This window comes from Tiliqua scincoides, chromosome 1 (genome assembly GCF_035046505.1).
Source record: "Tiliqua scincoides isolate rTilSci1 chromosome 1, rTilSci1.hap2, whole genome shotgun sequence".
Lineage (NCBI taxonomy): Eukaryota > Metazoa > Chordata > Lepidosauria > Squamata > Scincidae > Tiliqua > Tiliqua scincoides.
In genome coordinates this window covers 277,371,238-277,443,079 of record NC_089821.1, presented here as the reverse complement: position 1 = coordinate 277,443,079, position 71,842 = coordinate 277,371,238, and the positions used below count along the sequence as shown (strand labels likewise).

Below are 71,842 nucleotides of genomic sequence, written 5' to 3'. Positions count from 1 at the left end.
TTACGCATGCCCCAACTTTTGTGCAGGTTTGGTCTGTCTGGTCTTGTGCTTTCACATCTCCACAAAAATACTGAGCCAGGAAGAGCCGGATGGGCACCTTTGTCAGTGCTTGTGCTTGTTGGGCAGTGGTCTGTCCAGCCTTGTGCTTTTGTGCCTGTGTAATAATGCTGTTCTGACTTATGTCAGTTCCAACTTCTGGACAAATATCCAGACTGGAAGCTGTACATAAGTTGGGAACTGCATGTATAAATTTTCCTCCTCATTAAACGCAATAGGACTTATTTCTGAGTAAACATGCATACGATTGTGCTGTAAGATCAGGGAAGACATGGTGGAGGTGTATAAAAATATGAGTGGCATGAGGAGGGAGATAAATGTTAAATCCTCTCAAAAAATGGGAAGGGAAAAGCAGGGAAGGGAGGTACAGGGGAGCCCCATATCCACACACTGCTTTGGGGCTCCCCTGGCCCTCCCAATGCCTTATAAGGCATTAAAAACGTCACTTCCCATTTCACGGAGAAATCAGAAGTAGCTTTTTTTACACTGTCAGGCTCGGTGTGAGCCTGGCAGAGGCTGCAGATGGGTGTCTGTGGCCTCTGAGGACCCTCCAGAGGTGAGGGGAGCAGAGTTCCCCTCAGCTCCAGAGGGGGGGAGGCATTCGCCTTATCCGCAGTTTCATTTAACCACAGAGGGTTCCGGATGGAACTCCTGTGGATACGGAGGCATGCCTGTATTTTAAAATTAAAATAACAGTGACTTCAGAATCCAAGTCAACTGATGAAACTGATGGCTAATAGATTCAGGAAGGGGAACAGGAAGGAGTTTTTAACACAACACATCAATAACTTATGGAAACTACCACCACAGGATGTGGTGTTGCTCATTGGCTTAAAAAAGATGTTTTTTAAAGGTTGTACAACCTGACATGGAGGACTGGTCTATACAGGGCTGTTTGCAGCAATAATTAGAGGAGGCCCCTGTGTTCAGAGGCAGACTTCCTCTACTTGCCATGTGCTGGGACAAAAAACGAGGGAATGCTTCACGTTTTCATGTGTTGCTTGTATAATAAATACTTGTGAATCTTGCTGTTCACAAGAGATTACCGGACTAGATGGAGCTTTGTTTAAATTGTTGAGGCAATTCTTGTAACTTTAAGGTCTTAAAACACAGTTTTGATCCTCAAAAAGAGAATCAGATCATCTTCAACAGCTCCCAAAGCAGCAAACTTTCCCAGGGAGATAAAGCTTCCCTCTGCCTTTCATTTACTACAATTAGGGTGAGAAGGGTCTTTCTTTTTCCCCTTCTTACAATGAAACGAGAGAAGGGAGGGGGGAGATCTGCTTCTTCCTTTCAACAGGATAGGAGCAAAAAGGGTAGAAGACAAAGCTTTGTAATGGCTGACAAAAGAATTACAGGCACAATGTGGGGAAGGTGCCAGAGTTTTGGATGGTGCTCAATTTCTGGTGTCCTCAATAAACTCAAAGTTTCTCACAGAGTGAAAAATTCTCCTTTGGGAATGCCTGCAGATCCAGCAACAGGATAACCACAGTGTGGAACACACAAGGTTGCATTCTATTCCCGTGAAGTTGACTTTTGCAGAAGAGGTCTTGTGCTCTCTCTCTTTCCAATTCATGGGCTTACACAGGAAACAAAAAAAGACTCCCTAAGTGAAGATAAACTGAAGAAAGCAGTATGCATAATCTTGGTTTCTTTCTTTCACTTCGGTTCACTTCACTTCACTTAAATGACTTTTTCCTGTTCTGGCTTTATTAAAGAGGTGCTTGTAATAAATAACAGAAGGGGCATGATCACAGCAGATACAGTGGGAGAACTAAAATCTTGTTTAAGTACCTCCCACCAACACCTAGTTTTAACTGGAGCATACCTAGGGACTTACTGGCCTTCCACAGTACCAAATCAACATTATAGCAAGTGGGGTAAAAGGAACCTGCAGTTGCAATCTGAGGGTAAGCAGAAGCAAAGTTAAAATGTTTTCTGCTGCCTGTCCTTTTTAAAATACAGCTAAGTGCCCTGATCAGCATTTCTACTGAAACCATAGCAGTTAGCACTGGGGTAGCAATCTACCTTTGCAACGTGATGGCTGAGCTGCAGGCAATCATGGAAACCCACTAAGGCTGCAATCCTAACCGCACTTTCCTGAGAGTAAGCCGCATTGAACAAAATAGGACTTACTTCTGAGTAGACCTGGTTAGTGCCCTTAGGCATTAACATTGATTGGAAATAGAGGCACACAACTGCTGAGGTTGTCTAAGCTATTGTTTGCTGAGTAGATGCCGCAGTTCACATGCAGATGGGGCAATTTTATCCATACTATAGCAGAATTTGGGTCTTTTGCTGTGGAATACAGAATGTTGTTATTGTTGTTACAAAAACAACAACAGTATTTACCACTTTTCAATAAAAAGTTCACAAAGTGGTTTTCTGACAAAATCAAATAATTAAATAGCTCCCTGTCCTAAAAGGGCTCACAATCTATGTGATCTGACTGGAGATACATGATCCTGCCAGTGCATGAATGGCTCACCACATGGCCATGGTTGCCACATGGAGTGATGACCTGCACATGGCAGACTTCCAACCTGCCCCAAATCCACTGTCAATCGACAATTTTCTCGACTGCATCATATGTGAGCCAAACTAGGCAACTGGAACAGCACTTTCAGTGACTGCACCACCAAGGTGAGCGCCTTCACAACTTCTAGAAGCCACATTGTTGAACCTAACATTTTAAGTTATCGGGGGGAGTATAAGCAGGTATGGGGAGAATACTTAGTGCATTGTACTCTTCACTGGAGTGAATCAGAAAGCTGGAGTAGAAACAGGGATGGAGGTTCAGTATGCAGTTTTATTTGCATATCTCACTTTGAAGGAGTGCTTTAAAGAATTATTTCCCAGTGCTAAGTTCTCCATGCTTCCCAGTTGCCTAAAGGAAGGGAAGAAAGAAATGTCAGAGAAATAGGAACAAAAAGGAGGAAGAAAGAAGGAAAGGATGGAATCCACATTTCTGATTCTAAGCTTCTTGGGTGCAGAGACCTGTTCATTTTTGTCTATATAATACTTCAAGATGCAGGTACACTGATGATGCTGTACACATAAATAAAACGAATAATTCAAAAAAAGACAGACAAGAGGAAGGAACCAAAAATGGCCAAGATTGGCCAATGCTTACCAATTCTTTCCGAAGCCAATTTAAAGCTTCATCAATGTTTTCAAAGCTGCTGATTTTCTCTGAGGCTAGTATCGCTTGCTGTTGGGAGGAACTTCCATTGATGTGCACTCGCGCCTCCCTTAAAGGAATGCTTTCTTCTATCGGCGTCTCATCTTGGCTGCCCTCTTCCTCTGCCTCAGGAGGTTTGGGGTGGCTCCTCCACGTTAGCCCCTTGAGTTTGGCCTTCCACTCCAGATATGAAGGTCTCCTTGTCTCCAGCCTCAGTTTCTCTGTCAGAGCTTTCAGATTCCTCAGATGGTCATCAGAAGGTGATCCATCTCCAGACCCATCAGCAGCACCATCTAGCATTTCTTCGATACAGATTTTGGGAATAGACATCTTTTCTTGTGGAGATTCATAAATATCTATTGGAAGTTTGAGGGAGATGTCCCAGAGCAGGCAAGCCCATCCACGCAACAATTTGCTGCTCACAAGTTAACTCAGGACCCTCCTTTCCCAGCTGGGCTCAGCATTTTTCCACTTGATTGAACTCTCCTTGCAAAAATATAGCAAATAATCTATGCAGAAACACAAAGACACATTGTTTGTTTCAGCTGTGAACCGTCAGGAAAAAAAGGAACGAAGAGTGAGCAATAAGTACTTCCTTATACAACCTGGCTCGAGAAAAATGGAAACGGAATACTTCAGACGGAACCACACGGCTAAGATACTTGGCCGTGACTGTCTGGTGGTGTACTTAAGACAAGAGCAAACAAGCTCTCCAGTTTTCCAGGGGAACTTTTTTGCTACAGAGACCTGTCAGCCACAATGCTGCAGGCTATGAAGTGGATTACTAAGGGTGAGGTCAGAGAAAAAACAGAAATACTGTAACACAGTCCTGCACCATTTGTTTTTTAATCCCTTATCTTATTACTGTATATAACACACTCTCAGCTTCCTCTTTGTAGTTGATTCTCACAATGGGGGGGGGGGGTTTGGTGGCAAGAAAGTACTGATGTAATGATGGAGGAATTGGGTTAACAGAACACACCCATGAGGCCTGGTTGTCATTTGCAAAGATGACACTTGATTGCTCTGCATATGGTAATAGGCAACTGACAGCCCAATCCTATCCAATATTCCAGTGCCGGTGCTGCTGTGCCTATGGGGTATGCACTGCTTCCTGTGTTGGGGGTGCAGTCACAGAAGCTTCCTTAAGGTTTGGGAACATTTGTTCCCTTACCCCGGGGCTGCATTGTGGTTGCACTGGTGCTGGAAAGTTGGATGGGATTGGGCTGTGAATGTGTGAACTGAGGGCCAACAACAGATTTTGTGGATAATGTGTGGACAGCTTCCAGCCTTTTGTCACACAGAAAAGCAGCTCTGAAGGTTGCAGCTGTGACTGGAAGAGCAGCACAGGGACACTCATTTCTAGAGTGCAAGTTTGAAAGTGCATTCACATAACCATGAGTGAACAGCCTTTTGCAAACACTGGAGCTGCTGAGGGTATATTTTGAACTGGTAATAACTTACTGTGGGACAGTACACTACCTGTACTGTTTTTCCAGTGTTTACATTTAACCTAAAGAACAACAGCATTCCCCCCAGCTTTTAAATGGGCAGATGACACGTGGTAGCAAAGTAAATGAATACAGTATACAGCAGGCAGAGCCAAGCTATCAGCAATGGGTAATAATTAGCAGTGTCTTGAAGCTCGGTTCTATGCATGTCTACTCAGAAGGAAGTTTCACTGAGTGCAATGGCGCTTACTCTCAGGTAAGTCTGTATAGAATGGGTGCTTTAATTTGGAAGATATGGGGTACTTAACCTTTCCCTTCCTACTGATTTTCTACTCAAAATTCTCCTGCTACTTTCTCAACTTCTTGAAAAGATAAGGCTTCTGTGTTTATTTCCTTGCATGGAGAAAATCAGGGTAATTCTGGGTGAAACAATGGCGGGAGGGAAAGGTGAAGCAGCTTTTCCCTATTCTGTTCCTCTGCTCAGACTGGCAATCTGCCATGGCTGCTTTTTTTTTTTTTTTAAACCACTGGGAAACTGATCACATGCCTCTCTCAAAATAGCATGCTTGGCCATGAGTCCACCAAAAAGTGTTGCATTTGAGGTGACATGGAAGTTCTTTGTGGTGTTAGATTTGCAGGGTCCCATTAGCACATAAAGTTCATCAGTTGCTCAACTAGTTATAATGAACCTATGCACATTGATCCCCAATTCTGAGCCTTTTGTATAATGTACAATGTAAAGAAAAACCACTTTCTTGTCCACCTGGTGATGTGCCCAGAAAGGAATTCTTGGAAGGTGGCAATGCAAATGCGTTAAAAATGCAATCTGATTGGATAATTATCCAGCCTGCTGAACACTCTCTGGGAATCATATAATCCCAACACCAAATCCGTAATTATTTCCAAAGAATCTGTTTGCAAAAAGAATTCAAATGAAAATAAATTTTTCCAGAGAACACGGGTCTGCATTCCCTCATCGTCACCTCTGTGTTTGGACAAATGATCTAAATGGGATGTTGATAAAATTTACTCACATACACACACAAAGTCAGTGGGTAGGAAAGTATACTAGCTGATGATTCACTTATGCCCCACAAGGTGGCACAGAAACTATTGATAAGAAGAAAATGCAATTCTATATTTAGTTCATACATGCTATACAAAAGAGGAAACAACAAGTATATGCAACATTCATGAATTTGCATAATGGATCTGGGTTGTGTGACTGAGCTTTTCTTGATACCAAGCAACTTCTGTGAATTTCAGGGTTCTCAAATATAAAGGAAAAAAAAACACCTCTAATATGAAGTATAAACAGTAATGATCTATAATGGCATCCTTTATTGGACAAACACAGGTTCCGTGTAGGAATCCACAAGCTTCTGAGCGTCACATAAATCTTCACCAGAAAGGTTGGGAGGGTTCCATGAGAATCAGCAGTTTGCGCATTTCAACTCCAGCCTAAAGGAGAGATTGCACATGATGAACCTAACAGAGAGTTCCTGGCATCACATCTGAAATGCCAACGCAGGCGTAGGGAGGCAATTGGACAGGAGGGGGTAGTTAATGTTTGTTCTCCCTGCAATCCCCCAGGCCCATTTTTCCCCTTATTTTTCCCTTAGCTGCCTCTAAGATTGGAAGTATGGGAGGGGAGTATGGGGGAGCAGATGTCAGAACAATGGACATGAGCTATCCTGAGCCCTCTTTTCTTCCCCAATGCTCTCTGAGAATGTATCCCACACTTGCAGTACACTTGCACACTACTCTGCTGTTGGCTTTTTTGTTTTGTTTTGCGGGTTCTTGATGTAAGTCACCTTACAATAGGGCACCCTGTTAAGGGCGGGGGGGGGGGGAGGACAGATATACATCTTTTAAATAAATAGAAAAATAAATAGCCATTAATCAGTCAACACATCTTTGGGAAATGTGTGCTTGTCAATGCACCATGTACAAGAAAAGGCCATACTTCATGTCAGAGCATATATAGCCCAGTACTGTCTTCCCGGACCAGCAGTAGCTCTCCAGGATCCCAGGTACAGCCTTTCCCCCAATCTTAACTGGAAATGAAAGGGACTGTCCCTGGGACCTTCTGCAGGCAAAACAGGACCTCTTTGATCAAATGATGGCCACTGCGATAGAGCTCTGCCTCTGGGTTCTTCAGCAAAGGAGAGCCAGGGTGGTGTGGTGGCCAGCACTAAATTGGGTTTGAAGCACCACAAAGCTCCCAGGTTGTCATTAGGCCAGTGACTCCCTTTCAGCCTGGCTGTGAGGATAAAAGAGAGAGCGAAGAACAATGTGCATGACCCTGTTCTCTCAGGAGGAAAGGTGGGGTATAAATACAACAGATAAGCAAATGCAAAATGCATCTATAGAGCAAGAAAGCGCCATGCAGGCAGTGTAGACTGGAATTCTGTCTTTTCAAATAGCAACTGCAGGGTGCTCAATCCAGACCAGAACCATGGCGTGGGGGAATAGGATTTCACTTTTTGCCCCCTGCTCTTTCATGCTGAAAATCTCTGTGCCTCCAAAGCTACCCTTTGCTCCAGGGAGGACAAACCATACAAGCACAAACAGCATTTTTCATCAGGGACAATACATAAGAGAAAAGATTAAACCCCCCCCCCCCAGTGCCAAGGCCAAATTGTGGCTCAGGAGACCCATGGCTTCTATGAAAAACATGAAAGATGGAACTGTAATAACAAATCTAGGAGGACTGTAACAGATTGCTGGAAATTTTCAGGAAGTGAGATCTTGAGCCTTCTTAAGATATTGAGCAATGGAAAAGGTGTAACAAATGGTTAATTCCCTAGTTGAGAGACACCTGGAAACTTCAGTACAGTACAGTACATTGCAGAGGTTGTAAGCCCCAGAGGGACTGGCATTCCAAACTTTAGTTTCATGCAATGTCTTATGCCTGTTTCATGCAGACCATCTCATGCCTGGTCTGTATTGGCAGCCTTCTCAGTACTTAAAAAAAAGAAAAGAAACATGGTTCCTTATGAAAGTAGACCCCATGCTCTCCAGGAACTGACCCTCTTACGGCTCTTTTGAAGCTGCACCTCCTTCTGCCAAAACCAGCCAGGTGCCTATTATGAGTTTTGCATTTCCTCCAAATTGGGCAACTGAAGCGTGCCTGATGGTTACCGCAGGTCAGAGTGAGCTCATCAGTTGATATTCAATTAAGAGCTAGAAATAATTGAGGGGCCTCTTTCAATTAAGGGGCATTTCCCTTCCCCAAGCCTGATTTATGGTATATGTTGATGCCTCCTAGGGTTAGAAGTTGGGGTACGGCAAACAAGCAGTATTTTCTCTTCTGTTAGGTTTTGGCAACATTTAGATTATAGGCCCTCATTATGTCTATTGCAGGCATGGATCCCCCCTTCTCCCTCTATAAAAGGGAACACCCCTTCCCTAAAAGTGACAGGATGGGAGAGAGGACCTGAGCAAAGATGTAAGCTGGAATGTAAGCAGTGAGCAAGTGTGTGGGAATTGCTTCAACCCACTTTTCCCTCTTCCTTGGAGCAGAATTAATCTCAAGCATCCAGAAACATTAACACCCCCTCCTGTTAAGTATTGCCTCTACCAGCTGTCTCTTATTTTGCCTTGGATAAGTTTCACTATTATATTATAGTATCTAACAATAATACTTTTGCTTCTTGCATTTATAATTACTGCGTATGCTGTTTCTTGCGTGGTTTGATATCATTACTTTTAGTCATTATATTAATTTTTCTCAATACAGTCATTGTAACTGAGTGGACTCTGAGTCACTTCCTATCCTGCTTCAGTTTGTGAAGTGTGTGCATCATGTGTGCTTCAGTTTGCGAAGTGTGAGCATCATGACCAAATACGACAGGATCCCTAGACATGTGTGCATGGGGTCATGTGTAAATGTACAGTGTGTGTGTGTGTGTGTGTGTGTGTCCAGAGCAGGTGTTTCAAAGCAGCAGTGCACCTGCTGTGTGCTTTGCCTGTTTTCCTCCATCACACCAGCTGAACAGAGAAACAGGACAAACAGCAATGTCTGCCTTTCTTTCATTCTCCTTCTGTCCCCTGAGCAAATTTCCATTGTGCTTCAGTCATGAGCTTTTTTCCAGGGACACTGCCATTTGTGTCATTGCTCTTTCTACAATGCATCCTCCTGAGATCTTATGATAAGGCAGGCTATGTATTTTCCTTGGTAATATTTGCTTCCATTTTGGCTATCTGTGGCTCCAGTACATAGCCATGCTGACTGGCAATTTGAGCTGCCGATACGTGACCCAAGGAGACCTGTCTCCATGGCTGTTGTGAATCATGAATCGCTTTCCTTTACCCTTTTGGGAGATACAGTGAAAGGAAGCAAATCAACAAGAGCTACTAATGCAAATAGGCATTTTGAGTGGGAAATTTCCCATTCCACCTCTTCTGCTATAATTTAAATCCTGAAGCCAAGATGAGTCTTACTCAGTTCTGTACTGCCTTTTCCTGCAACACCTTGAAAGACTGGCATTTTCTGCAAGGATTGAGCATGCCTGAACCCAGCAGCCTCACACCCCTCTCCTGCAGAGGAGAAGCACCTGTGAGCTGAATGACACACTGTGCAATCAATGAAAGCCACCTTATTCCATAAGCAAATCATTTGCTTACCTAGAGAAGCGTTTTCTCTAGGGCGCCCTCCCCCCTCCTCTGAATGATATGAGTCAGATGCCCTAGAGTGTCAGCGAGATGGGAGTTGTATCTTCTGATGTGCTGCCTCTCTAGGGCGCCCGTCTCCTATCCCCCTATAAAGGAGGAAGGGAGGGGGGCGGCACAGTTGGCGCTGAGGCGCTGGTGGCGAGACAACTTCTTGCTGCCTCTCCACAGTGCTCCTGGGTGCTCCACCTCCGGGGGGGGGGAGCTCGGGGAGGCGCCCCTGGAGGGTTAGCACCTGGGGCCTTTGCCCCATTTGCTCCCCCTCTAGGTATGCCAGTGGCTATCCTGGGTTGGGATAATGAATGTTGAAGAATCCAGCAAAGAGTTTCCATTCAGAATCCTTAAATTTGGAGAAAGGCAAACAGGGCAACTCAGTTTTGAATTTCCCTCCAAAGGGGAAGAGTTAAGCAGCCGTAAAGGGAATGTAAGAGACAGCTCCGAGCCATTCTGTGTGGGAAGTTGGAGTTGTAAGAGAAGAGCCACCTCACTGAACTGTATCACTCTTGCTGGATTCCAGGAATGTAACCCACAATTTAAAAAAATCGTACATCCAAGAGTACATCTGGACTGTGTTGACATTGCTCCTCTGAAAAGGTCTCTGAGTGCATGCCTAAGCAATTTTCATTCCCCTGCAGCTTGAAGGAGCTCTTGTTACACAGTCAACAGTCACAAGTAGCCTTCATCATAACCAGGAAGCATTAAATGAAAAAAGCAGGTGTAGAAACATTTGCAAGGTGTGGTTGCATCAGTCACCACTGAGAAACACAAATTTTGTACTGGATTGTACAGCAGAACCTGTTGCTAGAGGACACTGCACAACAAGTTGGCAGATCTCATGATCTTCTTTGGCTGGAGGACTAGGAGGAGGAGAACAGCATAAACCAAGTTCTGTGCTAATAACTTTTTCCACACTGGGGAAATTCACCTCCTTCTGGGGGTTGGATAGCGTTCCAGAAGCAGTGCCAAGTACAAACTTAGCATTCCTTCCAGCTCTTAAATGTAAATGATGGGGTTTGCGAGCCAAGGAGGCATGGATGATTGTCCTCGCGGTCGCACACGTATTGCCTAAAAAGTGTGTGGCACTGTATCCATGCATCCTCGCAAATCACAGGTGGTGAGATTGTTTCGCAGGGCGGAGATCTAACCTGGGTGTTCTAAGGAGAGGATGGGTAACATTCCTCCCCAACCGCAAATTATTGGTAGGGCTGTAGCACTTACAAAATTATGGCTTAAAGCATTTTTGTGCTAAGGGCTAAACTACATGCAACTCAAGAGATACATGATGGGATCCCAACTGTTTTTAAAAGCCTAAAAGCAGCTATGGAAGAAGGACAGGGTTTGATCAAGGCAGGTATGCTGGCAAAGGCAGAAGCCTTTGCTACCTGGGTAATTTCCCCAACCATCCTCTAAGCCAGTGGTTCTCACACATTTAGCAACGGGACCCACTTTTTAAGAATGAGAACCTTTCAAGACCCACCGGAAGTGATGTCATGACCCAAAGTGACATCATCAAGCAGGGAAATTTTTTACTATCCTAGGCTGCAATCCTAGCCACACTTACATTACAATCTCTGCACATGAACTAGAGGTTGTCCATGACTTTGTGTACCTTGGCTCAACGATCTCCGACACTCTTTCTCCCGATACCGAGCTAAACAAACGCATCGGTAAAGCAGCTACCACGTTTTCCAGACTCACAAAGAGAGTCTGGTCCAACAAGAAGCTGATGGAACATACCAAGATCCAGGTCTACAGAGCTTGCGTCCTGAGTACACTTCTGTACTGCAGCGAGTCATGGACTCTTCGCTCACAACAGGAGAGGAAACTGAATGCTTTCCACATGCACTGCCTCCGATGCATTCTCAGCATCACCTGGCAGGACAAAGTTCCAAACAACACAGTCCTGGGACGTGCTGGAATCCCTAGCATGTATGCACTGCTGAAACAGAGATGCCTGTGTTGGCTTGGTCATGTTGTGAGAATGGATGATGGCCAGATCCCAAAGGATCTCCTCTATGGAGAACTCGTGCAAGGAAAGCGCCCTACAGGTAGACCACAGCTGCAATACAAGGACATCTGCAAGAGGGAACTGAAGGCTTTAGGAATGGACCTCAACAGGTGGGAAACCTTGGCCTCTGAGCGGCCCGCTTGGAGGCAGGCTGTGCAGCATGGCCTTTCCCAGTTTGAAGAGACACTTGGCCAGCAGTCTGAGACAAAGAGGCAAAGAAGGAAGGCCCATAGCCAGGGAGACAGACCAGGGACAGACTGCACTTGCTCCCGGTGTGGAAGGGATTGTCACTCCCGAATTGGCCTTTTCAGCCACACTAGACGCTGTTCCAGAACCACCTTTCAGAGCGCGATACCATAGTCTTTCGAGACTGAAGGTTGCCAACAATCTTTGTTCAAAGAATATGCAGAGTAGCTTGTTAAAAATACAGCTCTGTCACATTTCCCCATATGCAGTCACATATCATGGCAGCATCAAGTCTAATATATTCAAAATAAATTATTGAAATGAATGGGGACCCACCTGAAATTGGCTCACGACCCACCTAGTGGGTCCCAACCCACAGTTTGAGAAACACTGCTCTAAGCTGCTATTAGCCCAGCTGGAGTGTCGGGGCCCCTCCCAGATGCCCTGACCCCCGATTTAACCTGGAGCAGGCACCCCATGCCCAGGGTGGGGAGGTTTCCCTTATATGCCAATAAAGGTATTATTGTATTGTACTATATTGGAAGGCTTCCCTGCCCTTGAGGGGGGCAAAGAAGGTTGGCTCACCCCAACCAGACATTGGGGGCTGGCAGGGCAAACAAGGAACACAGAAGGAAACAAGCCAGGAAGAGGAAAGGCCTTTTCTGCCCTACCTGGAGGAAGGGGAGGGGCCAAAGGGGCGGGCTTGCATCATAAAACAGGGAAGCCAGGGATGCGAGGCAGGCAGTGTGAAGCAGGGAGCTGTGAGGTGAACAGTGCCTGCTCCCAAGCCAGGTGTGGCAGCTCTGCTAAGGAGGAGGATAAGGGTGCTGGAACCCCTCCCCCCTCCAGCCAATCTGAGGCCTCCCTGGGGGTGGAACAAGCCTGCTCCAGGCCCCTCCAGGGGTGGGCCCCTACATGGAGGGGGAAAAAAAGATATATACTCAGATCACATCTCTTTATCCCCATCTGCTTCTGAAGTGGAATTTCAGTTGGAGAAATGACTTAGGGAAAAGAAGGAATCTTCCCTCCAGCACCACTATCTGGATCCAGAGATTTGGATACCCTGAGATGCTGCTAACTGCTGTTCTTTTGATACAAGCCATACCTGAGAGGTCATGCTGGACCCTCTTTCAGGTTTCAACACACTGCCCATGGCTGACTCCACACTGATATATGTTGCCATAGTGATTAGAGAGGAGAGAAGATGGCCAGTTCGCTCTCAAGCCAATGCTGAGCACACAAGGCTTCCCGCTCCCCATTCCTTTCTTTCATAGTCCTCTGACTGAAGAAAAAGGGCAAGGAATGAGAACAGGAGCCAGTTGAAATGAGGATTTTTATAGCATGAGGAAAATGCAGTGTGTCAGCAATTTCCCTCCCCACCCCCCACTATAATTGCCTGTCTCTGAAAGAGGAAAATGGTTAAGTGTGTGAAGCATTCAGGGTTGCCTCATGTGGAGTCAGATCACTGGACCATCTGTCCCAGTGTAGCTTATACTGACTGGCAGCAGCTCTCTAGCCATAGCTCAGTGGCTCTGTATGCAGAAGCATCCAGGCAGCTTCTGTGGGAAAGAGCCCATCCGAAACCATGGGAAAAAATCTGTTGCCAGTCACTGTGGCCAATACAGAGCTGGAAGGACCACCAGTCTAACAGTATAAGGCACCTTTCCGTTCCTTTCCCTTATCACCTTTGTTGTGGGTACTGGGACTGAACCTGGGACCTTCTACATGCAAGGCAAGTGATTGGCCACTGCCCTATGACCTTGGCCAGGGCTTCCAGGTTACAAGCACACTGTGCTGAGTTACTGCTTATCATCTGCAGTTACCCAGTCTTGCCTGGTCATCTGAGGGGGCCCTCCTGCAAGAAATAGGGCCTTCTTGGCACTGGCACCCCAATGGTGAAATTCCATCCCTTCTGATTTGAGAGCAGCCCCCTCCCTGGAGGCCTTTTGGCAGGGCCTGAAGATGTTCCTTTTCCGGTTGGCTTTTTGATGCAGCATTGACAGGAGCAGCACAACCGAGAGCACCTCTCTGTGCCTACCTGCTGCCTCTGCCAAGGCACTGCAGGAAAAAGTAAAGCTCCTTAGCATGCTTCGTGTGCAGTTCCATCAAACTCAGGCTTCCAGTTTCATTCAAAAGGATGGCATACATTGTCTCTGTAAGGAAAGACAGAAGTCCTGCATTTCCTGCTTTAAGGAAACTGTATGAGGAACAAGGTGAGGCTGGCGAAGATCCACTTCTTGCTCAGGCTAAAGGGAAGTGAACCATTGTGGCTTGCATCATTGGTGGACTGGAGTGAGTCAATGGCTCCCCTTGCAGGGTTCCCTGTAATTGGTTCACACAGGTGCACATGGTGCACACAACTGCATCGCAACCCCATCTCTTGATATTTGGTGACGACTTCACAGGTCATCACCAAGCATCTGAGCTGCCGATGTCTGTGCTGTGTGGAGCTCAGCTTGGAGCTGCACAGCCATGTGGCCACGTGGCTTAATGGAAACAGTGCCCTATCGAATGCCTCTCAATTCACTGCCAGTGCAATTTACTTCACTTCACCTCATGGATGAGCTGGTATTGAATGTTCAGTTGGGCTGGGCTGCTATAATGGGCAGAATATAATGTTATTCTCAATTCCTAATTATCTTCCTAATGGTTTTATGCCACTGTTTGATGTTGGTTTTATGATGCTCCGTTGCTTTATGTTTATACTGCTTGATTGCTGTTCCATTGCTTTTATCACTACTGTGTTTTTATATTGTGTTTATAAAGTGCTTTTACTGTATTTTTACGTACCCAAACGTTTTGCATGGCTAATTAGATGTTTTCAAATTTTATAGTATTTTATTTTATTGTATTACTATTGAATTTATTTTCTAAGTTGCCTTGAGCACCCCTTTTGGGGGGAGAAACCCATGAAACATATTTGAATAGAGTGGAGTGCTAGAAGTGGAGGGGAAGGTAAGCAAGAGAATATGCATTTAAACTCCTGTGCAGCAATGCAGTGTTGCTGGTGTGGCCTCTGCTGCAACTCGCAGGGGAGCTTTGGCTGATGGAGGTGTCCTCAGTGTAATGGAACAACTGTCCCCTTGCCCTGGGGAAACCAAGTAGCCACCATGAGGCAACTTGAACCTGTGCCAGTGATACTGCTAGCGCAAATGATACTGCTAGCAAAAGGCTACGGCGTTTGGGCCTCTTCAGCCTAGAAAAGAGACGCCTGAGGGGGGAAGAAGTGAAGAAGGCTAATTCCATGCTTGAGATCATTAGGAAAGGCATTGAGAACAAGAAAGCTAATATTGTAATGCCTCTGTACAAATCAATGGTTAGGCTACACCTGGAATATTGCGTCCAGTTCCGGTTGCCAAATATCTAAAAGGATATAGTGGAGATGGAAAAGATGCAAAAGAGAGCAACAAAAAATGATTACTGGGCTGGGGAACCTCCCTTATGAGGAAAGGCTACAACGTTTGGGCCTCTTCAGTCTAGAAAAGAGGTGTCTGAGGGGGAACATGATTGAGATATACAAAATTATGCATGGAAAGGATAGAGTGGATAGAGAGATGCTCTTTACAATCTCACATAACACCAGAACCAGGGGACATCCACTAAAATTGAGTGTTGGGAGAATTAGGACAGACAAAAGAAAATGTTTCTTTACCCAGCGTGTGGTTGGTCTGTGGAACTCCTTGCCATAGGATGTGGTGATGACATCTAGCCTAGATGCCTTTAAAAGGGGATTGGACAAGTTTCTGGAGGAAAAATCCATTACGGGTTGCAAGCCATGATGTGTATGTGCAACTTCTTGATTTTAGAAATGGGCTATGTCAGAATGCCAGGTGCAAGGGAAGGCACCAGGATGAGGTCTCTTGTTATCTGGTGTGCTTCCTGGGGCATTTGGTGGGCCGCTGTGAGATACAGGAAGCTGGACTAGATGGGTCTATGGCCTTATCCAGTGGGACTGTTCTGATGTTTTTAAGTTCACCTTGCTCCATGCAGGCAAAACAGGCGCAGGAAGGAGCTCACAATTCGGCATGCACCACTGCCGCTGATCCCACCCTCCTCCAGAGCACAATCTGTCCACCCCGCCCCATCTCTTCCCCATTCCACCCCCTTCATGCACTCCACCTGCCCTGTTCCACCCCCTGTGCTGGGCTTACCTCCTCCAGCAGACCAGATGATGCATGCAGAAAGGCGCTGGCCTTCCTGCCAATATGCAATCTGCTGCGTGTGCTGATGCAAAGCACTTTTATGGATGTTTTGTAGCAGCCCACATCAGTGAAATGCTTTTTCTGCTGGCATGCTTTTTAGATAGAATTGGGCTGTCAAGGACAGTGGTGGTGGGAGGACTACATGCTTCATGCTACATACTTCTTAGAAAATGGCTTTAGAGGGGGGATTTGAAGGAAAAGAGGGACACACACATCCTTTTCATATTCTTTGAGAGAGTTCCAAGGATATAGGCTTTCCTGCCCTGTGTATATCTGTGAATAAAGCACATTGGGGGTGGGACCATCTAATGGCATCATACCATACGTTTTGCTTTGCTAAACTCTCAGAGAGACGAAGGTGGCACAAGTTGAAAAAGATGCTTGTAATGTCTTTAGTTGCACCAGGATTTCCAATTTAATACTTCAGTTTTGAATGCAACATTTTAAATGTGAATGTGACAATTCAAAGTCAAAATGCTTAGGCTTGCCGGCATCTTCTGGTGGATTTCTGCAGGACCTGAATCTCATAGGCTGTCAACCATAGGTTGGCAGTACATGAACTGTCAAATACAAGAAAACATTAAATTCTATTGCATGTCAGCTTCACTAATGAATACTGTAAGATACTTAATACCATCATGTTAGTCATCATCTCCAACCAGATTCTAAGTGCCACTGCATGCCCATTATTGGATATTGTTAAATGCTAAAAAGTACGAGCTGTCAGTCATATTACCTGTCAGCAGGGCCAGCCTTAGGAGCTGTGACGCCCAATTGTAAACATGTTTTTGCAGGGTCCCAAGTTCATAGGCAGGGTCTGTAGAATCTTAAAGATAAGAATAAAATTTATTATAGACTTTATATCTCTATGGTAGAATGGAAAGCAATCAAAATGTGCATTTAAAAAATGTGTGTGAGTTAATGGAACAAATGGATCTAAGCAAATTTGAATATAAAATTGCATACATGTAAGCCAACAAGTAAACACACAAAACATGTAGATTACTTCTGAAAAGTAAATAGTTACAAAACCACTTGTTTTAGTGACTGTGAAATGTTTTAGTAAAAATATTTTATTTTTTTATTTAGAAAAAAATTCCAAATGTCCATTTGCCATTGCCAAATGTCCAATACATGTGTTGTGTGTACTTGATAAGACTCTAGCGCAGGGACCCCCTGGGGGCGAGGGAAAGCAATTGGTCCAATTGGCTTAAAGTTGGCCCTGCCTATCAGTGCCAAACAAATACCAACTGTCATTGCATGCCAGTGAACAGACATTGTCAAATACTAATTCCTGTTATATATAAATCATCAAATAATGACAAATATCAAACACTGAAATCAAATACAAGGGCAGGAAGTGTAGTCTGGAGATTGAGCTGTTGCCCCTGCCTGAAAATGCTAAGCAGGCTCAGCCTTGGGTCGGCCTTGGATGGGAGACCAGTAGTTGCTGAAGGAGGGTCATGGAATGTGGTAGAGACAGCTGACAAGAAACAGGTAAAATCTTGAGAACAGGCCAAGATGTGATCTGTGGCTGCCTGTGAAGGCTTGGAAGGTGTCGGAGTGCAGGCATATTGACACACATTGAAAGCAAGACATCTGGAGGAATTTAGGGTTCTATGACTTGTATATAGAACAATAATTATAAAAACCCCATTTGAGCATTCAGAGCATCTCTGGAATAAGCAACATCCAGATTCTCAGAGGGGAATTTCTGGGAACAAATTCATTCCAAGTCTTATTTATAACCAGGGAGGGTCTTAAAATGCACTGTAAACAAAGCTGAGTGCATTTGCAGGAAGGTGTTGACTGAACAGAAATGGCAAAACAGCAATATTTTTTCCCAAAACGGCATACTGCAAAATAGGCAAAACATTCTGCTCATTTAAATGTATCCAAGTTCGCAAATGGGTGAACAAATACAGGAACAAAAACCCATGAATAGTAAATGGAAAACATGTTGGGTCTGTGCTTAGATTATGTCTATGGGGAAATCTATCCCAAGGTATGTTTGTTTGACTCAAAAACTGAGCAGGTTGTGGTCCTAAGATTATCACCATGTTTATTTCAAGAAATCCAGCATGCTGAACATGTATAGAACATTTTTACCTTGTGTCACATTGTTTTCTTTGGTCCACTTTTGAATACAGAAGCTGACCCACACTTGCACTGCACTAAAATTGAAGCTGCCCCCCCTTAGGACAGAACGTATATAAACAAGAGCCACAGTGAAAACATGGACACGTTAATCCCCCCTCCGCATTTTACAGCCTCCTATTCTAGTAACTGGCTAGAGCAGTGGTTCCCAAACGTTTTAGCACATGGGACCCACTTCTTTAAATGACACTCTATCAGGTCCCACCTAGGTTTACGAGACTTTAAAAAAATCTAGAAAGAAACAATCTTTTTATTTATTTACCATAATAATAACCAGAAAAAAGATGCTCCAACATCTATATTCCTATATTTACAAATGCTTGTAAACTGCAGGAGCTGTTTGGAGGGCAGTTAGCAGCTATCTGATTTTTGAAAAGCCTTGAGGCAGTTAGTTATCGAATCTTTCTATCACCTATGTTTCCATTGTAGGCTTCTGTGGGACCCACCAAATTCAGGTTTCAACCCACCAATGGGTTCCAACTCTCAGTTTGGGAACCACTAGGTTAGAGGGATGACATTCTAAATAACTGACAATGATATTTGGTTCTGTAGTTGAAAAGTAGATTGTCCTTACCCTGGAATAGACTCTCCTTTGCTTCTAGCAAATTTCTCTTGTCATTATTGTGTAGTCTTATAGCCAAACACAATTTGTTCGTGCATGTATCTCTCCTTTGCACAGATGTAGCTAAGTTAGAATCTACTCACATAAAAACCTGGACACATGGAAGCTTCAAGAAAATACTTCTCTGTCTTGGCTCGGAATCATGCACTGTCCTACATGTGGGAAACCTAGACTAGTTGTATAGCAGAGGTATCATTGGTGATGTCGTTTGTTAGGGATGAGATGAATCTCTGTAAAGCCATGACAGGTTCAGAAACCTTCTGCTCCTTTCTGGCATGAACATTGGCCTGTTCTCATAACACCCAGGAGAAGGAACACACCCAGTAGAAGGGTCCAATCTGCCAGAAAGGAACAGAACCACTACAAAATAGTGCCTCCAAGCCTCAATTTGGTCAGTCAGTCCAGAAGGAAACCATGGTCAACCGTGCTGAATGCCACTGAAAGGTCCAAGAGGGATGCATTCTCCCTGTCTAGTCCTCGGTGCAGGCCTTCAATCAAGATGAAAAGGCTGTCTCCATCTCTTAGCCTGGCCTGAAATCAGATTGATAGGGACCCAGGTAATTGGCTTCTTCCAGAATTCCTTGGAGTTGAGAAGTCTGCTGATCCGTTTCATTGCCTGCAGCTCCTCAATAAACCAAGAAGATGAATGGGCTCTACAGCCCAGCCAAGGTCACATAGGAGCAATTTCATCTACTGCTCTGGCCATTTCCCCATTCCAAGGGTCAACTAGACCAGTGGGTGAGTTGCCGACCCTAGTTCTAGGAAACTTGACCAAAGCTCTCAGGAAGCCATCAGGATCCATCAGCCTTCAGGGGCAGACCATGCCAATGGGTCCACCAACCTTGCAGAGGTTAGGTACCACCCTCAGGCCCCATCCCACCAGGTAGTGATCTGTCCATGATAATGGAGAAGCTTTAATTTTCACCACCATCAGACCACCCTCCCTCTGCCCAACAGTGAAAATGAGGTCCAATGTGTGTCCAGTCAATGGAAATCAACATGTATTGGGGATGTTACTTCCTGGGACAGGCCAATTGTTGTCATGGTGACTCTGAAATCCTGAGCCAGATCTGCCCTGGAAGCTTTAGCATGGACATTGTTGATGTGGGTTTGAGGCAAGTCAGCTGTGGCCTGGTGGGGCTGCTAAGTTGCTTCCCTCATGATGAAGGGCACAAACATATTCTGAAGCAGACCAGTAGACCACCTTGGGGTGTAATCCTATGCACACTTACCCCAGAGCAAATTCCATTAAGTTCAGTGGAACTACTTCTAAGTAGACTTGTCTATGATTGCTCTGTTAGTCCAGGACCATCCACCCTGCCTGACAGTGCTTTTCCAAGGTTCCAAACAGGGGGGCTTTCCAAGCTCAACTATCCCAAATCCTTGTTACTGGAAATGCTGAGGACTAAACCTCACTACACCTCCTAGAGGCAAACATGTGCTCTCATACTGAACATACCTGCACTCTTAATTGACATGTGGCAATGGTGAGGCCAGACAGGTCTGGTTATGTCTTGTGCATGCCCTAGATAGAGCATACCCCAGAATCCTCTGCAGCATGTACAGTCTTCACAGCAGACAACTCAATGTGGAAAGAGTACTTTGAAAGTCAAGAGCTTGAAAACTACTGCCCTATATCATGTGAAAAGGTTGGCTTTGGACCCAGCAGAGCAAGCACTCAGATGACAGGTGCTCAGCCACCCAGACACACGTTGAGACAGCTCAGAAGCAGCCTGGGGGCAAAGTTTTTCAGCTGCTTTCCCAGTACAAAAAAAATGGTTGTGACACCTGATTTTCCTCAGCGTATCAAAGCAGGAACACGGCTCTCTCTGAGCAAGACAAACAGGGATGTGGACTGAAGAGGATTTGTACCACCATAGCCGCAAAAGAAAGAGAGAACAACCACCCAGCCATTTAAAATTAATTGCCTAGGTGTCCCAAATATTTTCTTATTGTTCCAATAATGAAGAAAATGGGTGGACCAGACTCTTAGCAAGTGGAAATGGATCAATTTTTTCCCCTCAAAGTCAATACAGCTGTACCACTTGACTTCATTTGGCCTCCAGCTTGAAAACTAATCAGACAGTCAAAACAGCAGAAAGCCAGTCCTTCAGATCACCTCATTTCGTGCCTGTTTCCTTGCACATCACTGGAGGCAACCATTATGCTACCATGCCCATTTGGGGGGAGGTTTGGAATCACCTTCTGACAGGTGGGCCCTTTTGTATTCCTGCAGTCAACAGGGATTTTCCACCACTCTCGCTGCATGCCAATATCAGAATCTGTCACTACACTTGGGAGCCCCTTCTCTGATTGTTTTTCTCTTCCTGTTTTAAAAGAGTGCAAATGACAAACAAAGGGGGAGAAAACCTCCATTGAAAAGAAGGCTGCAAAGGGGTGTGGATCCCGAACATATTTGTTCCTGAATTTGAGGGAAGGGGTCGATCCTGTTCAGCAGAGTAGAAGTTTACATGATAGTAACATAGATCTGGAACATGCCTGGGTTAGTGTGTACTCCACCCACAAACCTAAACAATCCATATCATAGAATAAGACAGAAGATTATTTGAGATACTAAGCCACACAGTTTGGGATTGGGGGGGGGGGGTGAATCTCACAATCTACTTCATTTAATGTTGCCAATTATTGATGGGGTAGGGGAAGGAGAATTAAAATGTGCTTTGTATTTGAAAGAGCTGCTCCTCAATCCAGATATTCATACAAGTGGAGTACATCAGGATTCACCTTGTTCCCCATTGTCCTTTCAATATGGGCATCAAATTGCCATCATATCCCTTATTTTCAATCTGACAACACCTACATTTTTGGGTGTGTCTTTCACTGCTTCCTTGGGTCACCACTTCCTTCCTATTATCTTGCTGTTCACATACCATGGGACGACTCTGAATAACAAACCTGCCTTTAATTCCTGACGATACGGACTTCCCAAACAGAATCCCAATCCCAAACATATTTAATCAAAATAAGTCTTCTTGTTTTTAATAAAACCCACTCTGGTATACTTACAATGGCAGCTTAAATGCTTTTTGAAATTGCCTGGTTGAATACAACCAGATTTTAAAGTTTTCATTAGTGGTTAGAACGCCAGGGTAAACCTGATCATGTGAATGCACCTAGATCAAGTGTTTGCAGCTTTCCCATGAAACTCTGAATTCCAACCTCTTTCTAAGGGGAAGTTAAAAATAAATGAAACTTACCAGGCTTGGCTTAGTATTAGGGACTTCTCCATTAATATTCTAGTGATGCAATTTCATTTCTTGCTTTGGGTCTGGCTCTGCCTTCCAACTTCACTCTTTGCAGAAGTGCAGCTCTGATGCTTCCTCCCCACCTCCAGGTTACTGTCTGTGTCTGTCTTAGCTCTGAAAAATGTGTGTGCATTTTTTTTTCCAAAGGGGCTTCTTCTCTCTGTTTTTTTTTTCTTTTCTGTAAGTGTGTGCACAGTTGCGTCAGGACCCGTTGCCTGGATACCACAGTACTATTCCAGTTTGAGGCTTTTGAGTCCAGAATTTCTGTCTCCCTCTCTCATTCATGCCAGCCAGCCCTGGATGCTACCTCCCACTAAGGCATAACCCTGGAGAGACCTGAAAGAGAAGATTTCAAGCAAGCTTGGGTCCTAAGCCCTGCCAGATTGCACACATTTCCAGCAACTCAGGTATGGGAAGCGAGAGAAAAAAATGCACATTTGTGTATCCTCCAGAATTTCACAGATGAAAACAGGGAGAGGTCTTGTAACAGAATCACATATCACTGCCCAAGCAACACACAGACATACACACCTGCTGCAGTCTCACTACTATACAGTGTTGAAAGCTCATCCATTGTACCCTGTACCACATATTGTCACATATTCAGCTATCATCAATTTAAATGCCACGAGGCTATTTGTACTTTGCATTAATAAAACTGGATCCAAACATTGGGTGGGAGCTGTGGCCTGGGCTACATTAACATGAGAAAACGTCTATGGTCTAAATTGTATATCATGCCTGTCAATTATTATGTTGGGTGTCTGTAGAGGTATCTTGACCTTGAGGTTTGCTGGAGCCAATCAGAACTAGTGACAGAGCAGAAGAAGCAGCATTCTAAACAGTGAACTACTGAGCCAGACACAGGCAAGGGAGAGAGACAGACAAAGCCTGGGGTGGTTTCAGGGGTTGGCCAGATTGGGCATTGGTGATGAGCCCATGCCCATCAGAGGGCCCATCTGGCCTGGCCAGTCTCTGAATCCTCAGTACCAGTGGCAGTGGCAGCACTCAGTGAGCCATCAGGTTGGGAACATACAGAGGGCTTTTTTCATAGGTCCCCTGGTATCCCAGCACTGGAAACACTGCCAGCCCATCCACAAGGCCACCTGATGTAGGTTGCATCAATGGCAGATCGTGAAGGGTCTGAGAAGGTGCCAGATTTAGGGTGTCTTTCTGCAAGCCACAACAATCTGCTTCCTGCTTACTCGAGTGAGAAGCAGATCATTCCCCTCCCTTGTGCACTGCCATGGAACTCAGAACTGACGAACTCCTGGTTTTGTTTATGGGGACAGTGCTTTCACGTGGCAAGGGTTTTGGTTTTATTTTTGTAGCACAGAGGCAGCCGACTAAAGACAGCATCAGGTGACATTCTAGGTCATGCTGCCAATCCTAACTAATTTTTCAGTGCAAATGCAGCCGAGCCATCAGTGCATGCACTACATCCTGAGATGGGGGCCAGGTCTCCTCACAGTAAGGAACATAAGGGCAAGAGGTCTGGTCTAGAGGGTAGAGCTGCCGTTAGCCCGAAGATAACATCTGAAAGTCACCAGTTCAAGATCATCAGAGTCTTCCATGAGCTGCAAGACCTTGAGAAGTGGCTGACAAGCTGAGCTGAGTTTTTCCACCTGCTGTTCAGTGTGAATGAAGAAGCGTCTCGGCTGCCCTTCAAGTGAGAGATGAAGGAGCTGCTTGTCAGCCAGCGTGGGAGGCAACCAGGGGCCAGAAGTGATACCAAACCATTTGAAAGATAAATCTGGAATGTTGTTTGTTTCTTGAAAGATAGAACCTCTTTGTCATTGTAAAAACTCCCTCGGGGGTTTAGAAAAAGCCTGCCTATGTTAACTGCCTTGAATAAAGTCAAAGGAGTGATCCAATGGCCAGAAAGGCAACATACAAGTACTTACTACTACTAGTACTACTACTACTACTATACTTTGAGCCGCATTGTGGCTGCTGGAAAGTTGGTTAGAATTGGGCTGAAAATCAATGATTTGGTCTTTCAGCCTCCTAATGTGTCATGCTCTTTCAAGAACATGTTCTTCAAACCTTATGTCCTGCTGGTGTTTCCTATAGATAGGCAAGAAGAATCAAGGGCATGACATTCAATTGGCAACAAGGGTCAAGGGCATGACATTCAATTGGCAACAAGGGAACAGTCAAGATGTCATTTTGCTGCCTGAGGCAGAGTACCTTCCTTTCTCTCCCCTTTCCCTCTTAGTCAAGTCATACCTCAATTACTTCCTTCTTTCAAATCTCTCCCCCTTCCTTACCAGCAAAGCAAGCATGGTGCCATTTGCCTTTCCTTCCTCTGCAAGTCATTCATGGCAAGGGGGTAAGTGGGCTTCCATGTGTTGCCCCTGGGACCTGGGTCACAGTCTGCTGCTGAAGTTGCCTGCTTCATGGTAGGGCTGGCCCTGTAAGCACCAAAATAATCAGGGACTTGAAATCCCAGGCAGACTGGGAGCCCGTGTTGCTGCTACAATTTGCAGGCCCCAGAACTCATGAAAGCACGTGAGCACAGTGTCTAGTCTTCAGAGTATGAAGAAGAAAGATCCCATGGACAGAGAATAGAGTCTAAAGGGCTTTTGTCTGTACACCTGTGTATAATTAATCACAAAATTAACGTACACACATACATGCCATAGTACCATGCCTAGGTATATGTACAATGGAGTCAGCGAGAAACACAAGAAGCTGAAACATACCTCCTCCCCACCCCAGTCTTTGTACTTGTCGATAGAGGGCAGCTTGAAACATTGGAGAGGTCCTCTTCCCAACATGGAGCTACAGTATCTCCATAAAGAAATGGAGAAGAGCTGCTACCAATCCAAGAAGACAATACTGAGCTAGGTGGATCAACACTCCTACTCAGTTGAAGGCATCTTCATATTCTCATACATTATGGGTTAGCAAACTGATCTGGAACTGCTGGGAACCATTGGCCACGCCATAGGTTTGCTCTCCTTCCATGTCAGACAAAATAATAGTGGCAATTTGCATAATCTGTTCACTGAGGATGCAGGGGGAAAAAATTAGATTTTTGCAGGGGTGTGTGTGTGTGTGCATGCGTGCGTGTACAGATGACATGAAGTCCTGACAACAACTTTGAGCAGTTTCCTAGGCAGTCCCTCTGTGAGAGAGTAGTTGACCACAAATTGGTCACTTAACATGGGAACCCAATAAAGAACCAGCATTTCAGCTGGGCTGGATGTTCTCACTCTGACCTTTAGGTTACTGTAGTTTAAACAGGCTAAGTTCAGAGGGAGCAAAAGTTGTGTGAGGCTGGAATTTCTTAAGAAATAACATGTCTTTCTCATGGATGGAACTGTGGGCTATTTCCTGCTTCAAAACATTACTGTCTCCCACTTGTGGTTGCAAAGTATTGATGCTGAATCCTCTGTCAATGGTTTGGAGTCCAGTGTTTGGGTCTGGCTGATAACATCTGCAGCAGGCTCATCTCCACTCTACTCCTGCAAGTCTCAGAAATGCAGCCTCGTTGCCATGCAGTGTGGATCAAGTGCCTGAGATACTTACTTTGCAAATAGCCATGGTGGGAGGGGGGAGTAAATAACAGCTTGGGTGAGGATTTTTTTCCCCTCCCTTTAAAAAAGAAAAAAAAAGAAAACAGTACAGAGAGAAAGTGCTAACCTGCCCCTCACATTCTGGTCTTGATCTGGATCAGACACACATGTACGAGGGGGCCAGCCAGATCTAGCGCTGCTGAGGGCCCACACCTTTCAGAAGGGCCACTTGATGAGCTCCCATCTCTGTCCTCCTACTTGTGTCCACTGCTCTTCCTCCTGCTCCCTTAATTGGGAAAGGAAGGAGGGGGCAGAGAGAAACAGGACATATGGAAGTGGAGGAGAGTGCTGAGCTAGACTACTAGAGAGTAGGAGAGTGGGAGAGGCTGGAACAACATTGGGTTAGGGGGGCAGCATTTGGCATTGCATCTCAGACATCAGGAGGTCTTCGGCCAAACTTGACCCTCAGTATCCGTGGCAGTGGAAGTGTCCAATGCCTATTCAGATAACATTTGGCAAGAGGCCAAGGGGGAGGACTGTGCAACTGAACTAAGTGGGAGGGGCTCATCACATGGGACTTTCCCATGGAATTGATTTGCCCCTGCTGAGGATGGGAACTCAAGTCAGTTGACTTGAATCTGAGTTACGAAAATACTCAAGTCAAGGCCCCCTGACTCTGCACTCGGTTCCTTGCATGCACACTCGAGTCTGTCTGTGTCTGAGTGTGCTTGCTTACTGTTTCTGTGGTGTGAAAACCTCTTGGGACCATCATTCAGACCGGGCAAGCAGCAGGGAAGTTTCAGCTCATAGACAGGGCAGACTGAATGTTTTGTTTTTGCATCTAAGCAGGAAGGGAGAAGGTAGGAGCAGGCTTCTTGCCCGTCTCTGATAGGGGGGTGGAGACTCATGACTTGTCTTGACTCAAGCCACACTGGATTTGCCCATCCCTGCCCCCTGCTTACTCCTATAAGGCACAAGCTATGTGTGGTTGGAACTGAAATCAGAGCGCCAGGAAGCATGAACTACTGGCACATCCCGTTCTGCCCCCTGCTCTTCCATCTCTGACACATTTGAAGCTGCTCAATGCCTGGAAGATCTATCAGAACTTCATGACCAAGGCTTCAGGATACACCAGGTGACACCCTGGAGGGGTGACACCACGAAGCCAATGAATAGCAGGCAAGCAGAGGGCTTATCGCACCCCAAATCCTGCAAGGCTAATTGCAAGGGAGCAGCCCTTCCTCAACTCAAAGGATACCTGCACACAGCTGAGGCAGGGCCAGGGCTGAAACAGGCTGGTATAGGAGAAGGTTCATGGGAGTGATACCATGAGTTCCCGCACTGGGTGACACCAACCCTAGTGATGCCACTGAGGAGCACCTTTCCTATTTCTTTCTCTTAGGGAGAATCATCTTTACTGAAACCAGGTGAACGTCTTCTAGAGTCCATTCTGCACTCCTTTCCAGAGAGGGCAGTTCCGTGCAGACATTTGAAAGCTTCTATCATTGTGTGGAAAAGAAGAGAGCAGGATCATGGCCATTTCCATTGCACCCAATTGGCATGCATTGATTCAAAGTCTATGGCCCTACATAAATCTGAGTTATGCACGCAAGTCAGGGTAGTATAAGTGAGCAATACCCCAATCCCCTTCCAATTCTTTTTGAGATGGCTTGATTTCCATTATTTGTAGAGGGCTACTTTTTCTTTGTACCACACACAGAAAGGGAAGGGACAAAATGGACTTTGCACTGTTGCTGTTCACATGGACGAGGAGTCCAAGGATAGAGGTACAATCTCCCTTGCAAGAGAAATTTGTTTACTGCTTAAATGTTAATACAGTTTTCACATTTCCAAAATGGAGTTTGTTGACCAAATTTCTTGGTGAAGGCCTAATGAGGGTATGAGGGTTTGTACAGCTGTGGGGACTGACAGACAGGTGGAACAAAGGAGGTGGCAGAGCAACACAATAGGAGGTTTTATTAGGTAAAACAAGTGCATATACAAAAGCCTATGGAGATGACCAAGTTTACCATGGGTCAGCCCTTAAAAGACCAATCTCTGAGATAACAGCTCTTCGGACCCAGCTAGCCTCAAGAAGCTCTTGACCAGACTGAGACCTCAAGCTTATCAGCTCTCTTCCTTTTATACCCTGTACTCTGATCATCACAAGGAGTCTAAGGAGGATTTAATCATGTACACTTTTGAACATATAGCTAACATGTATAACATTGTATTGTTTCTGCTGTTACATTTTTACCTCAGGTTTCCTTCACCAGGGGAGCTCTAAATCCTCTACTTCAGTGGTTCTCAAACATTTAGCGCCAGGACCCACTTTTTAGAATGAGAATCTGTCAGGAGAATCTGTCAGAAGTGATGTCATGACCAGAAGTAACATAATCAAGCATGAGAATTTTTAACAATCCTAGGCGGCAATCCTACTCACAGTTACCCAGGAGTAAGTCTCATTTACTATCATTATTAAAAACATATACATAGTAGCTTGTTCATAGTACAGATCCGTAACATTTTCCCAGATGCGGTCACGTACCATGGTAGCATCAAGTCTAATATACGTATTGAAAATAAAATATTGACATGAATGGGGACCCACCTGAAACTGGTTCGTGACCCACCTGTGGGTTCCAACCCACAGTTTGAGAAACATTTCTCTACTGACAGGATGAAGCTTTCCAGCTCTAAGTCCTGCTGAAACTGGCAGTAGATTTAATGATTTATGATCGTAGCCACTCCCCTGGACTTTTGAGTTTGGGAAAAAGGACAACTTTTAGAAGAAAAAGGAAAGGTTTCACACCTTCAACAGTCCTTGCCCACTGCATGATGAAGCTCAGTCACCCCACATCCTCTCTCCTTCCTGGAAAAACAGGTGGCTTTGTTCTCTTGCCCAGCTAGCTACTGTGCATGTGCAGGGCTTTCCTCGTAGCTCTATTTCTGCCTTGGAGACTCCTCCATCCAGGGAGATTTGTATCTGTGTGTCAAACTGTGTCAAATTGACTGTGCCGTTAGTGATGGTGTCTGTCTCTTCTGTGTTTGTCAGTGTTGTGGTGTGTGAGTGTGTGTGCCTGTGTGAGAGAGCGAGAGCGAGAGAGAGTTAGGGATTTTTCTTTTTTTGTTGATGGCCTAAGTTCAGTTTTTCACTCATCCCCTTGATCTATCCCCTGGGCCCTTTAAAAAAAATAGCCCCTTTTGGTTGGAGATTCCAGGCAAATCTCCAGGGGCTTTTGTGCATTGGTCAAGAGTGTTTGTTCTGTGGGAGAGAGGAGCTCCTCCCACCACAAATGGGTGAAGTGCTCTCATGAGCTGTTCTTAGGCTCACCCTACTTCTTCTTTTGAGTTCCTCTCTCCTCTCCTTCTTTCCTCCTTCTGGCTTAGAACACCATTGTATATCCATTGCAGTGCTATAATTCCCCCAGTATGATTTACAAGGGGAGTGTGTTAGTACAGCAAGTCCCCATTCAAACCCCCTGGTTCTTGAGAACTTTCAGAAAATTTTGGTGCATCTTAAATTTTGCTTCAGTCATTTTTCACTGCCAAATTGCACAGGTGAGCCATTAGCTTCAACACAGGAACCCTGCACATGATTGTTTCTGCCTTGTATGCATATGTTACATGCATTTTTAAAAGGCACTGCTGGTAACAACTGAGCCATGAAGGTCACATAGTGACATTGGCTAGTTGCTCTTCTCTGAGCCTGATGTTCTTCACAGGGTTGTTGTGAGGACAAAATGAAGAGAAGAACCATTGAATGCTGTCCTGACCTTCTTCAAGGATGGGATAACATGTAATAAAACAACTCTTACAAGCTGAGGGAAAACAATCTGTTCCTTATGCAAAAACTTTCTACCATACCTGAGGAAAGTCTGAAAGGACGGATGAGAACTGGATAAAAATTGCTTGAAGACCATATTTGGTCCATACACTGTTGATTGGGTTAATTTAGTTGCTTTATTGGGGGGAGGGGGGAAGAGATGAGTACAGAGAAGCTAAAAAAGAATTTGGCCAGTAAACATGAAGCTTGATATAGCCGGTTGAGGCTTTGCGGGCAAGTTGTTTTCCATTAAAGGGGTCACAACAAGTCTAACATTAGCACAGAGAGAATGGTGTGGCCACATTACCAGCCCCAGGACTCTAGAAGGCACTACAATCACTCCAGTTTGTCATTCGGATGCTGTCATCAGGAAACCACGAAGTCAACTGACAGAGCTGCGATGACTTATTAGAGCCCTTCTGCGCCTGTGAGCGTTTTGAAGATTTCAACTCATTGAGACAGGCTTATGCACTCCATTGGGACAACATTTTGGAGGTGATTCTTCTAGGTCTGGAGGAGTTCTGGAATTTAATGGGATATGCTTTGAGCCCCTTCCAAGGTATACCAAGGTGAGAAGCTGAATTTAACTCAGTCCTTAGTGTTGCTTATTCATAAATGCCACATATGACAGCACTGAGAAAGAGGTCATGTTCCATGGAAGGAATTAAGTATCAGAGCCAATGGTCAGCTCAATGGTAGACTCATCTGGAGCATCTTAGCCACTGTCCCTGGTCTGTAAAGTCAGCATTATCGTAATGACCTCTTTACAACATAGCCTCAAGAAATTCAGGAAGAAATAAGTCTCGCCAATGACCCCTAGAGCATGGTCTGTATTCTCAATCCCTGTTTGTAGTTTTCCTGCTTTGCAATGTGTTTTGAGACTGATCTTTATCAGAGAGTAATGCTGTTTTTTCTCTTTCTCCGAACATTTTTGTTAAGTACCAGTTATTTGTTTCTAAATTTATCATGTCCATTCATATCTTTGGTAATGCTAAAGCAGAAAAGGTACCCCGTTACTTACAAGAATGCTATCTATATGGTGAAATTCAGCAAAATTGTATACCTGATATTTATCACATATGGCCAACAGGAATCATGACTATTCCAGAAAATGTTTGGAATTTTGGGAATGTACACAGCAGCATGTGAAGTTTCACAATTTCACACAAATTTGGAAACAAAGTGTTCAAAAACAGAAGTACATCATTGGTAAATGACAATGTTTAACTAAATAGTATTACCAGCGAAGCATTCACTTACACATGTACAAAATAGGGACATACAGTCAGACATTTGTGAAATTCATCCAGGATTGTTAGCATATACATTCAGTGTGAACAGCCAGAACATACCGAGTACAAATGGCTTGCTGAATGTTGCTTCGAAAAATGAAATTTTGCTAAGGAATCCATATGGTGAATTACAATGAAAACATGACTTGCAAAACAGAGTTTTCAATCCAGTGGTGTTCAGATTAGCATTTGGCAGCCCAATCCTATGCATGTCTACTCAGAAGTAAGTCCCATTACAGTCAATGGGGCTTACTCCCAGGAAAGTGTGGATAGGATTGGGCTGTCAATTATAGATTTGATATTGTGCATGTGGCACATGTTTGTGTGCAAATGCCAATAGCTGAAACATGATTTTGTTGCCCTTGAGCAGATCTGTTTTTGTGTGTGCCATTTGGTTAATCTGGTACACAGAATTAAGAAAATAACTTTTTTTTTTAGTATTTTTGTTACTCTTTAATTAACTGGTGTATGCATAACTTATCAGTCAGAGTTGTTCTGGCATATTTGCATTGAAGTTTCATAATATATTTTACACTGTATTCACAGCCTTTATCCTCTGATTTAACAGAATGGGCCAGAAAGCACTCCACTGTTGAGGACAGGAGAGGAAGCATTGCTTTATCTGGTGTTATTTCCTAATATTATGTGGTTGAAGGGCTGTTCCTATGTTCATCTGTGTAGGTGAAAACATGAAGCAGTAGCATCATGCCTGTGGCTCCATTCCTGACCTCTATGCATTCAAGTAATCCAGTGAACAGCATCATTGCGCATAAATGCTTTTCACAGGTTTGAGTGAATAAATGGAGGTTGAAATGGGGGCCAGCAGAAGCTGTTCTGCTCCCTTCCCCACTATACACCTGCGTTCATGCCACTTGAATGAATGCATGAACAGTTCTTAGGCTAGCAGCCTCAATCTTACTTTCTTATACCGAGCAGGGGCAAAAAGCAAATGTTCCTCTTTACCCAGCATAACATCCCTCCCACAGCAGTTGCTATGTAAATTGTGAATTTTTTTCATTGAAAATTGGCACATAAATATTAATAATAATAAACATCTGTATTTCTGTTAAGACCCTAGTCCTCAATCTTTTCAGACTAGATGGGCCTTTGGCCTGATCCAGCAGGACTCTTCTTATGTTCTCAGGTGGTTGCTCTGGCCCCGCAGGATACAGTGGTGGCCATTTTGGCACCGCTGTTCCACCCGGTGACAGGACAGCATAGGATTGGTTTGTAAAAGTTACAGAAATAAAATAAATTGCTCTGAATATGTGTGTACGTGTGTATACACACACACACACACACACACACACACACACACACACCTCTTCCTCTTTTTCTTTATTTCCTTAACTTTCTTTTTTATAATATTTATTTAACTTAATTTGCTTAAAAGATTTATATTCTGCTTTTCCTAAAAAGGATCACAGTGTCTTACAGTAATAAAAGACATAAAATATAATATCAAAACTTAAAACACGGTAACAGTAAAATGCATAAAAGCAAGCACGATAAATAGGTGTAAACAGCCAGAAATAAACTTTAAATAAATAAAAAACCATCAAACAATCATGGAGCATATAGTGTAGAAACCCAGCACAGCAGGAAGAAGTCTGATAGCAGTCTCATTCTAGCCCAACTGAAACCTCCCCCAAGCCTCTCTGAAAGCCTTATGAAATAAAAGAATGACCTGAGCCCTAACTGGAACCCCTCCAGATATGGCATAGTGTAAACGGGAGGGAGTTCCACATTAGAAGCACCACCACAGAAAAGGCCCTGCCCGTAGCTCCCACCTCTCTCCTCCATCAAGGATGGTACACAAAGGAAAACCCCCACAGAAGACCTTACGATCACGGTTCCCAAACTTTTCCAGTTGGTGGTTCCTTTGACCTAGTGGGCCATTGGCTGCAGCTTTCCATTAGAGTTACAATCCCAAACATTGCATTGGGCTTGTATTGTAAGGATTCCACAGCTCCCCTGGCTGGTTTCTGCAGCCCTCCAGGAAGCCATGACTTACAGTTTGGGAACCACTGCCTTAGAGGATGCATCAGAATGTATGGGAGTAAATTGTCTCTAAGCCAGTGGTTCTCAAACGTTGAGGGAGCTTTACTCCCTCAGTAAGTTCTTGCGGGGGAGGGGCTAGGGCAGCAACGCGATCCCCAGAATCACGTTGTTAAGGGGGCAAGGGGGGTGCTTTACACTTACTTTCAGAAGGCAGGGCTGCAGCAGGCTACAGGAGGTGCGGGCAGCCCTGCACAGCACTCCCCAAGGCTTGGAACATTCGCTAAAAGCGGGCGCAAAGCACCTCCTGCAAAACAGAAGTGCTTTGTGCCTGCTTTTAATGAAAGTTCCAAGCCGTGGGAAGCACTGTGCAGGGCTGCCCACACCTCCTGTAGCCTGCTGCAGCCCTACCTTCTGAAAGTAAGTGCAAAGCACCCCCCCTTGCCCCTTAACGACGCAATCCTGGGGATCACATCGCTGTCCCCCTCCCCTTCCCCTGTCCCTTAAAGGGATGGGGGAAGCGTTACACAAACTGGTTGGTCGCGACCCACCAGTTTGAGAACCACTGCCCTAAGGTATCTTGGTTCCAAGCCATTAGAGGTTTTAAAGGCCAGAGGAAGCACAGAGGACTCAAAATTGAATGGGCAGCCAAAGAAACAGCTGGAGCTGCAGCCTAACAGAATCAAACCTGTCATGTTGGAGGAAGCTTTTGGAGAACAGAACCCAAAAAAGCAGATTCCTTGAAATAGGACTCTTGCTTCCTGTTGCAATCTTGCCTGAAATCTTCCCACTTGAACAGATATTTATTACTTACTGTTGGGTAAGTAATTGGGTAGTTTTTAAATACAGTACCAGGATATTTTGTGCATCTCCTTCCTGCTTAAATAAGAAGCCGATCATTTCCCTCTTTACTGTGCTCCCTTGTGTGCCGACACCAACCCAGAAGTGTGGGACAGCAGTTTGTGCTGTCTCTGTAAATGAAAGCAGAAGTCCCACCTTCTGGGTTTGATGGCAACACACAAAGAATATGGTAAGAGTTGGGTTTGCTTTTTTGTAACGCAGAGGCAGCATACCTGAGATGACGTCAGGCAGAGTTCCAGGTTGCACCACCCCACTAATGGCATAGCTGCAGGTATTCATAGAAAGGTGGGGAAAACTCCTCACTATCTCTTACCGGATGATTATAGAGCATAATTTGATGGTTAGAAATTCAGTCTTGATGCAGTTCTGTTCTGATTTTAACCCAGCCAGAAAACAGACCCAGACCCATTGTTTTGTTAAAGTCCTTGTCCTTCAAAACTAAAGCATAAGGGGGTTTTTCTGGCTTAAGATATCTTCTATATTTAATTCAGGTTGCTGGATAACTATTATACCCATATCGTGAAGACTGAGCCAAAGGTTACCTTGTGAATTCATGGAAATCAAATTGGTGAAGTCCAAGCCTCATGGCCCTTCCTGCATACACCACTCATATAGATGACATTTCATGCTGATCAAATGGGCTTGAACTCACAGATCTTATGCTGTTAAGATGGGCAGCCAAATCCAACATAAATTCCCATGTGGCAATGCAGCAGTGCTGGCACAGACTATGCTGCATCCTGTAGGAGATTTTTGGCTTCTGGAGGTCTCTTCAGGGTAAGGGGACATTTGTCCCTTACCCCTGGGTAAGCTCCAGCAACTGCAACGGGTGCCAACAATATCTCTGGTGCGAGTCCACATTGACCTCTGCAGGTGGATCAGGCCTGGGAAGAGATTTTCGATATGGCTTGCGCTGGTGCCACTGATTCAACCCTCTCCCAAGCATGATCCAGCTACCCCTGCCCCTTGGGTTAAGTCAGAATGCCAGATGTAGGGGAGGGCACCAGGATGAGGTCTCTTGTTATCTGGTGTGCTCCCTGGGGCATTTGGTGGGCCGCTGTGAGATACAGGAAGCTGGACTAGATGGGCCTATGGCCTGATCCAGTGGGGCTGTTCTTATGTTCTTATGTTCTTATGCCCCATCACTGACCCATTCAGCCCCATTCAACCTCTTGCTGCCCGCACCCCACCCCTGTGCTGGACTTAACTGTTCCTGTGGCACCTTCTGACAACTGCTGGTGCTAGCAGGAAGGCTCCAGCCTTCCCACTTGCATGTCTGAGTCTTTTCCGGTTTCAAAGTGCTTTTGTGACAGCTGAATGCATGTTGTGCTGATGCAGACCCTCGTTGGGATTGGGCCGAAAAACCTGGTAGCCTTGAAAGTGCCCCAAGATCCTTTGCGTTCTGGAATAGCAGGGATTTGTCCCTGAAGAGGTGATTTCACTTTGGGAGCAAACTGCTGCTTCAGAGGCCCTGTTTTCAGGATTAAAATCACTGTGCCTCTCCTCTCCCCACATGTTGCAGTTCTGACAGCTGGGGTTGGAAGCATGCTTTTGTAGTGGGTGTTTTGTGTGCTCATGCAGCTTAACTGAAACACAACTGCGCCTCTGGAACCTGTCCAGTTTTCCAGCTAGTTATCCTCTCTCTTCCTCTTCCTTGCCTTCCCTCCCACCTGGCACATATTTTATTATTTTAAAATGTTCTACCCTGCCTCCCTGATAAATGTAGTCTGAAGCCACATACAACACATCCAGCAGCACATACAGAACATGACAAAGCACAGAGAGCACAGACCACCAGAGACTACACCAATTCTGGCCAAAATCCAGTCTTGATAAAATATGGATGGCACATCTGGGAGGATGAATGAGGTCGTTGCTTGAGGCTGCAAACTGGTGGGAGGTGCTAGCCTTTGTTCACTGGCCCACCTCCTTCCACCTGCCTCTGCTCCTCCTGCACTTCCCATTCCTGGAAATGGAAAAGGAACTGGAACTGAAGAAGTGTGGAGGAGAGATCGACACTGGACAAAAGCATCAGGAACACTCTAGCCCACCATTCTCCTTTCCACACCTATAGCTGGCATGCCACTGCACAAGGGGGACAGCATTTGGCATACTGCCTGGCACTGATCTGAAACTGCAGAGATCTGATATTGCAGAGTGAAGGGGCCATACAGGCCTCCTTTGGAAGGATGTTCCATAGGAACATCCAGAGCCCTGGCTCCTCTCCTAGTGATGGAATAGAGAACAGGGCCTCAAAAAATCAAAGATGATGTTTGTGGGAGGGGGAGTACATATAGACCCTCCCTTAAACAAAATTCAAAATGATGATGATGCTCTTATTGTGACCTGCCTTACTGTCCAATCCTGAGCTGCCCGGAGCACAGAACTGCTGCGGCGCCAAAATGGCTGCCATAGTACCCAATGCACCCCGGGCAGCCACTGCTGTCTCCTCGGGAGAAGAGGACTTTTGTCCCCTTCTGCCTAGTAAGGGAGGTAATCCTGCAATGGGGCTACTCGATTCTTGAGCTGGTGCAGAATTAGAGTCCTGTGTTGGACAGTGTGGCCCGACATGGGGCTCAGGATCCACAGATACTGCCCTCTTCCTGCCTCGCTCTCTCCCCCATCATGCCTTCTCCCTGCCCTCCACCTGCCCTCCCCCCACCTTCCTCTGCCCCAAAACGCCTCCTCCCCGCCTCCACCCACAACCCCACTCACCTCTCCACCTCCTGGTGGTTCAAGCAACCGCCAGGCAGTAGAATGAGGGCCGAGCACCAGAGCTGGCCCAGCAAGGGCTTGCTGAACCTGTAGTAAAGTCTCACAAATGTGCCTTACAGCACATTTGCGACAGCGCATGCCAGCACTGAGTTGAGGATCGGGCCCTTAGCCACTTCTCCCCTTCCCATGTTGCTTGCAGAGCGAGCTGAAGTTGTTGGGCTTCATAGACTCATCCTCTCTGAATCTGTCCAGCCCAATCCTATCTCCCACAAGTCCATAGCTAAGAAAGGGTGGCGAAGCAAGAGATGGGATATGGCCAAATGAAAACAGCATTTAAAATTTAGTCATGACTTTGAAAGAGCATGTATAATGTGGAGACCAGCATTTAATGTCCTCTGAAGTAGCTCTCTTGTTTTTTATAGTCATGAACCTGCAAATATTAACTTGATTTGAGTTAGGTTTATGGTAAAGCTTAGAGGTAATGGTAATGGTTTATGGTAAAGCTTAGAGGCAAGGTGGCTAAGTAGTGGCTTAGAGGCAAGGTGGCTTAGAGGCAAGGTGGCTAAGACCTTGGACTGTCGACTGGAAGGTCAGCAGCCCATGAGTTTGAGACCCTGGTGCTGCGGAACAGGGTGAGCTTCTGTTACTTGCCTCAGCTCCTGCCAAACTAGCAGTTCAAAATCATGTAAATGCAAGTAGATAAATAGGCACCACTTATGGGAAGGTAACAGTGTTCCATGCACTTCAGCGTTTAGTCATGCTGGCCACATAACCATGGAAGATGTCTTCAGACAACACTGACTCCCTTGCCTTGGAGACAGAAATGAGCACTGCCTCTTAGAGTCGGACACAACTGTGCAGGGGAAACCTTTACCTTAAATCAGAAGGAGCAACTGTGATTTGCTTTATACATAATCTTGTTCTGTTTGTTTTATCTAAAACTGAAATAAGAAAAAAAGAAAGACAAACTGAAAGGGGAGAAAATATTTTCTGTACCTCTTTTTTTCCAGGCTGTGCATAATTTTACAACCCTCTCCCATTTCCTCTCCCCCCCCCCTTGTCTGCTAAACAAACAAACAAAAAATCTCAATTTTGGTTTATCTTGCTGGGAAAACACTTTCCTGCAGCTTGTTCTTTCTAGTGCTGTTTGCAAGAACTGAATCAATTGAACAAAACATCTCATATCTTTTAAATCTGGTGGATTTTCAAAAAATTGAGGTAGAGCCTTCCTAACTGGTGATAAACAGAGCTTAGAAAAATGCTATGGAAAGATAGGTATGGCAAATATTTGCCATGTATACCTAAGGCACCTTGCTGTGTAGTGTGCACTGTGAGAAACAGAATACAGGACTAAAAGGATTTTTGGTTTGATCTGGCAAGGCCATTCTCACAGTCACAGTCTTTGCAATCTGAGAGAGAGACTTGAAAAGGACTGATGAACTTTTGAGATGAAACTTGTATGTCTAGAGCAGAGGTCTCCAAACTCCAGCCCGGGGGCCAGATGCGGCCCACCATGAGCATCTATCTGGCCCGCGGTCAGCCTCTTGTCCCCTGAAAGCCCCTGGCCCACTTTGCCGAACATGTTTGGAACTATACTCTGGTTGCATCTGGAGGGTGTTCTAAGGGCCAGAGAGGTTGAATGAATGAGCCCATTCATTCATTTATTCACACATCTAAGTTCCATCTCTAATTTATTTATATAAATTTTATATTTAAATTTTTTTCGGCCCTCAAAACCATGCCAGACATTTGATGCGGCCCTCTGGCCAAAAAGTTTGGAGACCCCTGGTTTAGAGCACAGGTCTCCAAACATTTTGGCCAGAGGACCACATGAAATATCTGGCACAGTGCTGAGGGCCAGAAGAAAATTTAAATATAAAATTTAAATAAATAAATTAGAAATGGAACTTAGATGAATGAATAAATGAATGAGTGGGCTCAGAATACCACTCTCCGGCCCACGGAACACCCTCCAGATGCAATCAGAGCACAGCTCTGGTCATGTTCAGTCAAGTGGGCCAGAGGCTTTCAGGGGACAAGAGACTGGCTGCGGGCCAGATAGAGGCTCGCTGCGGGCTGCATCTGGCCCCCAGGCCGGGGTTTGGAGACCTGTGGTTTAGAGCATCCAAGGTGATGAGGAAGGCTAAAAACAGATCTCTAGTATATCTAATAAATTTGCAGCAGTACATCACATTCTGAATTAACTTCTCTTTTAATGTGGGGGAAGTGGAAGAGAAGTTAGGCTGTATGGTCTGAAAGCTGAACGGACAGTAAAACCGATACCAGAATTTATGTCTTGCAAAATGGCTTGCTCATAGTTCAGAGGTAAAGGGGAGGCTGCTTTGAATGTCTTTTCTGGGTAGGGGCTCAATACTGCAATGTCAGGTCCAAATCCCCCAAGGTTGGACCTACACATGCAGAAGAAAATGGGGTGGGATTCATTGGGGAAAATGGGGAACAAAATTCATTGTTCACTTGGAAGGCAGACAAAGAGCAACAAGACCCCAAAGAAGGGGGAATCAGTGGGTAGCAAGTGGCAATGGAATTCTTCCCCATTTGCCAGTTTTCTCCTGTAAACATCCTAGGTCTGCTCCCCCCCCCCCAACATACACAAAGATGTGCCCTTGTACACATGCAAGGATTTGGGTCACCATGTGGTGGAAAGAGTCCACCTATCTTCTGGCTACTTTTGTGTGAGGAATTGACTCTCACACAGGCCCCAGCTGATCACCTTGTCTAGTCTGCTTCCCCCCTGAATTCATCACACACGAGCACACATGCCATTCTGTGGGCATACATGGGGGCCAGTATGGAAAGTTTGTCCTTGATATAGACACAAGTGAGATACTCACAATTTCCCCTTTCACCTTTGATGTGGCACCACTTTCCTGAGGCTTAATTCTTGATAAAGTGGCAAAATGCTGTCTGGACAGTATTATTTTTGAACATTAGATGAGGGCTAAAATAATTGAATGTTCTTCCACATCTTCATCCCCTTATGAAGAAAACTAGCATGGCAGGGAGAAAAGTTCTAATTTCAAATCCCAGATGATCTTCCCCAGTGGTTTCATGTTGTTAAATAAAATGAGGGAACAAGATGGATCCCTTTAATATCCCATTAACCAAAGGTAATGGTGCCAAATAGGAGTCTCCCAATATCACTTTCTGGAATTTGTCAGCCAGGATACTGGAACCACTGTGAAACAATGCCTCCAGATCCCAACTCAGCCAACCGACCAAGAAGGACATCATGGTCAATATCAGGAGGGTCTCCAGTCTATGGCCCCGGGGCCACATTTGGCCCGCCACAAGATTTTCTCTGGCCCACAGCAACTGGTTTTTTCATCGGAGAATTTGCTAATGTTTGACATTTTTACTCATTATATATCATTTCTCAGTTTGAGCAAGGCATTAAGCAGGGTAATTGTAACAATTCTCTTTTGTTCTGAATCATATCATGCTGATTACAGAAAATACCAAACTAAAACTTATCCATTCATTTAAATTTCATTCATTCATATGTAAAACTGATTTCTTTTGTCCCATGAAAATGTGTAAGATATATGATGTAGCTCTTGTACTGAAATGTTTGGAGACGATTGGAGACATTACCATCTGCTCCTAAACAGGAGGTTGGACACTGGCTGGAAATGTTTCAGTACTGTGTGATCCAGGGAGGGCTCTTTCAGGAGGGTGTAAACCATCCCCAACTTCAATGCCAGCAGCAACTTTCTCTCCTTCAAAGATGAATTAACTTTGCTACCTAGGTGCTTGGTCAGTCCCCTCCTCCCATCAGCTGATCTAATAAAGTATATTAGACACTTAGAGATGCCTTAGATAAAGTTTTGATGCTGAGGGTCTTTTCCGATCTGCCACCAATTCACCTTAGAAAAAGGAAAGACCTGAGATTTCTGACGCACAGCCCAATCCTGGGTTGCCTGCAGTGTCCAGGCTTGGCAGCTCCGAGGAGGGCTCCCGCCGAATCCTGCACCTCCCGCGCTACCACGGGAGGCACCTTGGGAGTTTGTCCCTTCCCCCAAGTAAGGGAAGCAGCCCCGCAATGGGGCTACTCTCTTTAGCACTGACCAAAAGGCTAAAGGCGCTTGTGTAGGGTGCGCAGCCCTGCAGGAGTGCCCCAGATCCGCCTCTCTCCCTCCCCCCAACATGTCTCCCGCCCACCCCCACAGGCCTCCCTCCTCCCTGGAACACCTCCCCCACACCCCCATCCACACCCCCGCCTCCCGTTCCGCAGTCTGGCCGTCCCAGCACCAGCAGAAGCCCTGCGGTGAGCCCCACAAATGTGCCTTACAGCACTTTTGCAACTGTGGTCCATGGCCCAAAGCCGTGCCGCGGACCACAGGATTGGGCGCTAAGTAGAAACAAACACAGCATCCTGTATGAATGGGGATTCTTCATTTCAGAATTTGTAAATTGTAGAAGGAAGGAGGTAATAGTTAAAACATGGAGGAAGCAAACAATTTACTTCAGATTGTAAGAGCAGAAGATGTGATAGCAGATGAATTAAATGGAAATTACTCAAGAGGAATGAGAAGACGACACTGCTTGTGTTCTGGTGGGGAATAGAAGGGACCCATTCATCTTTTCTTATAGATGGGCAAGTACTGTAATAAGAGAAACTGGAGAGCATCTGAAAGAGAGTGATTGCATTTATTTGGTTAATTATGGGTTCATGGGTGGCCTATCCATGAGGTGAGGTTGGTTGCATCAGAGTGGATTGTGGTGACAAGAATGTGGCAGACTTGGGATGCCCTTCATCTAAAGTCTACCACCACTTCTACTGCCTCCCTCCAGCCCACTGATGACATAAGCTACACTGATCTGCTTTTGCAAATGAAAAATTAAGGCTGATGCCCTCCTTGATAGCCTTTCGGCAGTAACTAAAAACCTTTCTTTTGTGGTTGGCCTTCTCACATTTATTTTGGTTCCCCTTTGGTTTGGATACAGGTTGGTGTTCTGCTGGCTGCTTAATTTATTTGGAATAGATATATGATGCTGTTCTTCCTTTTAGATGCTTTGGTTATGGTTATTTCTGCTGCTGGCATTTTATGCACGTACTGTATTGTTTTGAATGACATTGTATGCTGGCTGTTGCATTTTCCCTGTTCTTATATTGCATTTTAATGATTATTATATGTGTTAAGGGGAAGGGCACATTTTTAAAAATAAAATATCTGAAAGGGGATGTTTATTGAACAAGATGACTTTTCATTTGATCTCCTATCACATCCTCACATGAACAAACCTCTCCCTAATTCCTGCACGGGCAAACACATTTAGCAGCAGTTAGCTGGATATATAGGGCCAATCGGATGATATGACTCCAGTTCCATCATAGTGGTGGTTGTGAGAGATGATGCCGCTTTTCCCTATCCATTTGGCACGTCTTCTTTACCAGTGTACCTGTGCAGAGGCTGGTAGCCTATCGCATCCCCCCATCGCCTTCTGCTAAGCTACTTCTTGAGGCAGCCCCTCGCTCAGCCTAATCAGCAGGTCAGTTCTTCCTGACTGGACTCAACTGATTCCTCCTGCCTGTGCCTAGGAACTGACATGGCGCAGAAGCCTGTCCTCTGTTAATACCTGCAGAGCCTATTTCTGCAGGAAAATTCATTTCTGGCCTCCAAATATGGTGATCAGTCAAACCTTAGTTATAAGCAAGGGCTATCCATTGAAGCATCCCAAACTCATTTCGTGCACTGTCAACCAATGTCCCATCTCCAACTGTCCAGACACCTGGTTTGTGTTTATTTCAGTGCAGGATGGGACTATGTGGCAGCAAAAGAAAATCTGGGCTGATGGAGAAGCGCAATTCTATATACAGACAAAAACCTCAAGTACCTTTGAGAAAGAAGGCTCCTCCACCTCCACCGGTAAGTGTGATTGCTTGCATTGCTGAGTTCCGTCTGCTGTGTGTAAACACTCATAATTCAGAGCCAAAGTAACTGAAATTATGCCCTCGGAAAAACCAGTTCCTGCAACCTGATACTTATGATTCAGTGATAAGCAGCTGGTGGTTTGGGGATGCGATCCAGCCTCATTGGGTGTTTCCCACCTGGCCCATTGGAAACCCCCCCCCCCAGTTATGCATCCCTGCCATTGTCTCAAGCAGAGGTCTCCCATCCTACAGCTCACTTGCTGAGTCCTCATCTCCCAACTTCTGCAGGCACAAGGACCTCAGAAAAGTTCAGCTGGATGAGACCATAAGTCCTTCAGGGGCAGCATCTTTCTTCTGTGCCCAAGCAGATGTGTATTGGAAGCCTGCCCAAAAAGCATGAAAGCACCAATCCTGTCTCACTGTTTCTTCCCCAGCAGCTAGCATTTAGTGGCAGCCAAGATGCATAACAAGGGGGGAATGCAATCTAAGGCTGTTGGACTTGCTGTTCCCACTGGCCTGGAAGGGGCTAAAGGACTCTTTATCTGGGTCCTGTCTCACATGAGGATGGGCCAATGGTCCTTCAGACCTGACTCAAACACCTGGAGTTCTGTGCAGTCAAAGGGTAACTGTACAAACACAAACCAGCTGTATGCCTACTGTTACAAAGGAGCTGCTTCCTGAACAGAGAAGGAGTTCTACTATGTGCTGCTTCTGCTAATCAGAAAAATGAATGAATTAAGGAATTCCTTCTCAAGGTGCTGAATTACATTCTACCCAGGACAAAACTGGTACTTGAATGATGGGTGAATGAAACCCCTTTTATCTCCCTGGTGCAATGAACTAACACCTGCTTCTCTTCCTTCCTTCTTTCCCAAGCCTAAGCCATGCCATTCAGCTACCACTCAACCTTTTGACAATGGTAAGAAAAACCTTTGGTTCTGGGGAATTTTGTTTAACTGGTTCCCCTTTTCTTTCTCTGTGATTGTAGTTTCAAGATTAGGAAGTGACTCCAAAGGGATAAGAGCCAATCGTAAAATGAACTTTTGCAGTAGCTCCACAGCTTTTAAAGTTCTCAGATTGTTGTGGGACCTGCTGGATTTTTCAGTGACCATTCTATAGCCACTCAAGTTCAAATCTAGCCTGCATTTATTTTATTTATTTTGTTAGTTAGTGACGGTAGTTTCAGACCACCTTTCAACGGCAATGTTTCACTAAATATTTGCAAAATTAAAAAGGCATAACCAACTCCATTAAAAATAATTTTAAATCAGGATTTAAGACTTCCATGTCATGTTAATCCTTGCTATCAAGTGTTTTAATTGTATTCATTATTTTATTTAATACCCCCGCTTTACTATAGTGATCCATTCTGGAGACACCATTGAAAATATTGTGATGTCAACTCAAAAGCATAATGTTTTTTTGGTACTTTGATCCAAAACTTTGGAAGCTGACATTTCTGCCACTGAACTTATTTGGTGAGCTGATGCAGGCCTCCGCTCTGGCCCAGCTGACTCCCAAATTGGTGCTAACATACCTTATGGCATGTTTGCAACACTGGAGAGCTGGCTCAGGAGCCTGCACTGGCTCAGTTTGAGGTTTGGATCAGGCTGCCAAGGATCCATCATGATGGCAATCAGGACAGGCAATATATTTAAAATATAAAATAATTTTTAAAAACAAAAACCTAAAAACAATCACTATCACAAGATAAAGTCAGAGGTAGAAAACAAGCATGAAAACATTCAGAGCGCAATCCTAAGGATGCGCTGGGCCTGTGGACATCTCTTGTAGCAGTGTTCCTTCCGCTGGCCTAGGAGGGTCGCAAACATGCCTTAAAGCACATTTGTGCCTCCGTGTGAGTCAGCTATGCCAGTGCAGGGACACAAGCCGGTCTGTGGAGGCCAAATCCAGCCTCCGCACTGACCGGTGAGTTCACACGGGCTGAGCTCGGCTGGCGTGAGTTTCTAGGGGGGTGTGGGGAATGCAGGGAGGAGGCATTCCGGGGTGAGGAAAGGGAGGGTGGCAGGCAGGGCCATGGGCGGGGAGCGGGAGGTGTGACCAGGATCCAGCGAGCCCCATTCCTGGGCAGCGCAGAGTGACTAAAGGCTGCTCCGTTCTGTTTAGATCTGCACCACCTATTTAGGTGGAGAGGATCTGAGTAGACCCATTGGGGCTGTTGCAGCTCTCCCCAGGATAAGGGGGATTTTTTTCCCCTTACCTCGGGCTGAGCCTCAGTCAAGCTGAAACGTGCGCTGGATACAGCGCAGGCCTGCCAGTCTGACTGTTCCAGCACAAGTTAGGATTGCACAGTCAGAGTTATAGCTGGGAACATAAGCAAAAACCGAAAAGCCACAGAACAGAATTATAGAAGCCTAGGCAAAAGAAATATGTTTTCACCGCCTCTGTGAAAACCACAGCAACTGGGCCAGTCAGGCCTCCCAAGGGAGAGAATTTATTCCATAACCTGGCTAATGCCACAGATAAAGCCCTGACTAGCGTCCCCACCTGGGGTATGTGATGCAGAGATGGGATGTTGCCTTACCTGCTTCTGAAAAGAAACCAGGAGGAAACACAGATGCATTTTCCAGGCAATTGCATTCCACAGCAAGGATGAAGGAGTCCTTGCTACTGGAAGCAGACAACTTACTGCCCGAGAAGATGCAACTACAGTCAGGGCCTCAATGGTACATCTTAGAATTCAGTAACACCAGTATTTGATGACTTACCTCGTTCTTTTCGCCAAAAATGTTTCACAAAGGATTAGATTCATAAAACAGTGGGATTTAATAACTGCATTTCAAAAATGACCTTAATGATCAAAATGTTTGTGGTCACTAACATGCAATACATACACACAGCATTTAGGAAATATAAGCACAGCTCTGTGAGAGGAAACACATAGCTCTGGAGGGCTGGAAGTCATAAGGTTAGGTCTCATCCTGCCCCAGATCAGAAAAGCTACTGCATGTGCCCCCCTTCAAGCCATGGCTCTGAGTTACCTGATACGGGACCTGCCTTTGGGTGTCTGTCATGGGAGATTCCATACCTGAGTGAGGTACCTAGATTTTTCCCTTCTGCAGCATCAAAATTGTTTTCATTGTCAATATTATGGACTTTTAAAATATATTTTAACTGCAAGCTGCTTTGAAGGCCTCAACAGATGGAAAATGCAAATATGGATAAATAAATTAAAATACCGAATAAGCAGTTCCAAGAATAAACATTCCATGAGGTCTTCTTAAGTATGAATAAATATGCAGTTGTTATGGCCAGGTTCCTGAAATGCCTTGCACAGGGTTGCAGTGAATGAACACAGAGAGCCTTGCATTGTGGAACTGGGGAGCAGTGAAGGGCATCCAGGCGTCAGAATGTGGCAATTATACAAATGTCCCTGTTTTCACCAGATAAATATTGAAAGAGCTCTAAGGAGTGCTTGGCTGGTGAAAAAGCTCCATCCACTTTTTGGCACAGTTTCGCCAATAAATCTGAAAAGAAAAGTAGCCAGATTCTGTTCTCACAAAACTGCGTATTGTTCCTGAGCCACATGACCTTGTGCTCAAAAAGGGGAAGCTTGCTTGTGGCATTATTCGAAAAGGTCAGAGAGAGTGAGATTTAAAACTGTCTGTCTTACAGGCATCTATATTTAGAAGATCACTTGCTCTCCTCGCATTCATTAACCGACAAAGGCACACACCATGGAAGCTCTTTCCCCCTACACAGAGGTTTTGCTGCTGACACATGTGGAGGTTTGCTTTTGCCCACATGTGCCTGGCCAACTCCTGAGGCCATGAGGGCCCACTGCTGCCACAGCTTCCCCATCACCACCTGGCAAACTAGGGCCCGTGGAAAGGTTAACTGGATGATGGTGCAGCAGACCATCTCCTTCCCCCAACACCATTTCACCATGCCAGGTGCCCTGTCCTCTGATGCTTAGTGAGGGCCTGGGGCATCTGGGAATCCTTAAATAACACCTGGGAATGATGCTATTACCAGGAGTCCCTTGCTGTCTTCTGGTAAGCCTCCCTATTGGGTCTTGGGTCCTCGCTGGTTTCCTAGCAGGCAATGGAGAGAGGCAGCATCTGTGGACTATCCTCTTCTTTCTCAAGGCAGGAGATCTGTTACTTCACAGCAGATTCCCAGAGAAAGAGAGACGCTGTACTCCAAGGTGACTTTGGCGGGCTCACAGCTCACTCTCTTTTCTGACTGTGTTCCAAACTGTGAACCATGGCTTCTTGACAAATACCCATCCTATCCCCTTAGATCAGTATTTCTCAAACTGTGGGTCGGGACCCACTAGGTGGGTTGCGAGTCAATTTCAGGTGGGTCCCCAGTCATTTCAATATTTTATTTTTAATATTTTTTTAGACTTGATGTTACCATGTTATGAGACTGCATTTGGGGAAAAGTTACAGACCTGTACTTTTAATAAGCCACTGTGTATATTCTTTTAACAATGATAGTAAATGGGATTTATTCCTGGGTAAGTGTGGGTAGGATTGCAGCCTAGGATTGTCCAAAATTTTCCTGCTTGATGATGTCACTTCCGGTCATGATATCACTTCCGGTGGGTCCTGGCAGATTCTCATTCTACAAAGTGGGTCCCAGTGCTAAATGTGTGAGAACCACTGCCTTAGATGCCATCTTCTCCAAGCCCCATTGGGTATCTACCTCTTCAAAATTCTCAGGTTATCTCCAGTTAGCAGGATATCATCTCCTAAGAATTAGTTTCCATTGATTGACCATTCTTGGCTAGTAATTAGTACTGATGTCTAAGGCATCAGTGGTGTTGTAGATGTCTTTGACTGTGTGGTTCAGGTTCCCCTCTGGCTTTGTTTAACCAGATGTGGGAGCAGCCCCCTCTCACAAAATGGATGCTCCTGGCTGTGGACATGGGTCACTCAAGGCCCAACTATTGCTTCTCTTTTTCTTGTGCTGCAGACAAGCACTTTGTAATCGTGCAGCATGATTTTGCCTCAACAAGTGACCGCGATCTGTCACTCACTGCAGGGGAGAAGCTTGAAGTCCTTTGCAGGTAAGGAGTCTTATCCAGTTTTTAGTTGGTGCATGCAGGGTCTGGTGTGCTTCTCCTTATAAGCATAGAACAATCCACCCAAAATATGGCACATCTTCTATTAGAGGAGCCATCTCTGTTTACCTGGTTTTTTTTTTACATTTTTCAAAAAAGTTTTAAAACATTAGTTATTATGTTTATTTCCTGACTTTACTGAACTGTACAATCATATGCATATTATTCAGAAGTAAGCTGCACAATGTTCAGTGGAACATACTCCCAGGTGTATATAGGACTGCAGCCTTTGACTTGTTTTCTGTCCTTGTGCCTTGTTTATTCATTTATTTTTGCAATGCTTTGTTCACAGTGATGGAGATTGGTGGTTAGCAAAGTCTCTTGCAACTGGGAAGAAAGGTTACATACCCAGTAATTTTGTGGCCCGTGCCAACACCTTGGAAGAAGAGAAGTAAGTTCAAAGGGAGCACTTGGGGGGTAATTTCTTTTATGTCACAAGCATAGAAATACACCCAAAATTTCACATCTCAGAGAGTCCCAGGTTTCATTTTAAACGCATTTCTAGCTCTTGTGGATCTGCAGTCAAAAATCTGGATATGTCAGGGGTGTGGAGGTATGCGTAGCAGATTGGACAAGGTGTGGGATTCCATTCCTTGTTCTTCTCTCTTGACAAAAGTTTGTTTGAATATTTATTCCATAAGGGCCCTCCAAGATGGTTTACAACAATAAATATGTACATTCAGAAAAAAATTATGGCCAAATAACTGTTCAGGATGCAACTTCTTAAAAGGGGAGAAACTGAGCAGCAGACATGGCTTTAATGGAAACCACTAATGAACAGATCAGCTGAAGGGAGAGGCCTCTACACTCAATAAGCCCAGTGCTGATTTACAAACCAGGTCTGAAAATAAAATATTTCCAACACAGAAAACTCTGGAATGGCCTGAGAGGACACTTCATGCCCATTCTGGAGAAAATAGCTAGGGTAGAAACAACCATGGTCTGAATTCTCCTTGACCACTAGTTATTTGGGATGAATTGTTCTGTAGCTGGGATCCTTTCAAAAGATCTTTCTTTCTTCTGTTCTCTCTCAGGTGGTTTTTTAAAGGCTTTAGCAGAAAAGAAACGGAACGCCTGATAATGGCACCAGGCAATGCAGTGGGTTCATTTCTGATCCGGGAAAGTGAATCAAATCCAGGTAAGAAGCTGGGAACATACTTTGCTTATCAGGATGGCAAGATGGCAAGGTTGGCTGGTCTTTTGACTTCTACAAAGGTTAGCACCTCTGATAAGAGATGAAGCAAATAATTCCGGAATCAGCCATCTTCCCCATCCATCAGATTGCTCAGGAAACTGAAAATGAATCCTTTTCCTCATTTCCCTCATTTTCATTTCTCCATTTGGAGATGTGATTAGCTGCACCAAAAAAGATGTGTTGTCAATTTAATTACACCAGGGAAACTCAGCAGCGCTGCACATCCCATGTTAGAAAAGATGAACAAACTTGCTGTGGATATTTCAGACACGATCCTGTATTTGAAGGTCAAACATGAGGCCTGTTGTCTCAGCATGAAGCTGTGTGCTGATATAGTGACATCCTGAGGGGGGTTCTCAGGAGAAAATGGCACCTCTCAGCCACTAGTAGGAGAGCCATTGTGAGCAATTTCACCCACCTTTGGGGGCTTCCCAGAAAATCATCAAATGACTTCTCCGCCTGCATCACACCATGATCATGAGTCTCCCATGTCACTTCTTGTTTGACCCTAAGTCCCACCAAACACCAAGTATGATTTCATCTTGTAAACATACACAGAACTGGGCTGTCAGCCCGCAAAAATTGACTAGTGGCAATTAAAAATGCTTGAGCCTTCTCATTTACAGCCCTCGATCCCTTTTAAGACTTTCAATAATATGCAAATTAGTCACTCCAGCCATGGGCAGCATCAGAAGCTGGCTACGCTGGGCACCAACCAAGGGCCTCTGAGCCCCTGAGGGTCCACCTGGCCTGCCCCTGAAGTCCTCAGTACCCACCTTTATATGGGGCAACTGTACAGTGACACACTCTCAGTGGAGTCTGTCTCCCCATGGCTGCTTCTCCTGCCCTTCCCACTTGCAAGTGGGCTTCCTCAGAAGCCCCTGGGATGAGGCAGGGGTCCCTAAAAAGCACATTAGCAGATGCAAAAGTCAAGAGGAGGAGATGTGAGAAGAGCAGCTTCCTTCACCGGGTCACTCTGTCATAATCTCTTGACTCCATCAATGCCTCTGAAGGAAAAGTGTGTCCATCCTCCCCTCCCTTCATAAATGATGAAATGATAAACTTCCATAAATGATGTAAAGGGGGAGGGAGGAGAGTGTTCACTCCACTTTCTAAGCTGCTGGAGAACAGTATGCAGTTGCTTCTGCATGCACATCTTCGGAGACATGCTCTGCAGAGAACTCTTGTGAGTCGTCCAGTGCAGAGCTATGCTCTGGGTCCTCCACTACCTGTAAGAACACTGGTCCCTCCTCTATGATGATATGCTTCTAGTGAAGCCACACTTCAACAACCTGCTCCTCTCCATGCCAACAAGTAATTTCCATTTTTGCTCCTCTTGTTTCAGATGCCTTTTCACTTTCTGTTAGAGACAGTTCGTCTCAAGGGGATATTGTCAAGCATTACAAGATTCGTCGTATGGACCATGGCGGATATTACATCTGCCCAAGGACAACCTTCCCTTCACTGCAGCAGCTTGTCAAACATTATTCCAGTAAGTTACCCTTAAAAGAGCTAAGGCCCAAGCATTAAGTTTGCTCCATAAAAGGGAAGCAGATTGCAACCCAGCTCAGTTCAGATTCTGCATGGCTTGCTAGGTCTCACAAGCTAAGAGTGCTAGGCAGAAACCTTGCGAGGTAGCTACTTTTCATGTTTGGAATCAGATATGAGTTGTGTCATCCATTAAAGATTAAATCTCCCCATCTCTGGAGAAAATCAGTTCTCAACTAAAGAGTCCAGGTTTTGTTTCCGAGGCACACACTCTAGCAAAACTATTTCCAGCCTCCTCTGGGACCAGGATGGTACTGAGGGTGGAATCCAACACTAAAGCAAGGGAGTTGTAGGGAGAGAAGGAGGGAGGATGCTGGCAAGTGCTTGAGAATAGTGGTCCTTCCTCCTCTTCAATCCTCTTCATTCTTCATTCATCCTCCTCTTCATTCATAGAAGTCCTCCCTCCATTCCTCTTCATTCATTCAGTTTGCAGACGTTACATAAGAACATAAGAACAGCCCCACTGGATCAGGCCATAGGCCCATCTAGTCCAGCTTCCTGTATCTCACAGCGGCCCACCAAATGCCCCAGGGAGCACACCAGATAACAAGAGACCTCATCCTGGTGCCTTCCCCTGCATCTGGCATTCTGACATAACCCATTTCTAAAATTAGGAGGTTGCGCATACACATCATGGCTTGTACCCCATAATGGATTTTTCCTCCAGAAACTTGTCCAATCCCCTTTTAAAGGTGTCTAGGCTAGACGCCAGCACCACATCCTGTGGCAAGGAGTTCCACAGAACAACCACACGCTGAGTAAAGAAATATTTTCTTTTGTCTGTCCTAACCCACCCAACACTCAATTTTAGTGGATGTCCCCTGGTTCTGGTATTATGTGAGAGTGTAAAGAGCATCTCCCTATCCACTCTGTCCATTCCCTGCATAATTTTGTATGTCTCAAACATGTCCCCCCTCAAGCATCTCTTTTCTAGGCTGAAGAGGCCCAAACGCCGTAGCCTTTCCTCATAAGGAAGTTGCTCAGTGGCAACTTCCTGAGACTGTTCATGGAGGAGCCTTCCCAGTCTGAGCATCCTTTTCTTCTGATCAGTAGAAGCAGCTGCATCCAGGCCATATTTGATTTCTACTGTTGCCTGTCTGAGAATCACGACACTCCAGGCAGTTCAAAGACAATCAGGATTTTCTTGTATTGGCAACCTTCAGTCTCGAAAGACTATGGTATCGCGCTCTGAAAGGTGGTTCTGGCACAGCGTCTAGTGTGGCTGAAAAGGCCAATCCGGGAGTGACAATCCCTTCCACACCGGGAGCAAGTGCAGTCTGTCCCTGGTCTGTCTCCCTGGCTATGGGCCTTCCTTCTTTGCCTCTTAGCCTCAGACTGTTGGCAAAGTGTCTCTTCAAACTGGGAAAGGCCATGCTGCACAGCCTGCCTCCAAGCGGGCCACTCAGAGGCCAGGGTTTCCCACTTGTTGAGGTCCATCCCTAAGGCCTTCAGATCCCTCTTGCAGATGTCCTTGTATCGCAGCTGTGGTCTACCTGTAGGGCGCTTTCCTTGCACGAGTTCTCCATAGAGGAGATCCTTTGGGATCCGGCCATCATCCATTCTCACGACATGACCAAGCCAACGCAGGCGTCTCTGTTTCAGCAGTGAATACATGCTAGGGATTCCAGCATGTTCCAGGACTGTGTTGTTTGGAACTTTGTCCTGCCAGGTGATGCCGAGGATGCGTCGGAGGTAGCGCATGTGGAAAGCGCTCAGTTTCCTCTCCTGTTGTGAGCGAAGAGTCCATGACTCGCTGCAGTACAGAAGTGTACTCAGGACGCAAGCTCTGTAGACCTGGATCTTGGTATGTTCCATCAGCTTCTTGTTGGACCAGACTCTCTTTGTGAGTCTGGAAAACGTGGTAGCTGCTTTACCGATGCGCTTGTTTAGCTCGGTATCGAGAGAATGAGTGTCGGAGATCGTTGAGCCAAGGTACACAGAGTCATGGACAACCTCCAGTTCATGCTCAGAGATTGTAATGCAGGGAGGTGAGTCCACATCCTGAACCATGACCTGTGTTTTCTTCAGGCTGATTGTCAGTCCAAAATCTTGGCAGGCCTTGCTAAAACGATCCATGAGCTGCTGGAGATCTTTGGCAGAGTGGGTAGTGACAGCTGCATCGTCGGCAAAGAGGAAGTCACGCAGACATTTCAGCTGGACTTTGGATTTTGCTCTCAGTCTGGAGAGGTTGAAGAGCTTTCCGTCTGATCTGGTCCGGAGATAGATGCCTTCTGTTGCAGTTCCAAAGGCCTGCTTCAGCAGGACAGCGAAGAAAATCCCAAACAAGGTTGGTGCAAGAACACAGCCCTGCTTCACTCCGCTTTGGATGTCAAAAGGGTCTGATGTGGAGCCATCGAAGACAACAGTGCCCTTCATGTCCTTGTGGAAAGATCTGATGATGCTGAGGAGCCTGGGTGGACATCCAATCTTGGGGAGAATCTTGAAGAGGCCGTCTCTGCTGACCAGGTCGAAAGCCTTTGATGCCTAGAATCAGGATTTAGCCATTGCCTAAAGTGGGAGACAGGTTGTAAGGAGCTGCAATAGGGCCTTTCCAAGGTATCAGTGCCGATAATTCTTGAGTGTTAATCACTTGCTGGAGCAGATCTAAACCAAACCTTTTTGTTCTGTTAACATGTTTCAGTGGTATGTTGGAAGTTGACTCGTAGCACCATTCACATGAGCAGTCTAATCACAGGAGCAGTGAATCTGCATGCATTTGTGACTTTGGCATTATGCTACATGCTGATGTAAACCACTCATGTGAGCAGTTTTTTACCCGTCAACTTCCAACATCTTGTCAGAATATATTCTTAGAGTAGCAGTCATCCGTGGGGGCCTATGGGTCAAATCAGAGTCTGAAGGTATGCTCTGTTCTGTTCCTATAACCCCACCCCCCAGTTGCCAGCCAAGAAAAAGAGTGTGGATGAATGCCATCTGTAACAACAGAACTGCCGTCTGAGGGATGGCATCAGCCATCTGAGGGAACATAAATGGCAGGTTTGCTCTTTTATGTCCGTCTCACAGCTGGATTCTGGCAAATCTAGTTGCCAACCAGGGGCCCAGAGTATGATTATGCCCTGCAGCAGTGATTTTCAATCTTTTTCATCTCATGGCACACTGACAAGGCACTAAAATGGTCAAGGCACACCACCAGGTTTTTGAAAATTGACCAGGCATACCATGCTGCCAGTGGGGGCTCACATCTCCCATTGGCCCTATTAATAAATGACCTTCCCCCAAACTCCTGTGGCACACCTGTGGACTACTCATGGCACACCAGTGTGCCGTGGCACATGGCTGCCCTGCAGTGTTGTATGAAGACTCACCTCTTGTTTTTTTCTTCCCCTTTGTGCAGCTAGTCAAGATGGCTTGTGCCAGAGGCTAAGAACACCATGTATCTCTCTGGCTCCCCAAAGACCCTGGGCTGCGGATGAATGGGAGATCCCTCGGGAAACACTGAAACTTGTCAAGAAGTTGGGGGCAGGCCAATTTGGAGAGGTGTGGATGGGTAAGTGCAGCATGGTAAAATCCACTGGAAAGATGAAAAGGAGGGCTATGTGTGCTGGATTTTACCTTCAACATGTACTGGAACTGTGGTACTGGCTTCCAATTAGTTTCCACTTGTAACATAAAGATAAACCAAAATTCTCCTTTCTCATTTCTACTGCCCTACTCACAGGCAATGGGATAGGAGAAATTTCAGTGATTTTCAGGGCACAGGAGGAGGGTCACTGTAGTTGCAGAGATGCTTCTCTGGCTCGCTGGTGGCTCCCATTTTTATTTTTGGGGGGTTTCCTGAGAATGGCACTACATGGTGTCATTCCCAGAGGATACCTTGGGGGGTGGGGGGAATGACAGCCACCAGCTGCCAGAGGAGCACCCAGCACTGGCAGGAGGAACACCTCTGCCACAAAACCAATTGAACTGATTTCAAACCCCAATAGCACAGAGACATGTTCAGCAGTATATGTGTAAGTTTCCCCTCATTAGATGCCCTGCTGACAGGGCTGGCAGATGGGCCATTGCCTTCTCCTTGTGCATGTGACTCAATGTGCATGTGTGTTTGTGTGTCTGTATGAATGGAGCTATGATGGGGCTCTTCTCATATGTCCAGTGTATTGTGTTATCAGGCTTTTATACCTTCCAGCTATCCCAAAGGACACCCTCTTTTCACTGCTGTTAGGGAATGCCTCTTCCTTCTGGGTTGACTCTTCCTTGTCTCTCAAACACACCAGGTGCTTTGTATTCATTTACAGTCCTTCAGCAGCAAAATCACAAGCCCTGTAGGGAAGAAATGCCCACAGTCACTACAGCCCACATACTGGCCCTTCCATAGTGTTGTCCCAGGCAGTCACTCAGTAACTACTGAGGTAACTACTGACAAATTCAGCCAGCTGCCTGCACATGGCTCCCCTTTGCCAATGTTCCGCTCAACAAGCAGACACTGGGGGGGGGGGGCAACAGGTGCAACCCCATCCACTGGTCCTTACGTGCATCAAGTATATGCATGGGAGTGAGGGTGGTTTGAATATATCTTTTGTTTTCATCCATTGCAGAATCCCAACATGTCCCTCTCCAGCAGCCTGTGGCTGCCACAGTCTCATCGTGGTACTGTCAACTTCCTCCTTAGGCATCCCCTATTTTGTCAGAACAGGAAATGATGACCAAGCAGCAGTAGCTATGTGTCAGTTCCTTCAGTTCAGTGGTGGGACATGGCCAGTTTTGTTTCTGTCATCAGATGTGCTTATGTTTGTTTATTGTTTCAACTTTACTACTCTCTCACTGCTGTTTTTACAGATGGGCAGCCTAATCTTGCCAGCCTCCCTGCACGATGATGCAGCTATGCCAAAGGGGCATGTGCTGTATCCCACAGTGAAGTTTCAGTCCCCGGAGGTCTCCTCCTTCCCTTGCCCAGGGGTAAGCCTCTGCCACTTCCATGGTTCTACCTGGATCTGCACCAGTTACTTTGCTGGCACAAGTCTGCGTGGACCCAGGAAGGCAGACTGAGGCTGAGGGTAGGATTTCAGAGGGCCACCAATCCTCCCCCTCCCTGCCCGTTGCCTTCCTTTTCCACCCTTTCCATTCTGCATTCTGCCCTTCCCTTGACCCTTTCAGACTTATCTTCCTGGATCCAGTGGTGATCATCCTGCACTTCTGCCTATTGCAGCAGCCTCCTAAAATGCTCTCTGACGGCACACTGCAGGTGCCACCAGAAGCCACTTGCAACAGCAGAACTGTGTTCTGCTGCTCTAAACCCCTCTGCATGATTGTCTTAGTGTTCCTCCCCAAACTAGCCTTAGTGCTCATCTCCAAATTAGCCTTAGTGCACATTCCCAAACTAAGTTACACCTAAGAAATGAACTCATTCTCACTGAGGTTGTAAAGAAGAGTCCAGACTGTACCATATCAGGTTTTAGGATGGGGCTCATGCGAAGAAATGTTTCTCCGTACCCAAAAATATTCTTGCATGTAGAAAACTAGTATATGAGGGAAAAGACTTGGGCTAGAACTCTTCTTCCTTACACTGTGTTTCCTGGGAGAAAGAAATGTTGTGCCTGGAGGAGCATGAAGTGGTACAGTCCTGACACAGCTTTACAACCTCAGTGACAACTAGGCCAAGGCGTAATTACATTTGCTCACATTCATTCCCTGTGACCCTTACTGCTCCCTGCCCCCTTTTGGTTGACTCTCTCAATGTTTAAATTAAGACTGAAAACTTTTGCAGGGAGGGTTCTCTCTTTTTGTTTCTGCCTTTGTGTACCTTGCAAAGTACCACATCCACTGGCTTTCTCTATAAATCACAGTTGTTTGTTACCATCTGAATTTCAGTTGTAAAATCTCACCACGTGATAGTTTCTCCCCATATTTTTTGCTTTGTAAATAATTCTTCTGGGCATACCCTGATATGATGAAGTTGGGTATTTATCACATCCTAGTAGATCTAGGAATGAGTGGATCCCTCAGTTCTGCTCCATCATTATTGTCCCATCATACCTTAGGTTCCACTCCATTTGTATTCTGGCCTGAACTGTGGATTCTGGAGTGTCCATATCAGATTGAACATATGCATAGGGCTGGCCCAGCCATGAAACAGACTGATATGACTTACATCAGTGGTGAGGCGGGAGGTGAGGGGGCCACAGCTGTCATGAGGCTGCCACTGCCACCTCCCTTCAGCCTGCTTCTGTTACAAGCTGCATTGATCCACTCCAGGCTTGCTAAAAGAAAACAGAAAGCACATCATCTGCTTCCTTCACTGTGTGGTTTTCCCAAACCAGGAAGTGCAGGACATCTGGTTTTATGTGCTCCTTTGTTTTTCACAGTCCTGTAAATTGGAAGTCCTGCACATCCTGGTTTGCAAAATGCATGTGACAGAGCACGGTAAGGGGCTTTTCTTAGCACACTGCAGTAGAGGCAGCAGCATCGGACCAGGGCTATATGGCATCAGGCAACGTCCCTAGTCACGCTGTCCCTGCATGTGCACTTTCATGATAATTTTAAAAAAACAAAAAATCCCGTTTGCACTCCTGTGAGAAGATTCTTTTTTAAACTGGCCAAGAAATGAAAACAAAAAAATCCAAAATGCACCATGTGTGCATCCGCTTCATATGAAGAGGGCGTTGAGCTTTGTTTAGAACAGGGCTGTCAAACATAAGGCCCACTTAAGGTGCCTCCCAAAAGCAATTTATTTTCCCCTCCCTGCACAATTGGACTCTCCCAGCTTGACAACTCATATTTTGTGAGAACCATCATCTACTTATGTCACTTTCTGCATAATGATGTCACTTTGAGCCCTAAGCAGGCACCACAAATGCTGACTTCAGTCCTCTGTACGAAACAAGTTTGGCGTCCCTGGCTTAGAAGGTGACTTGGCAGCCTTGCCATTAATCCCTTCCCTCAACCCTCCTTCTGCAGGCTATTACAAGAATAATGTGAAGGTGGCAGTCAAGACGTTGAAGGAAGGCAGCATGTCTCCTGCTGCCTTCTTGGCCGAGGCCAACTTCATGAAGACGCTTCAGCACAACAAGCTGGTCCGGCTGCATGCAGTCGTCACCCAACAGCCCATCTACATTGTCACAGAATACATGGCCAACGGTAAAGTGTCCTGCTTACGCTTCAGTGCTATGGAGCTTGTATTGATCTGCATTTGAATCTGCAGCAGCTGAGTTGTCTTGCATATTGATCCACTTACCTATTTCTTTGGCACCTGGTTTTTTTTTGTTTGTTTGTTTAAAGTTAAACAAAATTCTGAACTTGGCAAAACTTCTTTTGGGAAGGATGTGGATGGTGCGGTGCTGGGGTAACTTGTTTGGGCCCAGGCCAAACACCCGAGCCCATCAGAGAATCTATCAGGTTGGGCTGAGTTCTAAGTACCTATGGCAGTGCCAAATGAACCACGTGAATGAGAGTGTGTCACAGGAGGGCTCAATGCAGACTTTTTTCCAGGGTCCCTTGTGACCTGGTGCCGACCTTGGGTGGGAAGGTGGGATATGATATCAGAAGGGCCGGCCAATCAGCAGAATCTTGAGTTTGATTCTGCATGGAGGATTGCATGTCCACCCAAATCTGTGGCCCCACAGCATTTTGACCACACTGACACAGGCTACTTATGCACTCATTGTATGTGTGTGCATACAATTGTTCACACCATGTTTAACATATGTGTGTATACTCTGTGCCCTATATTTGAGGTGTACTGGGTTCACTTTTAGAATGAACACATGTACCGTATTTGATACAAAAGCATGCACATGAATACAGATGCTTGTAACAGCAGACCACGTAATGTGTGAATAGCTCCACCGTATAATCTATATATACCCTATAGCCTCATGCCTGACCTTTAGAAAAATATTGTTTCTCCTCTCTTGCAGGATCCCTTCTGGATTTCTTGAAAACACAGGAAGGAAGGAAGCTCTCTCTCCCAAAACTTATAGACTTCTCAGCTCAGGTGGGTGAACTGACTTAGTGAAAGCTGAACCTGGAAAAGCTTTTGAATCTTCTTTCAGACTTAATGATATGTTCTGTGTGGCTCCCAAAAAGAGGGATGGGGCAGACTTCAAACTTGCAAGATCAACTGTATTCTTAGAGAACCCCAACATCCACCCACTGGGATCAAATACCAAATAGTGACTTGGGGGTGGAGTCAGTGACCTCCTGCACTTGATGAACCATGTACTGGGATAACCTGAATATACAAATATAAACCTACCTCTCAGTTGCTACGGACAGCACTTTAAAACTGGCCAGCATAGCTGCACAAAGACTGAACAAAGGCAACCCATTAATGCTCCCATTGAACAGATGAGGAGCATGGAGGCTGAGAGAGAAGATCTCAGCACAGTCAAGGTACAATCTTTTTCTACTTGCCATCTTTCTTGCCTTTAAACAACTGAGGACCAGGAACCCTTTTGCCAATCTACTGCAAACCACCCCAGTAGATCCTGCTCTACCTTCTATCCTTCATTGCCATCAGCATTCCAAGCCTAGGATTTCTTTGATGATCCAGTTAACACTTAACAAAGGGAAAAGGCATTAAACAAGATGTCAGGGCCCAGTCACCTGAAGCTTTTTAAGTGTGGGAGAGCTAAGCTTTGGGATGCGAACTTGGAAGTCAGATTTACAAGTTTCAAAACTGAAGGTCATCATTTGACATTAACTGACAAGCAAGATTTGGAGTGCAAGTAGAGTTTGGGAGGCAGAATTTGGGGTAAATTCTTCAGTTTGAGTTGCTGTTCTCATGTTTAGCCACCTTGGCTGGAAAAAGCAGGATCGAAGTCCCCACTTGTCATGAGCCAGTTACACAGCTTTACAGGGCTGTTGTGGTGATAGCAGGGGGAAGGAGAAGAACTCAGAGTACCCTGGAGGAAGGACAGCTTGTAAACTAAACAATAAATCTTTACATAGCTGGCTTTTCATCCTGTGCAGTTTCACATGGTGACTGTATTTGGAGCACACCACAAAGCCAGACTGAGATGGCCTCAAAAATCCAGTCCAATGACAAACGTCACTGTGACTAGATCATTTGTGCAAGCTGCACAACAACTACCCTCTGTGCTGACCTCCTCAGATGCAAGCGTTCAGGCAACAGCTAAACTTAGAACATTGCCTGTGCATACTTTGTCCTGTGGTCAACTTAGCTAGCACTCCTTCTCCTCTACTTGTCTGAACGGAGGAAACCAGCTATCTGCCGCTATCTCATTAACATCAGAACAGGAAGTGACACCACTTGTTCCTTTTTCCACTGAGATGAGGGGCATTCAAGGCAAAAGCAAGTCAACTTGAGCATGTTGTAGATTTGTGGAAAATATGTCATAATATCCTGTTTGAGACCATATGAAAGTTTGAGGCAGCAAAAGACAAATTCTCTGTAGTGTGGAAAATTGTTGTCCCCCATTCATCAAAATAAAACAAAATGGGGAGGGGCTAGATATTTTTGCTCAAGGCAGGGGAGCGGCTGCTTAAGAGGAATTTCTCTGTACTGCCTGGCACTGCTGTGAAAACAAAGGGGCAACATGAACACATCACAGCAACATCATGTTTTTGTGTTCATATCAACAAAGGATAACAGAACCAGTTACTTCTATAGAAGTTATTGAAAACTAAGTTCCCTTAGACCTGTTCAGATACTCTTTGTGTATGTTCTTCAGGGCTACACATCAATGAGGACCAAAACGGATTGACCCATGAAAGTCAGTGAGGTGTAGTTTGACTTGGGAGACCTGGCTTCCAGTCACCTGCTCAGCCGCAAAGCTTGGGCTAGACAGTCTCTCTAACCTTCCTGGCTGGGCTGTTGTGAGGATAAAAGAGGCTACATGAAACATCTGGGAGAAATTATTTATTCCATGTTTAGCTTGCCTGCCTCCAAACTGCTCAGGGCAACATATTTGGATGTCTTCCTCATTTGGTCCTCAAATGGTACCTACCTTGGTCATTCAGTGAGCTTCTTGAGATTCAGACCTGGATCTCTTTGGTCCTCATCCAGCACTCTACACTGGCTGTATAGCGGGTAAAATACATGCATGTGTAATAAAAGTAAGTAAATGTGAAATTATTCCAGAACTCCTCTATCCCTTCTCCCTTAAGCATAGAGCCAAAAGAATATAGTACCAGAGCAACGTACATAAGAACAGCCCCACTGGATCAGGCCATAGGCCCATCTAGTCCAGCTTCCTGTATCTCACAGCGGTCCCACCAAATGCCCCAGGGAGCACACCAGATAACAAGAGACCTGCATCCTGGTGCCCTCCCTTGCATTGGCATTGGCATTCTGAAATAGCCCATTTCTAAAAGCAGGAGGTTGCACATACCTATTATGGCTTGTAACCCTTAATGGGTTTTTCCTCCAGAAACTTATCCAATCCCCTTTTAAAGGCATCCAGGCCAGATACTGTCACCACATCCTATGGCAAGGAATTCCACAGACCAACCACCAAGCTACGAAACCAATGTATCTCATGGTGTGGATGAGGAACCTCCATGTTTACTTTGAAAATCATTCATGTAATTTGCCTTCATTCTTACAGTGTGTTTGTTTAGAAAATGCATACCCTTTCTAAAGTGAAGAAAGCTCAAGACAGCTCAAAAGATAAAATCGCAAACGTGATGCAATAAAGAAAAATAAAACAAAATGAAATTATAAAGGCAACAGAAAAACCAAAATCAGCAAAGAACCAGCAGAAATGGTGGTTTAGGGAGAGCTTCCCAACTGGCCCCTGACAAATGCTGATTCACTTCAGGTGCCAGACTTTTCCCTCCAAAGGGAGTGGGGGGAGAAGGAAGGAAAGGGTGCCTGCCCCAAAGCAGCTCCTCTGTTGATCAGAGAAACCTTTGACCACACCACACAGTGGCATTCTGTTCCTGTTCTTTGCCCCTACAGGTTGCCGAGGGAATGGCGTACATTGAGAGAATGAACTCCATCCACAGAGATCTCCGAGCAGCCAACATCTTGGTGTCTGAGACCCTCTGCTGCAAAATTGCAGACTTTGGCCTGGCTAGAATAATAGAGAATGAATACTGTGCACAAGAAGGTCAGTGCAGCACACGGGGGCTTGACAGAAAAGTGATGTCATCCTTCAGGAGACAACAGCAAGATAATCTTTTGAAGCACAGATTATGCTCAAGCATTTTGCAGTTTCAGGTGCTTGTCTTTAGCTCTGGAGGCCAGGCGTAGAAGGGGGCCAGAGGGTATGTAGACCACCAGTTTCAAGTGGAGCATCAGCAGCTGCTGCATTCATTTAGATCAGCTATTTTCAACCATGTGCCATGGTACATTGGTGTGTTGCAAAAGGTACGCAGGTGTGCTGTGGCTGTTTGGAGCACAGAAATTGAAAATCACTAAAAATCTCTTCCAGGTTCAGCGGCTTTGTTTTTAGGGCAATTGTCTGTAGTAATGAATTGTCCCTCTTCCTTCACTGGCATTACTAGTAACAATTTGTTACTGCAGATAGTTGCCCTAAAAATAGAGCTGTAGAACCTGAAAGAGTTCTTGGCAGATGCAAGGGAGGGCACCAGGATGAGGTCTCTTGTTATCTGGTGTGCTCCCTGGGGCATTTGGTGGGCCGCTGTGAGATACAGGAAGCTGGACTAGATGGGCCCATGGCCTGATCCAGTGGGGCTGTTCTTATTTTCTTATGTTACTGTATTTAACTAGCTTATTTTTCCTCTTGCTTTGATGTAAAGTAAATAAATTTTATTTTAATATGTATCAATGCATCAGCAAAGTGTCATCGACAAATGCTATATAGTTGCTAGATAGGCGCTATATAGGTGTTAAATAGGTGCTATATAGGCATTAAATAGGCGTTACGTAGGTGTTAGGCGCTATATAGATGTTAGGCGCTAGATAGGTGCTAGATAGGTGTTGCATAGGCACTAGCTAGGCATTATATAGGTGCTAGATAGGTGTTAGATAGGTGCTAGATAGGTGTTATATAGGTGTTAAATAGGCACTTTCAATACAAGTAAATACTACCTGCATCAGTGATATGTTTTACTTTTGCAGGGTTGCAGGCCTGTGTATTGCACTGGTGTGTAAATGAAAGGAAATGTTGTATGTTATTTCTATGTAGGCAATACATTTTACATTGCATGCAGAGATGCATTTATTCTATGCAAATTATTGTTACATTGCTTTACAGCTAATGAATGCATCTTTTAAAAAACCCACATTATTTTCTCTTCATGAAATTTGGGGAGTTAAGGGTATTTGATGTTTCTCCATACTTATCCTTTCATTTTGCCCACCAGTATAGATACCTGACATCATTTCCCCCCTTGAAAAAATAGTTGCCCCCCACCAACTCTAGAAACCTGGGTATGGGCCTGGCTCAAGTGCTACACCCTGCATGTGTGGCCAGTGGCACCAGATGTGAGCCAGATGTATGGGGCAATCAAGCATCCTCTTACTTTTGCTCTACTCTGCCACCATCCTCTGGGGAGTTATCAGGATCCATATCATACAATCCAGTCCAAAGAGGCCAGAGGATGTTGAATGCTTGTATCCCAACAGGAGGCTCTGTCATTGCTCTCATTATGAACTGATTCTGTCCTGACAGGTGCCAAGTTTCCTATCAAGTGGACAGCACCAGAGGCAATTAACTTTGGGGTTTTCACAATCAAATCTGATGTCTGGTCCTTTGGGATTCTTCTAACAGAAATTTTCACCTATGGAAGGTGCCCCTATCCAGGTATGCTAGTCTGCAGCAGAACATCTTCCCTGGAGCTGAGATTTTTCATGAATTTCTTGTTGGGATTTCTAGAACCCCCTCTCCCAAATGCATGTCATCTACATAAAGTGTATCCTATCCTTCTTCCATAATGGCTAAACCTACATAAGTTTAGCAAGGGGCTGTATCACATACGCTCAGCTCATCCCTGGGACCAAATATTCAGGGAAGATAATTTAGCAGAAGCTCTCAAATTGCTTTGCAACAACTTTTCTGTGAAAAACTTTTCTGTGAGAGGGAATATTTATTGGGTCCTTCCCACTAGACCAGGGGTGTCCAAACCCCGGCCCGGGGGCCACTTGCGACCCTCAGGGACTCACAATCTGGCCCACGGGGAGCCCCCAGTCTCCAATGAGCATCTGGCCCTCCGGAGACTTGCTGGAGCCCATGCTGGCCTGACGCAACTGCTCTCAGTGTGAAGATGACTGTTTGACCTCTTGCATGAGCTGTGGGACAAGTGTTCCCTCCACTGCTTGCTGTTTCACGTCTGTGATGCAGCAATGGCAGTGAAGGAAAGGCTAGCCTTGCTTTGTGCAAGGACTTTTATAGCCCTTGAGCTATTGCAAGACCATAATTCACTCATACAAGTTCCATCTCTAATAAATCATTTTTGTAAATTTATTTACATTTGAAATGTAAATTAATTCGGCCCCCAACACAGTGTCAGAGAGATGATGAGGCCCTCCTGCCAAAAAGATTGGACATCCCTACACTAGACCGAAAGCTGAGATTTGATACACAGTGGTATACAGTCTGCAAGGATCACGAAACCAGAAGTGGTTTGCAATCGCTTATTTTTCGTATTCTTAGAAATGGGGAGCTCTGCAGAGGGCTGCACGGGGCTCCCCGCACCTCCTGGAGGCTGCTGCCTTCATATGTGAGTAAACCCCCCCTTGCCTCCCAGAAGCGGCATGATCCTGGGGATCGCATTGCTGCCCTCGCCCCTCCCCTGCGCACACTTACCTTGGGAGCTTTGCTCCTGAAAAGTCTGAGAACCCCTGAGATAGGTGTTTGAGAGGTTTTGGGGGAATATCTTGGATCAAGGAAAATGTTTGGCTCCCTAATTTCAAAAGATCTCAGGTTTCTGGACAATGAAAAAGAACACTTTGCCTGAGTCTTTGAAGATCTACTGCCAGTCAGACAATATGGAGGAAAAAGCAGTTTCTAGTGCTCATTTCAAGGCTGGGGCTTTCATGGTGAGCCAGACTTGCACACCCGATATTTATGGACAGAGAGCACAATGTCCCGGCTGTGTTTGCAAAGATGCTATCAGCCTCCCACAATCTCACTGGTTTACTTGGGTCTGGTGTGCATGCTTTTTGTTTGGCTATTACCTTATTTTCAAAGTCTTTCATCCCCATTATTTGTGAAATGTGCATGTGTATTTGCAATGCTGGAACCAGCTGAAACTATTCTTTTTGTAGTAAACAGCTGTCACCCCCACTCACACCACCATAATTGGCAGGGTTCCCACAGCTGCAGAGTGGGGAGAGTCTTGCTTTTAGAATGCATTTGAGGAAATGAATTATTATAAGCACCGAAAACAAATTGTAACCTGTAGTGAACCTGAGAGATTGGAAATGGGTAGCTCTATAGATGAATGACAGATGACATTTTAGGAGGATGGATGAGGAAGGATGGGATGAGCTAGATCAGGGGTGTCAAACTCGTTTCATGCAGAGGGCTGAAGTTAGCAGTCAGGGCTCCAGTTGAGGGCCCTGCCATTAAGCAGAAAGTGACGTCATCAAGCAGCTAATGGCCAGAAATCAGACCCTGTTCTCATATAGAAACTCATTAACTGCAAATGACAGAAGAGAAAGTACGCAAACCTGGGTCATATTTCAAGATTTGGGAAAGCCCCATTTTCATGTGGGCTGCCATTTCAACTGTAACACCTTAGCAGCTGAGAACCTGAGGGCCAATAAAAAGCTTCCGGGGGCCGCATACAGCACCAGGTGGGCGCCAGGCCTCTGCCACTCAGCAGTCGCACAGACCACCAAGCACCGGAGAGAGAAGAAGGGGTGGGAGGAGTTGGGGAGCAGGCATTCTGGGGAGGGGGGAGGCGAGTGGTGAGTGGGCAGAGGGCAGGAAGGAGGCATGTCAGGGAGGCAGGGAGAGGGCGGGGGAGGCGTGCTGGGGAGGGAGGGGGAGGGAGGGAGCAACGCTCCACCGGATCCTGAGCTTTTGTGTCAGGCTCAGGCTCTTGGGAAAAGATGATTCTTCCGAAGTTTTAATTCTTTCTCTTCCTTCTCCAGCAATGACCAATTCCGAAGTCATCCAGAGTCTAGAATTAGGCTACCGGATGCCCCGTCCAGATTTTTGTCCTCTTGAACTGTACGCACTCATGGTAAAATGCTGGCAGGACAATCCTGAAGAAAGACCCACATTTGAATACCTTCAGTTCATCCTGGAGGACTTCTACACAGCCACAGAAACCCAGTATGAACCGGAACCTTTGAAATAGCAGGCTGTTTCTTGAGCGCTCACCAAAGGGTGAAGGTGATTTTAAGCATCATGTTACAAGGGCAGGAGGACAATGTGGCAATGCTGTGAATGAGACTCTGTCAAGGCTTCCAAGTCTTTTTTCCCTTCAACATTGTCTCCCTCATCTCAAGCATGTGTGAAGAGATGGTCTCCAAAAAGCCAGAATTCACAAGGAAGTATGGTCAGGGTCAGGGTGGATTTATAAAAGCCACCTCTTAATTTGTCCTCCAATGCCTGTCCCGGCTCAGTCCCTGCATCACCATTCATTAATCAAACTGTTTCCACACCTGCTCGGGAACACATAGGAAAGGATCTACACACATACCCCAAACTAGCGTGCTAGAGGATTTTCATAGTTGGCTGTGGTGCACTAAGGGAGAATTGGTATTATGGAGGGTAAAAAGAAGAACGAGAGTCCAAAGGGTTCAAATTGCAATTCATAGGCTCTTAAGGAATGCTTACAACAATAGGAGAGAGAATTGAGATGAATACCTTGTGAGTGACAAAATAACAAGAGGCAAAGTCATACAAATAAATAATGAAGGCTAATAAATTAGCAACTTTATATTAACAGTCCTATGTAGAATGACACCTCTCTCTCTCTCTCTCTCTCTCTCTCTCTCTCTCTCTCTCTCTCTCTCTCTCTCTCTGTGTGTGTGTGAGTGTGTGTGTGTGTGTTTTAACCCAAAGTACTATTCTATAAAAAACTTAATACTTACTTAGAATGGAAAGAGAGAAGGAAGGGGAGAGAAGAAGGAGGTGTATGCTTGGTTCCTATGGTGGGAAAGGATCAGAGCAGAGAGGGTCTTTTTTAAGCATGGAGCCATTGCTGACTTCCTTACTTAAGCGAAAGAGTTTGAAGATTGTCCTTGTCTACGCAAGGCAAATTTAAGCCATTCTGCCCAACGTTGCATATATGCAACAGGGATCAAATGTGTATACCTGTGGACTGGGCAGAAATGTGTTTTAACAAGATTTGCTGGAGAGCTGGCTGGTTTAGGATCATTGCTCTGTTGTAGTACCAAATGACCTTGTTTTTTACTTGCACATGTGTTCTTCCAAGATCTTAAAGGTGATCTGGAAGATATAGCTGTTTGTGGGAAATCAACATATTGGGTCTCATTCAGGCTTAATATGAATAAAAGGGGCACGGGGGGGAGGGGGGTCGGAAGCCACAAGAGGCACTTGAATCCAGCTCACACGTTTCGTTTTGGCCTGGCCTTGACCACAGTGTCAAACATGCAACTAAGGTCATCCTCACTGCTACGGCTGGGTGCTAATTTGTAACAAAGCTTTATATGGCTGGTCATGGTTGTCCAACGAAAGAAACAGGGACACACTACTAAAAGGGAAAATGTAACCAGTGAGGTGCAGTTGCTATTGAACAAATTGGCTCCCAACACATTTCAATATCACCACCAGTTCTGATGAGCATGAAATTGCATGTCTTTTGAGCATTTCATCAAACTACATCTCCAGACATGCACTGAAGACTTTCAATTAAATGATTCTGGCTTCTTGACTGTTGCATTGAATTGAGTCAAACCATTTATTGTGGCCAGGAGCATTTTATTCTGCAGTTATCAAGGCCAATGCAATTGACAGGGCTATGTGGATTGTAGATGTAACAAATGGGAATAAACAGGTGACATCCTGGACATCACGGAGGCAAACAACACAGCTACCTCTTTTTCCCCCTTAAGATGCCAGTTTTTCATTCCAAACATTCTGGAACTTTGCAGAGCTGAAGAAGAGAGTCAGAGACAGGATCAGGAGGTGGAACTGAGTCAACTGCAATGAGATCAGAGCTCCCAGCAAAAATGTTTGACCTGTTGCTTATGTTGGCTGTTCTGGTGGGCTAAGCCTGTGTTTGGATTCTAGCACAGGCTGAAGGAGCTATGCTTGTATGAAAAACATTTAAAGCTGCCCCCGCACACCTTGCCACCCACACATCAGCAGAGCCTGTGGGGTTTGTGGCTAAGGAGGAAGCAGACCCATGGGCCTTGCAGGCTCTCATGCATTCACGTGTGAGGCTGAACTCTGTGTCCTTAGTGCACATGAATAGGTCCAAGAGCAGGGACTGAGGGCACGTGACACAGCCAGTGTACTGAAGTAAAGCAGATTTAAGACTGCTCAGGGCCTAAATGGGTGTGAAAACCACCATAAGCTCCACAATGGGAGAAGGGTAGCATATGGATGTAATACAAAGAGGTGTGCATTTGCTGCAACCAGCTCAAATTTCAAACCCTTTATGCCAAACAGGTAATGACAAACCTACCCAGATGCCTGTAAAGCAGGGTTTTGCTGCCATTTGGCAACCATTCTGCTACTCCAGCCAGTCCCACACAAAATCAGCTGAACTCTTGTGGGAGTTCTTCACATGGCCATCTCTACTACTGGCAAAGTCAGACAGTGTTGACTAAGGGTCAGACTAGGTGGCAGGTGAAATGCATTGTAAAGTAGTAGTTGTTCAGAGGTCCAGTCCAGACTGGGACTGTGGCTCAGAGGTAGGGGATATTTCACCTTTTCCCTCTGGGCCATTTTCCTACCTGTGATTGGACTGGGGCTCCCAAACGTGTCATTTATTGCAATGACATCTTCAGGAGCCCACTGGAGCATCAAGGGAGTGCGGAATTTCCAGCCGTAAAACAGTGTGGAGATAAAGGGTTCAACAGCTTCCATTTCTTTGCCACAATCCTAATATGAATCAGACCCCTATACAACTACTATTGTACACTAAAAACAAGCCCCAACTAGACAGTGACACACAACAGTCTATCAGACAGGGGTGGCGCGACCAAGAAAGTCACCTGATGCTGTCTCAGGTCTGCCGCCTCTGCACAACAAAGCAGACAAACAAAACAAATCCCGTAGTGTGTTCCTTGTGCACTGCCCTGAATCCTGGAAGTGGGGGACTTCTGGGTTTGATGGCAGTGCACAGGAAGCACACTAAGGAGGGAATGATATGCTTCTTACTGCAGCAGGATAGAAGTGGATCATTGTGGCTTGCATTGAAAGCAGTTTGGAGGGAAGTAGTTTCATGGTGAAAGACATCCTGAATCTGCTGCCCCCTCGGACCCCTTGCAATTTGCCACAGATGCAACCCACATCAGTTGGCTGCATGGATGGGCTGGCAGTGCTGTCACCCATTTTATCCAGGCTACCATTTTATCCAGGCCGTGTGATGAAGGCTGGATAAAGGCTACCATTTTATCCAGGCCGTGTGATGAAGCACAGTGTGCTATTGTGTGTCAAATGTGTTATTTTCAGGGTAACCCTTTCCTACTTTTCTGCCAAGGAACCCCTGCAAGACTGCCATGGTTCTTGACTGCATTATGGAAGGTTCTGGGATAGGTGCAAGGCTTCTCCCTCGCTTCTCACTGTTCACTCTTGTCGCTTCTCCCCATGGCTCTGCACATATGGACTGTGCAACCTAGAACATACCCAGCACTCTTCCATAGATGTAGATTTCAGAGAATGCACACTAGTGGCTGTCAAGCTGACCTTGGGGGCACTTGTTCATTGTTACCAATCTGACTGGGGTATTTCTGCTCTATTCGTGCAATACCCTTAACTTTCCCAGAATACAGCTTGAAAACAAGTAGCGTGATGCATGGGGTTTGAATCTCTGCTCCACTTGACTATGAAACTCATTAGGTGACCCTGGATCGATCACCATCTCAGTAGGGTTAACATACCTTGCAGAATTGTTGTGAAGGCAAAATGGGGATAGCTCTATACAGGAAGGGCAGGATACAAAGGGGATTACTAAATGAACTTAAATAACATCCCCTCTCCCCATACTGTAGTCATTGTACAGGGAAGAAATAGTACCGATCAAATTGAGCATTTTTCACTGTCACATTCTTAATGGAGAGAATGCCCAATCACCTAACCAGTGAAACTGAGGAATACAGATGGGAAGGGGACATTGCTCAGTGCAAACACACCTGCTTTGGTGGCACTCAAGGTGCAAGTCTCCCAATTACCACAAGATGTCGCTCTTGCCTCATACATTCTAGACAGGCCTTTTACCCAGGAAGATGAAAATGTTTTCACAAGAGACACTAAGAAAGCGTACAGGATGTTCTGTTTGTGGAGCAGTGAGAGCATCATAGATATTGTTTGCTGTGGAGAATATGTGCATCCTCCCTCTAGAATGTACCTCTATGGAGGATAAAACACAGCTCGTTAACGGAAAATGAATGCCTTCCTGAATGAAGCCAGACTTTGTCAAGTCCATCATGTTTTTTTTCTTCCCCCAAAGATGGTCAAGCAATGTCTGGGAACCCACAATTGGCACATGAGGGTGCAAGCCTTCCTCACTCATTTGCACCCAGCAGCTTATGCTCAGAGGGATACTGCCGCTGAAAATGGAGGTTCCATTTAGGCGTCACAGCTAAGGAACTGCTGCTCAATCTGTTGGCCACAGGTTTCTAGAATTGTTTCAATGTCGGGCGGAATGCAATGCAAAAAACCAGAGTGAAATATCTCCTTTCAGATATATCTCCTTTCCAGAATATCTCCTTTCCAGAGTGAAATATCACCTGGAGTTTTGTGTCCAGTTCTGGTAGCCGCATCTCAAAAAAGACATAGTGGAAATGGAAAAGGTGCAAAAGAGAGCGACTAAGATGATTACGGGGCTGGGGCACCTTCCTTATGAGGAAAGGCTGTGGCGTTTGGGCCTCTTCAGCCTAGAAAAGAGACGCCTGAGGGGGGACATGATTGAGACATACAAAATTATGCAGGGGATGGACAGAGTGGATAGGGAGATGCTCTTTACACTCTCACATAATACCAGAACCAGGGGACATCCACTAAAATTGAGTGTTGGGCGGGTTAGGACAGACAAAAGAAAATATTTCTTTACTCAGCGTGTGGTCGATCTGTGGAACTCCTTGCCACAGGATGTGGTGCTGGCGTCTAGCCTAGACGCCTTTAAAAGGGGATTGGACAAGTTTCTGGAGGAAAAATCCATTACGGGGTACAAGCCATGATGCATATGCGCAACCTCCTGATTTTAGAAATGGGTTATGTCAGAATGCCAGATGCAAGGGAGGGCACCAGGATGAGGTCTCTTGTTATCTGGTGTGCTCCCTGGGGCATTTGGTGGGCCGCTGTGAGATACAGGATGCTGGACTAGATGGGCCTATGGCCTGATCCAGTGGGGCTGTTCTTATGTTATGTTCTATGTTCCTTTCTATCAACTGTTATGGCCAAAAAAATGAGAGAACAAAAAATGCATGAAGCCCTATGCAAAGTGAAACTGAACCGTATCACGTGTTTACTTGCAAGTAGGCAAACTTGCCTTAGTCCATCAGAATGGGCAGGCTGAGAGGAATCCAAGGACACCAGAATGGTCCTGATCCAATGAATGCAGCCCCCAAAAACACCTGAGAAGGAAGTCCCCCTTCCAAGCAGACAAATGTATTGAGCCCCATGGAAAGTGAAATAAAGCCTCACTGTCACGTTTACTCACGAGTAAGCAAACATGCCTTGGCTGGTGGTCAGGACAGGCAAAGGGGAATGTGAAGCCACCAGAATGCTCCTGATCTGATGGAACTGGAATTCAACAAATTCTCCAGAAGGTAGCCCCCCCCCCCCCGAAAAGGATCAAAACCGAGGCTTCAGCTGGTCAGGTGAACTTTTTTGAGACTTGCAAAGCCAGGTGGATCCTGACAGTGATCTGGTTTAAACAGAAATTCTTAAATTGAACTGAGCACTGGGTAGGGTTGAAAACCTTACTGGTTTTGGAGGAGAGTGTTATTGTAGGCAGGCTACAGAGGAAATTCACTTGGTGGAACAGGGCTGGCTTCTGCTTATTTAATTATTTGTTTTACTTTTTACTTATTTATTTTAATTTGCCTGAGGATGTCACTTCCACCATGACATCACTTCTGGGGGGTCTTGGACAGACTGTCATTCTAAAAAGTGGGTCCCAGTGCTAAAAGTTTGAGAACTGCTGCAATAAGGTGTTAGTAAGTTGACACCTGGGGTGTGTGTGTGTGTGTGTGTGTGTGTGTGTGTGACACTACTAGTGACTAAAATCACTATCACAGTTTGGAGGAATAATACCATCATCTTATATATCAATCAATGCGTAATTTCATGCAGAATGTGTTCTATCTTTGTTCTATCAAAAGGTACACCCAAAAAACCAGTGGTAGTCCCTGTTCTGCCCTCTGTCTTCCCTGTTCTGCCCACCTCCCTCAACACTGTCAGACACCTTTCTGGGTCCAGCAGTGCCTCTTGCACTGCCACTGATTTAGGCAGCACTCCTAAAATGGTCGCTGGATGCCATTTTACGACTGCAGAACTCTGTTCCACTATTGTAGACCCCTCCGCAAGATAATTTTATAACAATTACAAGCCAGAATAGGCAACTGAACTCTCACACTCCCCATAATAAATGGTGGCTGCAGCTTGGTTTGCTCTGTGCTGCAGTGATGAGCTAAATGTTCTAGTTCATTTGTCTATGAATAAGTGTTTCTTGGGTTTCAGGTGTACCACATTGCTGCTTTCTGAATGATCTGCATGTACCTTAGTGGTTTAGGAGTACACTTTGTATCAGCAAGAAAGGTTTCCTTTGCAGACTTATCTCATCTTCAACGTGTCTCAGGTTATGTGTGTATCGAGTCTGCTTTCTCAGCATGCTTGACCATTTTGGGTACAGAGTGAGTCCCCCATTTTAAAGGAGAGGTGTACACATATATCTGCTTTTCAGATTCTTTCTGGTAATAAACCCTGGCCTCTGAGCGGCCCGCTTGGAGGCAGGCTGTGCAGCATGGCCTTCCCCAGTTTGAAGAGACACTTGGCCAACAGTCTGAGGCTAAGAGGCAAAGAAGGAAGGCCCATAGCCAGGGAGACAGACCAGGGACAGACTGCACT

At 45.4% G+C, this 71,842-nt stretch overlaps 2 protein-coding genes across 2 annotated transcripts in view; one reads left to right on the top strand and one right to left on the bottom strand.

The window, feature by feature from the left end:
- Positions 1-3,568, bottom strand: part of FAM167A (family with sequence similarity 167 member A) — a 6,502-nt gene extending 2,934 nt beyond the window's left edge. Inside the window, exon 1 of the mRNA XM_066611950.1 lies at positions 3,191-3,568. Coding sequence (XP_066468047.1) covers positions 3,191-3,568 — 378 coding nt within the window. The remainder of the gene's footprint in view (positions 1-3,190) is intronic.
- A 26,101-nt stretch (positions 3,569-29,669) lies between these two features.
- BLK (BLK proto-oncogene, Src family tyrosine kinase) lies at positions 29,670-65,539 on the top strand. The gene is made up of 13 exons (XM_066623740.1): positions 29,670-29,720; positions 41,789-41,905; positions 42,787-42,829; positions 46,852-46,945; positions 47,292-47,390; positions 48,034-48,137; positions 49,540-49,690; positions 53,102-53,250; positions 56,658-56,837; positions 57,617-57,693; positions 60,622-60,772; positions 62,300-62,431; positions 64,726-65,539. Exons 2-13 carry the CDS (start codon positions 41,795-41,797, stop codon positions 64,932-64,934), a joined length of 1,500 nt encoding a protein of 499 aa, XP_066479837.1. The 5' UTR covers positions 29,670-29,720; positions 41,789-41,794; the 3' UTR covers positions 64,935-65,539.
- The last annotated feature ends 6,303 nt before the right edge of the window (positions 65,540-71,842 follow it).

Excerpts from the sequence above, each read along its gene's own strand:
- BLK (XM_066623740.1), top strand. The coding sequence starts at position 41,795 with ATGGGACTATGTGGCAGCAAAAGAAAATCTGGGCTGATGGAGAAGCGC. Across the intron at positions 49,691-53,101 it reads GTCAAACATTATTCCAGTAA|TCAAGATGGCTTGTGCCAGA; the intron begins GTTACCCTTAAA and ends TTGTGCAGCTAG. Across the intron at positions 60,773-62,299 it reads TGAATACTGTGCACAAGAAG|GTGCCAAGTTTCCTATCAAG; the intron begins GTCAGTGCAGCA and ends CTGTCCTGACAG.